This window comes from Mytilus edulis, chromosome 11, assembly GCF_963676685.1.
Source record: "Mytilus edulis chromosome 11, xbMytEdul2.2, whole genome shotgun sequence".
NCBI classification, from domain to species: Eukaryota; Metazoa; Mollusca; class Bivalvia; order Mytilida; family Mytilidae; genus Mytilus; species Mytilus edulis.
Window position 1 is genome coordinate 39,828,991 of NC_092354.1, and position 72,089 is coordinate 39,901,079.

A 72,089-nucleotide genomic window follows, 5' to 3' on the forward strand; every position below is an offset into this window, starting at 1 on the left:
CAACAGCAGTCTACCTGCCAAAATGTAGTTTGTCATAAATGAAGAAAACTAAAATATTTTCTCTGCAAGTAACCAAATGACAAACCTAGATCTGACACTTTTAACAAAATAAACCAAATTATATTAATTGTGATAGGTTTAGAAGTCATCTTTAATGATTAAACATAATTGGAAAAAAATATATATAATGAAAAATTATGCAGCAACCCGTATTCCACCACCGAGTTTGGGACAGTTATTGACAATAATTTAAAACAAACTCTTGTACATGTACAGTATACAATTGATATAAATGATAATGTTATGATAATTGACGTGATATGAGGTGCAAATTATTTACTCAATACCACCTTTAATAAAGTGAACATTGGTAAACTACAAAAATCTTTTGGATATTTTCTAATAGCACGTACATTCAAGACAATTAAAAATGTTAAGTTAAAAATATTAAAGGTTTGTAAGTAATCACGGTTTAAAATGCCTTCATTTTGAAATAATTTCCCATATAGTTAAAAAGAGTTGTACCTTAAATGTAATTGCTCAAACAAAAGTGCGTATGTCCTTTTAAATACTAACGTTTCCCTTTTGTGTTTTACATTCTGATAAAATGTGTTGCAAAGTATTAGATTTTCGTAGGTATACACATAATTTTTTTTGAAACAATTTCTGAGGTGATTATAAATTCGTAAATCCGAACCATAAAAAGACCAGATTTGGTGTTTATGTATTGGTTTTACTCTGCGGTAAGTACACTAGGCCGATATAATATCATAAAAGGTATGCATAAGGTAAGAAAAACCAATGGTTAATCCAGTTCGTAAATATATGCAAATGTCAGCCGACATAGTATTATAAAAGGTTATATTAGGTAGGAAACACCAATGGTTAATCCTGTTCGTAATATATGCAAATGTCAGCCGACATATTATCCTAAAAGGTATGCATAAGATAAGATACACCAATGGTTAATCCAGTTCGTAATATATGCAGATGTCAGCCGACATAATATCATAAAAGTAATGCATAAGGTAAGAAACCCCAATGGTTAATCCAGTTCGTAATATTTGCAAATGTCCGTCGACGTTATATCATAGAAGGTATAATTTAGATAAGAAACACCAATGGTTAATCCAGTTCGTAATATATGCAAATGTCAGCCGACATAATATCACCAAAGTAATGCATAAGGTAAGAAACACCAATGGTTAATCCAGTTCGTAATATACGCAAATGTCCGTCGACGTTATATCATAGAAGGTATAATTCAGATAAGAAAAACCAATGGTTAATCCCTTTCGTTAATATATGCAATGTCATTCGACGTAATATCATACATAAGTTAAGAAAAACCAATGTCTAATCCAGATCAACAGTTTCATTTGAGCTGACACTACTATAAATTTATCGCATTAACCAAGTTATGGTTGCAATGGTGAATTTGAAAGGTAAAAAACGTGGCTAGTCTTTAGTTATCTATATTGTGTTTTGTGTAATGTTTTTTGTCTGTTGGTATTTTCTGTTTTTTAGCCATGGTGTTGTGAGTTTATTTCCAACTTATGAGTCTGAATGTCCCATTCACTGGGGTAAGGCTGATGACCGTAATTCGATTCATGGTCATCCAAAAGAAGGCGGACGCAGAATTAGGTCAGAATCGGTATTTTTTAAAACAATGTTTCTACGATATATTCAATATAAAGCATACATTGGTATAATATAAATGAGTAACAGATTCAGACGGAAAACACAAGTAACTACCGAGAAATGTATATGAAACAGGAAATCGACTTGCAAACATCGCTAAGATGACCGTAATTCACAATCGAGATGACCGTAACAATCCCAGCGATTCAAAACTAGGATGACCGTTATTGGTAAAATATTACCGTAATTTATAAAGGAATTAAAAGAAAACAACTAGTTTAAATTGAAATTGTCCTAAACAAATGTTATAAATATTCAATTATATTATTTAGTTTCATCAGAAATATCAATTATGGATTTTTTTCTATTCAAACGAAACAAAAGAAAACTCATGAATAATGAACCAAAAAATTCATAAAGGTTCCACGGAACCCAGTGTCTCGACTACTTTATGAATCTAATAAATATTTTTTACTGCATACTGTATGTTATGTTAACTAGAAGAAAACAAAGTCCATTTATAAGTACTATATGGAAAACAGGAAGTAGTTTTTTTTACAAAATTTCCTTCTAGATACTACCTTTTGACAGAGACATATATATGTCTCTGCTTTCGATTTTAACAAGCTGCTGTCCAAGTTTGGTAAAAATCCAGGAAAGTTTTAGCAAAATTTGTAAAATTTGTAAAACTTACCATAGTGTGAATATAAAGTAAACTGTCAGAAAAACTAAGTTCCTTTATAAGTAACATTAGGATAAACAGATTTTTTTTTACTATCATTAATTCTGGATACTATCTCATGATAAAAAAACAAGTTTCTCTCCAAGTTTGATATGAATCCAGGCTGGTTTTAGAAAGATATCACAATTTAAAAAACTTTAACCATAGAGTGAATGTAATGATACCTGGCAGAAAAACTGAGTCCATTTATAAGTAAAATACGGATAAACAGGATTTTTTTTACAAAATTTACTTCTGGATACTATCTTATGATAATAGACAAGCTTCTGTCCAAGTCTGTTAAAAATCCAGAATAGTTTTAGAAAGGTATTAAAATTTCAAAACTTTAATCACAGAGTGAATATTTCTGGACGCCGCAGCCGACGACGACGACGACAATGCCGACAAGAGAATGTATGATCAATGTGTCTCGCTTTTGCGACAAAAGGCTCAACAAAAACACATTTTAAGATAGTCAGAGCTTTATCCCTTAGCATGTAGCAAATGTCACATCCTTGGACTACTTAATGTTCATGTCTATATAAAATAAAGATGATTTTAAATTATTGTCTGGCTTAAGGTGGTACCTAACACTACAGGGAGATAACTCTGTAAAGTTAGCTAAACGTTTTAATGACGTTGTGTTGTAATAGAAATATAAAGCTTCTCAATGATCAAAATTGTTGTTTGTCAAACTGCTATATAACCAGTGTAATTTTTCTGACAAAACGATTGGTTCAAAAATTTTGAAATTTTTATAGTTTTGTTAAAGGGTCAAAATAAATACTTTGACAAAATTTAATAAAAATTAAACGATCCAAATTAATTTTAGTGAAAGTGTTGGGTACCACCTTAATAAAAAAGATGTGTTATGTTCTGAGTTGGTGCATGAATTTCCCGAACAATTAAATATTGAAATTTTGCAAACTTTTTCAGGTGAGGAAACGATCATTTGATTCTGAGGATGGATCGGGTATATTTGATCGGATCACAATATTAATTTTAAAAACATTCGGGTAAGAAAACTTACTTCAACCAATTTAGAGCATTTTTTATTTTATTTTTTTTTTTTCTACAAAAATATGCATGGCGATAAGAATAAGTTTTCTAGGACATTAAATGATTAAATAGATTTATTTTCAACTTTATTGAGGTCAGTATTTTTTTATGAAAAACATGCCAGCCTTCATCTGAACCCTTAAGCTCGAGATGGGTTACACATGAACTAGAAGTGTTCAGTTATTGAAAGAAAAAGAATGTCAACATTGAAAGTGAAACAAGGGTAAATCATTTGATTTACTTTTTAGTTCTACTAAAACTCATTCTTCTACCTGATAAGAACGATTATTATCATATTGTTGTAACCTTTCATATGAAATCAAACAGACCTAGAAAAATCCAATTGCACGAGTTTGGTATCTATTTATATCTTTGTTTATCTTTATATATTTACAGACAATTTGGTTTTGTTTTAAACTATGATCAAACTACTAAAAGTGAGATCCGGCTAAATATTACCTTTTAATTTAGTTTACTTAGATAATAGAAATAAAAGTTTTGCCCTTTTGTATGAAGCAGAACCGCTCCATTCTAACAATGTGCGCACGGTCAACTATTTTACAACCCCTATAAAATTACTAAAAAAATCATTCAATTCTTTGAATTACAGTTTTGGCTAGGATCATGAAAACACGTTTTTGTAAAGTATTTTCTTTTATTAGATTAGAGACTTTCCAATTTAAAATTTAACTTGGAGATTTGTTTATTTTGTTATTTTACTTTATACATGATATGGAATCTACAAACATGTCATAACCGTGTAGAAGTTGCTTCAAATAAACTTACTCATATCGAATTTGGCAAAATGCACAAACACATTTTCAGTAAAAGACGGATGAGCCTATTTGACCAAATAATCCAAATGTTTCATCTACAGGAGGCAGTAATCTGACTAGGGTTGCCACTTCCTTTCAATGATAAATAGCTCTCTTAGGGATTTCGGACTTCCTCCACCTATCCAAACTGACCAACACATTATAGAAAATAATACCAAAAGTTATCGCCAAAAAGACAGACGCATATTTTATATACTGGGCTGATGGCGATATCAATTAGGCCCCGAAAATCTTCCATAGCATGATTTGCGGACAAAAGATACATGTGTCCTTAACGTGGACAGATGGTTAAATTTAATTTGTCAAACATTTTGTAATTTAAATCTATTTGCATCCCTAATTCATATCGTTGGTTTTTATGTTTGCATTGTTTTATATTTGGTCATGTCATGGCCTTTCATTGCTTGATATGTGGTTGCGCTCAAAGTTGAAGGTTATTACGGTTACCAATAGTTGCTGACATCCACGTTTCTTAGTCTCTGGTGCATAGTTGTTTCATTTGCAGACACATCTTATATAAACGAAAGACAAAAAATACACGTCCTCAGTATTGTTCATCGTACAACAAAATATCTTGGACTTGCTGAGCTAAATTGAACAGCTAGGTTTTATAAATATTTTTTTCATGTCTTGAAATAAGTTGGCTTGTATATTCGATAACAAAAGGACACTTATGTCACTGTGCTCAATTAAGAAAACAATGTTCATGATAATAAATGTCTTCAATTTTCCCCCGCATTTTGATGGCTATAGTTGTCTTTTAGTTAATTTGTCGTTGGAGGTGTCTTTTTACCATATATACAACACCTTCATGAACATATATATTTTTAAAGCTATATATACCTTTAAACAAAACAGAAATTCAAAAATGTATTTCTTATTTATCATATTTTTAAATGAAAGTATGTGTATGTAGATGGAAAATAACAGACAATATTTTGTATTATACAAACCAATTCTAAGTGGTCCGAAGGTGATAATTTAAATTAAGGTCATCATTACTTTCGTAATTTTCAACACCTTTTTTTTAAACTCAATACAAGTTCTTTTTATTTTTTTAAAACAGACTTTGTTGAATATGAAATCAACATTGCATTACACACATTTAGTTGGAAGTTAGTATCGTTGAATACATGTGCAGAAACTTGTCTTAATATTGCGTGAAGTTTTTAAAACTAGAACTATTGGTCCAAGGACACATTTATCGTCATTTGGTTTTCGTTGTCTACGAATATAGTCCCTAGTGTAAACAGTGTATAACTTGCATGTTTTATTTGATACATTTTCCCAATTTATTTCTTGATGTTAAATGCATGAAATATTAAGTAGGGGGATGTTATTACATGTCAAAAACATTTAGGTGCTGAATCTTTATGTTAAGTAATAAATTGGTCCAGTTCCTAAAGGTCAAATTTTATCACGTCTGAATCTGTCAAACTGAGTTTTACACCCCTTAACACAGAATTGTCAATATTTTGAGTTAGAGCTTGTAGAAATTTCTTTAACTTTTATATTATTTGTCTCACTGGTAGTACACTTAACTGTAAAAATCTTTATGAGAAAGAGCAGGTGTATTTTTTTTAATTTGTATTTAATTAAAGATTAAAATAATTCAAGAAATATTATGTGGAATAAAACTAGCCGCATATGGTAAGGGTTTTGCTCATTCTTGAAGTTTGTCCGGTTACCTTTAGATGCCAATACCAACGTTGTGTATACAGGTGAGTTGTCTCATAAGGACCATTCCGCAACTCCTTAATACTAAATAATTCAAGAAATTGTATGTGGAATCAAATCGGCCGCAGGTAAAAAAACAGTAAACGAGGACTGGCAAGACGATACAAACCGCCGGCATTTTTTAGGAAAATTAGAGTGAACGAGGAGCACGACCCTACACTGACAATGAAAATAAAACAAACGAAGATGTAGCATAGTACATTATTTGAACCATTTAATAATTTTCAAATATTTAAATCTTTTTTGTCAGCTCATCTTATAGGTGTAATACCACCATTGATTTTTCCCTATTAGTCTTTGTTAAATTGGCACTTTAAAAAAAATGTACAGTATAACCTTTATTTCAACCAAAGAAATACTTTGCGTGTATAAAGTTTAATCCTTTACTGTGATACAGTGAAAATTTCACACTACATTTCATTGGATATAAGAAAGTAACCATCACCGGAAGTAAACAACCAAATTTTACACTGTTATTTACTGGTTACCTGCTTTGGTAACTATGTAACCTTAACGTTCCAAAATATTTTATAAGACCATCAAATAAAAAAAGAATGATGCTCTCAGACACCCAACATACATGTTTATGACTCATAAAAATGTTAGTGCATTGAATTGTAGGGTTAATTTTCTATAACTGTCAAATTAAAGGGAATATTTTTTAATAACTCTTACCTGAATGCATTAATAACACAATAACGTAGGCGATACGTTATTGTGTTATTAATGCATTCAGGTAAGAGTTATTACAGGATGCGTCGGCGTTATATATGTTTGAACGCCTTCCGATCACCTGACAGTGATATAATAGTATAACACAGGTACAAATCAAAAATCAAATGAAAAGGTGTTTTTTATCAGAATAATACAAAGCAAAAATGCCTCTAACAAAAGCGCAGCCTGGACCTTACAATGTACTTATCATAAATTATGCATATCCGAAAATATATAAAGATATGAAAGTACTCGTAGTTACTTACAGCTTGTGCATACCAAATAACAAGTAATAAACAAACCATGCATCTAAAGATGAAAAAATCAAGCAGCTGAATGTCTGAACTAATATGAATGATTTTTCTTCATACGAGGACAACATTAGATCGGCCAATGGGTGTGCAAAATTTGCTCCCATTGGAATACTGACTATCTGTTGAAATATCCAGACTCAACAACTATTTAGCGACAAATAAGTCCAGCATTTTGATATTATCTTCAGTAAATTTTGTTATACAATCGGTTCTTCACAAAATAAGAATAACTATAACCAAAAATAAGAAATGTATATCTACAATTCCTAATCGCTGAATCGCTCACCTTGATTTTTGGCACTTATCTTTCGTTTAAGAGTTTAAGTGTCCTATGTCATCGTAGTTTTTTTTCTGGTTATATTCAGCATATCAAAGAACCTTGAAAATTAAATTTTTGATGAAATTAAATAAAGTTTTATTTTAATTTTTGAGATCTTACTTTGCTGAAAATATTTTTTGTTTACAGTTTATCGTTAACATTAATAATATTCAAGATGATAACAAAAAACTGCAAAATTTCTTTAAAATTACCAATTAGGTGGCAGCAACCCAACAATGGGTTATAAGATTCTTCTGAAAATTTCAGGGCTGATAAAACTTTACCTTTTTAACAGTTTACCCCATGGCATATTTGCTCTAACTGCTTTGGTTTTTGAGATATAAGTCAAATACTACATTTTACCCCTATTTTCTACTTTTAGCCATGGCGGCCATGTTTTTTTGACGAAACAGAAAATAAAACACAAACTTTATTCTAGATACCCTAAGGATCATTCAGCTAAAGTTTGTTGGAATTGGTTTAGTAGTTTCAGAGGAGAAGATATTTGAAATAGTTTACACCAGACGGACGACGATGGACGACGACGGACTCCAAGTGATGGCTTAAGCTCACGGTTCCTTCGGAATGGGGAGCTAAAAAGCTCCGTTTATTGAGATGGTGCAGTTAATCTTTTAATTGAGCATGGGGTATAGTAGTGTAAATCGTAAAAAATCCAAAGTTTTAATGTTGCTGCAAAAAAGAACTACAGTACTATACGAAGTTGAAGAGTAATGAGGACCCGATGTTAGAAATTGTTAAACGATTTTACAATTTTACAAACTGTTTTGTGAATCTTCCAGTTCATTCGTCGACATCGTCTTGAACAATAATTTGCAGTTTTGCACCCACTGCAATACTTTAAGTTATCTCGATTACAATTTAAACACTGAAAACAGAAAAATTCGTTTTTTGTTCTTCTTACAAACCACGTGTCATATAAAATCACCAATGCATGTATCTTTGCGGAATTGAATAGGTACTGTTTACGTTGCATTTCTTTTGTAAATATAAAGCAGCCTAAATCCCACGAGTTCATCTGTGTCCATGATTCTTTTAAATAGAAAAGCGCTTTTGGTGTACTAAAATTGGAGTGAAAAATCCAACTTAACACATTATATGCTACATCACGATGTCTGAAATGTTTTTCGAGAATCAAGTTGAGGATGCATTTTACGGCTGCATCAGACTCTCTGAGACTTCCAACTTTCTTTTTTATTAAATATTTCAGCAGAAAATACAAAATGTTATTATCAACAACAGCCCTGTAATGCCATTGGCAAAATTTGTTAGTTCTTTCATTTTCTTTTAAAGAAATACCGACAAATCTAAACATTTCATACATTAATGCTTTAGGGGTAATCGGAAGTTCATTTGGCATATATGAAACACAGGTTGACACTTCCATCAGTGGAGTTTTGGAACCATTGTACAGTATTACTATTGTATCATTTTTAATAAATCTACAAGAACAAGTAGATGGAATATACGCTATATATTCCTCGTTCATATGATCGACCCACCATTCACAATCTTTATAAAACCCAGCAGCGTACAGTACTGATAAGAACTTAAGGCATCCTGATAAGTTATATCTCATAAAATATATATACGATCCGTATAAAAGAAAATCTCGAATCTGTGGATTCGGATTTTTGATCGCCAATGCAGAAATACTACTAGCCAAACACGTGTATATATGTGGTAACAGTAAAGACAGAGCATATTTTGTGTCATGACGTGTGTGTTCAGTTATAGGTCCACTTTTTTCAATTCGTTCTAATGTAGTCCACATTAATGTTATGAAATTAGCACTGTTTTCTAGGTAACAAAATCTTGAAAGAATGGTTCTGTTGAATACAGTTAATGCAGCACGTATATTTGATGTATTTATAATGTATAAAACTTCATTAAAGACTTTTTCACTATGTGCTTGAAGCATTTTAAACCATTCTACAGACCCCCGTGATCTGACATAGTCACACATATTGTTTCCTTTTAAATGAAGGAAAAATTGAAATCCAAGATTTAAAAGTTCCTCCAATATTTTTTCGGATATCAATCGCAAACTATTGTTAAGCCTTCCATCAAATAAGTTCTCCTTTGGAATGAAATAGTTTGGACAAAACCCACCTTTAATCCATTTTAACATTTGAGCGACACACAGTTGTATACAATGAAATAGGTTCTTCTTTTCCCAAACACTCTGCTGGTTTTCTTCTATTACATAGAACAAACACGTTTTCCAATGATAGGACGTTAGGCAGTGTAGCATAATAATATCTCGATTTAACATTTTAAGAATAACGTAACATTTGTGTTGAACATCGGTAAGATTCATAATAAGTTTCCGTTCTTGTAACGAAAGAGATATCCTCCATTCAACATCTCTTTCACGTGAAAAAGGATGACCTTTCCTTACAACAAAGAATCCAAGAGATTTCAGCTCTTCAATCGTATCTTGTTTAGGCCATTCAAAAGGTCTGTGTCTGAAAAGCCATTCCTTGGCCATTTCAGGCCATGCTGTACATCGATAAGAGAAAACAGTATCTGTGTTCATATTATAATAATTTTCAGCTGTTAAAGCAGGTTTATTTTTTTGTCTTTGAAATAGAGGTGTCTTATCTGGTACCAAAAAATCAAATAAAACTAGTCTTCCCGATCTATCAACTTTAAGACAATGATCCATTTCTAAACATATAAGAGGCCAATGAACAACTGTTAAGGGTACACTATTTTTTACAAATTGAAGTTTAATGTATCCAACAGGTGTATCTAATTCATGCACTACCAACAATGACTCCGAATTGCTATGAGCTAATGAAAGATTTTCGATGACAGGTAATAGTTCATCACATTTCAGGAAGTCCAAGTCATTGTGTTCATCTATGAATAAAAGTAAAATACATAAACCTTGTTCAATGTTGTTAAAACGTTTCTTGTTTTTGTTTTTGTAGGAAACAGTTTAGATATTGACAGTTAGCCCTCGGATATCACCATTCAACACGTTTGCATTTACTTTCAAAAACGGTTGTTGTGTCATTAATATTTTAGAAATTATTTTAAATCAAACATGTTGCCCAACTTTTTCTATTAATCTTTGGCCGTTAAAGTAAAAAATCTCTACTTTTTAAAAAAAAAATTTGGATTGTCAAAACGTTTTGCCTCAAGCATCCCTGAATGAACATTTCTTGTCACAATGGGCATATGGGTAGAAAAATTTAAACCATTAATGATAATTCAGCGTTTCGAAATTATCGCAAATACCACAAATTGTTTTTATTCAATCATTAAGGTCTAGAATCACTATTGAGGCCCGTCGGAAAGAACATACAAGAAAGTAGTACATATGTTTAACAAAATACTTCCTACGCATAGCTGTATCCTTGTCAATAGTTGGAACATTTGGGTAGTTTTAGTATCAAATGAAAGATCTGTACTTTGCGTCTTTTGTTGTTTAGATAAACAAGAACTCGGCCACGTTCACTCTGGTTTTTTTTGTATATGTATTTCTATTTGTATCCAGCTGACGGGTTATTCCTTTTTCAACTGATTTTTATAGTTCTTATGTTATACTGTTACAGCACTGTCATAGATTAGCGGAGGGTTGGGACGCCGCTAAGATTTTCAACCCAGCATCATTCTGTATGTATTTGTCTGTCCCAAAAAATCAAATAAAACTAGTCTTCTCGATCTATCAACTTTAAGACAATGATCCATTTCTAAACATATAAGAGGCCAATGAACAACTGTTAAGGGTACACTATTTTTTACAAATTGAAGTTTAATGTATCCAACAGGTGTATCTAATTCATGCACTACCAACAATGACTCCGAATTGCTATGAGCTAATGAAAGATTTTCGAAAACAGGTAATAGTTCATCACATTTCAGGAAGTCCAAGTCATTGTGTTCATCTATGAATAAAAGTAAAATACATAAACCTTGTTCAATGTTGTTATAACGTTTCTTGTTTTTGTTTTTGTAGGAAACAGTTTAGATATTGACAGTTAGCCCTCGGATATCACCATTCAACACGTTTGCATTTACTTTCAAAAACGGTTGTTGTGTCATAAATATTTTAGAAATTATTTTAAATCAAACATGTTGCCCAACTTTTTCTATTAATCTTTGGCCGTTAAAGTAAAAAATCTCTACTTTTAAAAAAAAAATTTGGATTGTCAAAACATTTTGCCTCAAGCATCCCTGAATGAACATTTCTTGTCACAATGGGCATATGGGTAGAAAAATTTAAACCATTAATGATAATTCAGCGTTTCGAAATTATCGCAAATACCACAAATTGTTTTTCAGAAATTCAGAAATTAGGCCTGATTGTTGACTTTTCATTCTGAACTCATCATTCGCTCCAATAATGTCAAGGACGTTAAATAACCAAATGCTGTCATCTGAAACATATGTATAGATTTACAGTGCCTGAAATACTAATCATTTAAACTAATAATAGATATTATTCTTGATTATTTCCTTTTTTAATTCTATAGCGACACCACATATATTTGCACAAACGTCTTATCTGTAAATGTTTATAAAGATGCTATAGATAACTTACAACCTTGACTGAAACATGTAGGGTTCATTGTACGTGAAACTAAAACTGTCTTGCAGTGTGCTCTACAGTTTTATACTGTGGTACTTGCCATTAATACTTAAAATAAAAGCATTGGCATACATAAGTTCTCGATCGACCACCATAAACGGATAGAAGACGGACAAATTATACAGATTTGCACCCATGTTATGCTGTTATCGGTACATGCATGCGTGTACTTACATGAGTAACGTAAAGAAAACACACAATTCTTCAAAAAACGACACAGTTATAATGAAAATTAAACAAACAAAAATATGTCATAGTACATGATTTGAATCTTGTCAGCTCATCTTATAAACGGTCATGAATTACACGCTGCCATTTTGTAATGAGTTCTGATGTTAAATTGAAAACCAATATTAAGTCTGTACCTTCCTGTTTACTTCTTTTGTCATGCTTTTCGTCGTTGATTGACTCTTTCCGTGAAAGTACTGTTGGGAGCAAGCCTCGACGTACTATAGTATTTCTCTTTCCCATTCCTCGCAGAATTTAAATCCTCTATCTTTAGATAGATACATATACTCGGTTTACATATCAGTTCGTAATCTCTAAAGTGGGAGGTGAAACAATCACAGCTAGGTAAAGCAAACCATTGAGTGTATTGATTGTATCTATATTGTGTATTTAAATGACTTTTTTAGGTCACCAACAATCAATTGTTATATCCTTTGTCATGTCTTTATTACAAATAGAGCCTACAATATTGTGTAATAAACGCATTCAGGTAACATTAGTTAACCAATGTTTGAATTTGAATACACATAATAAGAGGACATATGAACTTCGGAAGACGCGAGATCGGTTGCTTCGATACGTGGAATCGTCCATCTATATTGCTGCATCACTCATCACACGATTCAAAAACTCATTTGAAAAAAATCGGGGAACAGGACTTAATCGGATAATTACAGACTATAATAGTTTTGTTACTAATCAAATACATCTTTAGTATTCTATTTTTCCTTATCGCTACTTTATTGCTATTACCTCACATATAGCCATCACCCCACTTTTATCGTTCTCAATGGTGTAATATTAGATTGTTGTACTCGTCATTTTATTAGTTACGCTAATCTGGTAATTTAAAATATCTGTTAATTACAGGAATTAAATAAACAAACTTTGGATCAGTGTTCTAAATATACCGTCAAGATCGAACGTACCTCACAAGATAGACATGCACACTAAACAATAGTTAGTCAGTTATATAAGGTCCCCTAAATGACAAAATAAAGAAAACTAACGAAGCATCCGTACATCAACTCTTAAGGTATGTGAGCTATTGATTGACAAAGACAAAAAGACATCTGTATAAAACATATGAACTACTAAGGTTGGGATCCCACTTACATGTTTAACCCCGCCACATTATTCATGTATGTGCCTGTTCCAAGTCAGGAGCCTGTAATTCAGTGGTTGTCGTTTGTTTATGTGTTACATATTTGTTTTTCGTTAATTTTTTTTACATAAATTAGGCCTTTAGTTTTCTCGCTTGAACTGTTTTACGTTGTCTTGTCGGGGCCTTTTACTGCTGACTATATGTGGTATGGGCTTTGCTCATTGTTGAAGGCCGTACGATGACCTATAATTGTTAATGTTTGTGTCATTTTTGTCTTTTGTGGATAGTTGTCTCATTGGCAATCATACCACATCTTCTTTTTTATATTGATATATTATGAATAACAATATGACATTCTTCAAAAGCTTCTAATCCTCATATGTGGTATAATATGAATATATTGTATGTTAGTTGATCGGTAAAGTCATGATGATTTGTGCTGTACCAATTATGCTTCTACTTCGACTTATTTACGACTAAAATAATCAATGTTAATCGAAGTAAATGCTTCATTGAATGAATAAATAAAGCATTCCACGAGGAAATGCACCAAAGTGAAAGTGTCTTCTGTCAAAAGTAACATTATCGTTTATTTCTTTTGCCAAACCAGTCTGAGTGTGTCATTTTTTTATCGTTTAACTTCTCACTAATTAGGTGTTTCGTCGTTTTTTATGTTAATATTTATAGTGTATTCAACTAAAGCGCATTTATAAAAAAATATATATTTGAATAGAAATAATTTATGGGACTTCAATTTCTATAGATTTTACTATTTTATTTTATTTACTACGGGTTGGCATATTACTTGTTGCATCACATGTTCGTCATGTCCGTAGTAAAATATCTAGAAAACTAGAAAACATCTTGCACAAAGGCCTATTCTTCTGAACACGATGTTTCGTTAATAACTGAATGTACAAGGAAAATGTTGTCCATGCATGTACATTTATTTTATCTTTGCATTCAATTGTGCACATCGAAAATCTTTTTTTGCTACTGCTGAATGACTTTATCAATATTTTAAAGACTTTCCAGATAATCTCCTCACTTCACCACCCCCAGAAAGGCCGAAACATTAAGTGCATTTACTTTAAGTTATATCTAGGTCCAATCGTAACTTAATCATTTAGTGAGTATAAGTTTGTGTGTACCCATATTTGTTTAAAAAGCACAGCTATACCTGTCAAAAGTTCAACAACATTTGCATTAATAATAGTTTTAAATACTTTTAGAAATATTTAAATACAGATGTAATATATCGGTTAATACAATAACCCACAAAAGCAAAACATACGGCAAACTGGTAAGTAAATCATAATTATTTCGAATTTAAGAATACACGTTCTTATTGTTCTATTTACAATGTAGTATGAAATCATTTGCTTCAGCGAGTTTCTTTCAATCAGTATATTTCCTTTAAATGTGTCAAGGTAGACTTCGCCTTTTGAATATCAAATTAACAATCTACAGAGCATGGTACGTGAACCGTACGTTGCAAATGAAAAGAAAAGATCAATTTGACAGAACAAAGATAAAATACATATTTTGTTTATGAATTGTAAAGACGTCAGTAATAACTAACACATTTGTAAAGAGACACCTATTTTCCAAAGGACAAGATAAACACCAATCGTCTATCGAGTACTAAGTTTACGTTAGTAGTACTGTAATTTTATTGACTTAAACTCGATCGTCTTTGTATACACGTAGTTGGCAAACACAAAACAATTTTATTACCGTACCAGGTACCAGGATTATAATTTATAATTATAAGCTATTTAAAAGCTTATATAATTTATAATTATAAGCTATTTAAAAAATCAATGTGGACATGTACAGTGATGTTAGTGCATAGAGACTCCATTGATCAGTATAAGGTTCATTGTAATGGAATGTGTGTCTGAGATAATAAAAGACTTCAAGCATCGAAGCAATCGATTTCTTGTTTTATTCGCACTTGAATATCTTGTAGACGGAATACAAGACCACGTTAAGAGTGAATTTAACACTTTTCATGAAGGACTGAAAAAGCTGCCAAAACAATGTCTGCTTTCTTGCAGCAAGAATGGCTTGTGCGATGTCTGTACTGGACGTAAACACTACATTGAGGCATTCCATAGAGATCCACGCAGCATTAATTGGTCACAAATCGGTTTATCCAAATGGCTTACAGATCCGTTCGAAGTTGAAAAATGTTTTCTTCCCGAATGGTGTTTTAAATCAAATCGTTCGAAATTCTCCGGTGATGAACATGGTGATGTTGCAGTTACAATAGGAAAAATAATGAATTTTAAAACTCTCTACGTTAAATTTAGTACAACAGTCAAGCCAAAGGATATATGGAAAATAAGAAATTAATTGGTAAATGCAACATGGATTTCTTTTGCTCGTAAAGTTGAATTGTGTGCCGCAATAGGGACATTTATTCAAACTTCTCCTATTTACTCGGAAAATACATTAGCGAAAACATCATATAACAAAATTGAAATATTGAAAGAGAAATCGTACGATGATATAATCAGTGGCAAACATATAAGCAAGAAGGAAATTAATACATTGCACAAAAGGGTGAATCCTAAAGTAGGCAGATTTAATATCTATATGTACGTCATTTCAATATTGTTTATATGTATTGGAGTAATTATTAATAAAGCAATACCAAATGAGCTAGATGCCACGACGATAAATAGGATCCGATATTCACTTTCTATTGATAGTAAGTTCTTAAATCATAATTCTAAGTTTAAAATCCCCATTCGGTGGTGGACCTTGTGAAGCGTTAACAATTAGTTACTTCAAGCGATATAAAGGTCACACACTCATTAGTTTGTATATGCGTCTGCTATACTAACTGAAGGTTATTTAAATCCCTATTATATCCGTCGTTAGTACTGTTGTTAAGACACATTAGCCTGCTACGTTCATTACAACCGAATTAATGTTAACCATATATACAGAAAGGTCATACGACACAGTTTACAATGCGTGATCATCCAAAAAAGTACAAACACTTTGAGTGTGATTTAGGACTTTACGTCATCAAATTCTACCCTAATTACTAAGAAACGAAAATAACCTGCTGGTAGCTATCTTACCCGATGTAAACATAAAGAATAAATAGACGGTCGGACATGGCATAATTAGCACATACTTACAACTTGTCGTCCAATCAAATTGCTTGAATTTGCCTTCTAATTTTCATAGTACATACTTTTCCCGTGTACTAAGTAACTACGCATGAATGGCCACAAGGGTAAGATTTCATTGTATTGTAATCAAGATATTTGAACAAAAATTGCCACTGGCTATTTTGAAATAAATTCTGTGTTCCAAATTTAACTAAATAGTTTGTAATTAGTTTTCAAACAGATTTTTAACATCCTACTAATCAATCTTTTGATTTAAATTTTGTTTTGACAATTACAAAAGTTTCTTTCAATAATAAAAAGAGTAATAATTATGGTCCTTTATACCTTAGTTAAAGTACAACTCAATCTAAAATGTGTAATCCTTTATCTTCCATGCAATCACTTTGTACACAAAAAGTGTCAACCATGAATCTTTTGAAGGGAAATTATTGATAAAGCAATTTGATATATCTAGTCATAAATTGGTCGATAATTGGTTGCCGTATGTCCAGTGACAAATATTTCATGCATATAAACTATCCACTAGACTACATATGGGTACACACCAGGGGCAGATCCAGCCATTTTTAAAAGGTATTTCAACCAAAGCTGTGGGAGGGGATCCAACTGTTTGTACTCATTCAAAAGCATTTTCAAGATAGTTTTAGGTTTTATGTGAAATTAAAAAAATGTTTTCAAGAATGTAAAGCTTTCACTGCAATTTAAGAATTATCTGCTCTTGGTGAATTCATTTTGTCATCTTACCATGTAAATAATTACATGTATAGTAAAACAACGCTTTATATCAATAAGCATACTTACACCAGCAGCTACCTTCTTTACATTATAAAGTCAAGAGCCGTTTGAAATCCCATTTGTACAATGATATTATAGTGAGAAGATTTACAAAACTACGTAAATGAGCTACATCCAGTCAGCCAAAACATGTCAATAGACTAATTACAGGATTACTCAAGTTGTAAATATGTGCTAAATTGGATATTGTATAGAAAGGTATAGAAAGGTATAGAAAGGTATATACTATGAAAATAAGAGCTTGGGGCAAAGCCCCGCGCTCTAATTTTCATAGTATATCCCTTTCTATACAATAACCGAGACTTAAGATAGAAATGTAAAACATTGTTTGAACTATGCAATAATTATTCCTTTTTATAAGATATCAAATAAAAGCAACAGTAGTATGTCGTTGTTCAAAAATCATAAATCTATTGAAAACAAATCCTCGTAACAACCTTTAACCGGGGAAACACATCAACTATAAAATATAAAACAAAGGAACAGCAGGAACAGCAAGAATTCTGAAGTAAAACAAATACAAACGCCACCATACACATATTAAGCGAACAACTGCCATATTTCTGACTTGGTACATAACATTTTAAGAAACGCACCAGCCTGAAAATATTAGTACTCATAATTATCAATTAGGATTTCCCCTGCCACATAAGCATTAAAGAAAAAAAGCAGTTAGAAAAAGTACATAACATCAGTAAGAATTATTTATAAAATGTCACATAAGCATAAAAAAATGATTTAAAACTAAGAAATAGAGTCAAAGCAGATTTTAAAATTCTAAAAACAACATAAAATATATAGCAAGATACAAGATATTCTTATTTTTATAGTAAGACGCGTAGCTAGTATGCATGTATCGTATAGGCAGCAAAACAGACATTACAGAAAGCAAAACTGTAATTTGGCCATGGTTCTCCCTATTGTCCCAGTTTTAGATTTCTAGATACTGATTTTGATATTCACTTGAATCAAACCATGTTGTGCCATATTGTTAGATTGACAATTGCAATTAACAGTATGTTTATATGAAACTATATGAGAAGTGATATAATACCTAATGAAGCATGTATCAACAAGACGTGACAGGGAAGTGATGAAACAATTGTCACTAATAAAATGATAAGGGTATCTGACATATGGTAAATATTGAACGTTGACTTCCATCAACCTTAAATTCTTTAGAGTTGAAGACAGTGTTATAATAATGGAAACAACTTATGAATCTGTCAAACAAATATCATCATCACACTCTCTGTAGAAACTACTGCTGGAATATAATGATTGTATATTGTGTTTACAACTTGATTGAGGTCAGGGTTCGTGTTGCTTAGTCTCAAGTTTTCTATGTTGTGTCTTGTGTCCTATTGTTATTTTCTGTTTTCTTTTTTTTAACATTGTAAGGTTTTTTATCTATGAATTGGAATGTGTCCCTGGTATCTTTCGCCCCTCTTTCAAAAGTGACAATTTGAAACGTGTGTGCATTTTTCGGATACGAGTATGTCAATTGCCTTCTTCCTGTCTACTGCAACTTTGAATGTTTCAATATATCTACTGAACTGTTAATGGTTTATGTCACAACTTTTTCTAGTACTGCTGAACAAAATGTTATTTTATTTTGACAGCAGCTTGACTTGATAAATTGCACCATTTGTTAATTTAAAACTGTCAGACACTGATTCAGATTACTAGTATCCGATACTTTGAATTACTTGTGTTGGTTTGCTTCGCATAAGTTGCGTTCTTTCTTTAGGTAGACATTAGTTTTTTAATATAATTTCGAATAACTGCTCATTGGGAAAGCTGTTCGACAAATTATTCAAATTATACATTCTTTTCTTCTTTTTTTCAGGTTGTAATCTTGGATATGGATTGCACTTTGAGTATTATCTTCAACAACAGAGACATTTTGCCGGAAGAAAATGGCTGATTGACGAAACATTTCATCGAATCAATGTCACGCATGCGAAAGGTGTCATGCTGATTGCGGGTCCTAACTATGGAAAATCAGCATTCATAGCCGATATCATTAAAAACAAAGACCATTGTAGACCGAATGGATACACAATTATATACCATATCTGTAAACGCGACGTTAAAATGCTTCAAATGCCGGATAAATTTGTACTAAATTTAATGCAACGAATTAGTTGTTCATATCCAAGATATCAAAAGCTTCTAGGACAGGTAGATACACAGTGGACGGACATTAGAGGAGTATGTATCTATGATCCTTATTATTGTTTAGACAACTTTGTCATTCATCAACTGAATGAACTGAAATCAGTATTAGGTCACAAACTTTTAATAATCGTTGATGGAATTGACAAATGCTATAGCAGCCAAATGGGAGTACAATTAGTTTCATTACTGCAGGCAAGATACACTAAATTTCCAAGTTGGGTTAGGTTTTTGTTCACCACAAGAAACGATTCTTCTATATTGCAACAGTTCCGTGACCTAGACCACTTGCATCTTTTCCCTGGAGAATCTGGAATTAAAGACGTTTAATTATCAGTTCCATCTTACAATATGTCAAACCAATTTTCACATGTGTTGAGAATAAACGTTTAAATATCATGTTACATATTCTTAACAGTTGTGCAGGATATTTTTTGAATAAAACTTCTATCAAAACAGATAGTTTGACAAGTAATCAACGGTGGTGCCAACTTTACTGCACCAAATATTTGTCCAGTCAGTGCTGCTCGTGACCACAATATTTGAAAAACTAAAATATAAACAGACGATCAAAATAAAATAGACCTAAGGTATATCCATATCCACAAGGTCCAAACAAGACACAATCACCTCTAACCAAAATCAAACTTGAACTTCTTTTCAACAGATTTACGATGTACTAGTAGTTATAATCGTTTATCTCTCGTTTGCTATGATTTCGAACCAAAATCTCCAGATCACTTATTGATATTTTCTTTTTCATCTAAAATAAAAATGAATATATATTTTTTTCGCAAATTTTAACTGAAGCATTTCAGTTCAAATACATATCGCATGTATAAAAGAGAGACGAAAGATACCAGAAGGACAGTCAAACACATAAATCGAGAATAAACTGACAACGCCATGGCTAAAAATGAAAAGGACAAACAGACAAACAACAGTACACATGACACAACACAGAAAACTAAAGAACAAACAACACGAACCCCGCCAAAAACTAGGGGTGAACTCAGGTGCATCAAAATGCACTTAAAATGCATATTTAATTTTGCGCTTTTAAATTGATATTCAAAGCGTCACTGAAAAGTCTTTTTTCGATAATTTTGGGGAGTTAACTTGAGCCATTATATATGTGTTATCACTGGGTCGATGCCACTTCTGGCAGTCTATACATCTTGTAATGTTAGCTGTAAATTAGTTCAATTTATTTTGAATTCAGGTTTGTAATCCTCTTCAACTTTGTATTTAAAAAGGAAAAATCACAAAAATATCAAATGATAAAACACATCAACCGAATGGACTACTATCATATTCCTGACTTGGTACTGGCATTTTCAAAAGTAGAAAATGGTGGATTGAACTTGGCTTTATAATGCTAAACCTTGCACTTTAATTTGACCTTTTCAAGACGACAATTATCTGCTTTATTCAACCATAACCCTAGTAGTGTTTTCAGTTTGTTCTACCGTTCATATGTGTAATGAGATAGTTTTCGTTTCGTAAATATATATGCAAATGCCTATAGAGGGGGAACACACCAACTAGTAATTTAAGGTTGCTTTCAAATATTAGTTCAAAGTCCAATACAAACGGACAAAGATGGCCAGAAAGTCAAAGCACGAACAGGCAGATAACAACCGACTAAACTAAACAGGCAATTTAAGATTCATTCATACTATGAACCTAACAAAAACAAGACAATTCATTTTGGACGGTCTTGAAAAGGTTGCATTCGGTGATCTCACAATGGAGAAAATATAATGAAACAATTGCTACAAGTTAACTTGTTAGTGGTTATTTGACAAGGACTTGCCAAGTCATAATGGCATCCATAAGGTTTTAAAAGCATGACATAAACAGTACAATTTGGAACCCTTCGTTCAATACCTTCTTGTAGGAACAACCCTTTAAAGTTGATGAACCAGGGATATGTCAAAGAACGTCTCGTCCGTGTTTCTAAAAAAGTTCATCGGGAGGTACCAAGACCTTGTTGCTAAATATTCCGTATCAACTTCTCAAATGATATACGATGGTCTTGATGTATAGATTATGCGTACTGATGTTGTTTATCATCTTAACAACATATTTTACTGTTCTTTCATTTGCCTTTGTTCTATTATTAATATTACTTTTACAGTTGAATGGTTTTATGTGATATCCGTTTGACGTGGCTCGGTACATCTCGTCATTGTGTGTGTATTGGCTTTCATTTTTTGGTGGTTTGTTTTGCATATGCGACTCTTTGTATTTCTTTTGTTCTTATTACGTGACTCTGTACTTTAAAAGATCCCGTCAGTATTATTTTGGTCTATTATATGTCATAATTATGATATATTTCTATTATGAATTACTACCCAGCAGACATTTGACGTTGTATTAACATCAGTTTGACGTCAGACCCTAACGTCGCGACTACGTTAGATTTTGGTTGTATATGAAATTTTTTAGACGTCGAAACTTGACGTCTACCCAACGTCAAAAACGTACGTCCGTTCAACGTTGGTACAACATCCAACCAACTAACAGGATGAACCTAAATAAAGATGTTCAACGTCTGTACAACGTCTGATCAACGTCATAACAACCACATTAAACCTTGTTGAATATTCTCAGATGTCTGTACAACGTCTAATCAACGTCCTTACAACCACATTCAACCTCTTTAAACATCCCCTAATGCCTGTACAACGTCTAAACAACGTCCTAAGAACCCCCCATTAACCCTCTTCAAAAGTCCTCAGATGTCTTTACAACGTCTAATCAAATTCATAACAACCAACATTAAACCTCTCAAAATATCTGTAGATGTCTTTAGAGCTGATTAAAGACGAAAGTAAATCCTTATTAACGTTCTTAAATTTGACAACTTTAGGTAATGAAACAATAAATAAAAGTAACGTCCTGAATAAGTGCTTCAACACCTTGAAAACATCTTCTTTTGACTTGATGTGCTGAGTCTGAAGTGGAAATACATGTATTTTGTCCAGTAGGAGAACCAAACAAATATCAATGAGCTAGTATCTAAAAAGGAGAACTATGATCTTTGAACACTTGAAATTGTGTTGAAACAAAACAATAAATAATTGAATGAATCTACATATTTTTATTGTGGTATTTTTAAACACATCAATGTCAATTTTCTGCTCCATTTCCGCTTCTAAAATTAAAAAAATATGTAATTTTATATGTGAAAACCAAACAGTTTAGAAACAACGTGTCAAACCCCTGAATACAAAGCCTTAGAAATTGTTCTAGATTTATCTAAAATATTCTTTCTATTTGTTTTTAAAAAAAAAAGCAGGGATCATACATTGAAAATACAGATCAGTGATCGAAAATAAGAAGTTTTTTTATTGAAATTATCTTGAAATATCCCCGAGATCTTGACAGTCATTCACTGAACTAGAGAAATAATAATTAATGCACCACGAGCATCGGGATATTTACAGTCACACATCTTGACGAACCAATAAAGCACTGCACGATCTAGATTTTGACATCCATTCATCTTTAGAAACAATAATGCCCCCTCCCCCAAAACAAAATCATCGATATCTTACAAGTCACTCATCTTGGGAAACAATAATGCATCAGAAGCACCGAGATCTTGGAAGTCACTCATCTTGGGGAACTTAATGCACCACAAGCACCGAGATCTTGACAGTCACTCAACCTGAGATACAATAACGAACCACAAGCTTCGAGATCTTCACAGTCACTCATCCTGAGAAACAATTATGATCCACAAGCACCGATATCTTTGCATTCACTCATCTTTGGAAACAATAATGTATGCACTGCAATTACCAAGCTCTTTACAGGCACTATACAATGCACCACCAGCACCGACATCTTGACAAACACTCATTTTTCAAAATAAAACAGCCTTAAACAAAAATATGTCCATAGTACATGGATGTCCCAAATCCCACTATCATTTGGTTTGTTCGGACCGTGCAATTGGGTTCAAAACATTTTTTGACATTGAATTTAGAAAGATCACATCATACGGAACATGTGTACTAAGTTTCAAGTTGATAGAACTTCAACTTCATCAACAACTAACCTGACCAAACATTTTAACCCAAAGCGGGAAAGATAGACGAACGAACGGACGGACACACAGCCAGAAAACATATTGCCGTTAAATGGGGAATAAAAATGTATCCTTCATTGCCAGATAGACCCCTATAATTTTGCTATAATTCATAGTACTAGTAAATAGTATTCATGTATAATTGATTTTATTGATATATTTTACCATATTTAAATTCTTCATCAAAAGATCATTTTTGCATGTTTGCTATAAGCAAGAAGTAGATACAATGACACTTTGTTTACATTTTTCTTCGAACTGTAATAAATCCCCGTCTTTTGTGATACTTGTTTTGTATATGTTTAGATATCAAAACTATAGGAACATATATTTCCCTTGAGTTTTAAGTGCTATAATAATTAAGTGTGGTCAATAGATAAAGCATCCGTATCAAATACATCATTTATTAATTTGCTATGGTCACACGTGTTCCTTATCTGCACATTACTTCACCGAAAACATGTTGGAATACATGCTGTGAGCGACAGCTAGTGTAGAAAAGAATTTGTTTGTTCTAAGTGTATTTCAAGCTCAGGAATTTCAGGCGTTGTAAATCTTTTGACTTTTAATTACATCAAAATGTAAGAACAAATTTGTATCGTCCGATATTATATAGGTGAACGTTAGTAAGGTGTTATAAATAATTACTTACCAGACAAGTACATTTTTCTATTTCATCCCGATCCGATGTTCCGTGATAATTTATGAATCCATCCTCCCTGTATCTGCAATGATGGAATTTTTTAGAAGGCGTAACAATTTAGTTGTTAAACTTTTGTCTAATTCATTTTGAAATTTTGATTTTTTTTAAATGTTTTTACTAATGATAGAATTATATACAATTGGCAAACGCATATGTAATCAATTATTATCTAATCAATGTTCATATTTTTTAATAAGTTAATTAGCTCTTTTACCTATTACATGTATTTCATTTATAAGTAAAATATATCTTAAGGTCAACATAGTACTCCCATGGACCAACCTTTCTTCATGAATATGGCAGCTAGACTACGTGCATAAACCATATTTGATCCGAGATATTATCTACACAAATGCACACAAATCACTAAACTCAAACTTGCGGGGACAGTGAATAATTATAACTTCAATACTGTATAAACTAAATTAATATAGTATTGAAGCAAACATAAATGAAAATTGCACTTACTTTGGACGTTTTATAGCTATGTACATCAAACGTCGTGGAGGTTGTTTTTGTAATCAAATTGGCGCACAAAAATTCAAAATGTCGAACTCGTACGCATGCTCAAATTGTAATCAAATCTGTATGTGTAATTGAAATATTTTACTATTAAAAAATGTTTATTCATTTAAATCGTGTCAACTTGGTCAATGAGAAGATTTATTTATAAAAGTTATTATTGAGTTATTTATAAAAAAAAATCAGTAAATCAATATAAATAAAAGTTGTGTGCTTGCAGATAATGTGTGTCCGTGTACGTGTGATTTCAATACTTTACATTTATTAACACGTTTAACCGACATTTGGCATCCGACGTTGTGTTGACGTTGTATAAGGTCGCGACCAAAAACCAAGGTTATATAGACGTCATTCTATAACATCCGACAGACGTTTGATAGTTGACGTTGGGCCGACGTTGAATTTTGGTCGCCGACGTTGCGACCTATTTTCAACCAAATATCGACGTCTGTACAACATCGGGTGCCTGCTGGGTATATACGTTGAACCACAAACGTCAAAATCATTCAATCGCGTAGTGGAATGATCTATTTTTGGATTCTCATAAATTTTGGACTAGTTTAAATCTCGGTCTATTTCTGTTATTTGTTCTTACATACTTTTGATTTTTTAACTCTGTATGCTTACATTAACTATGTAAATTTTAAAACTGTTTGTATGCACATTGAACGACAAATTTATGTGACGTATACAAATTTTATGACGTCAGACACTCAAGTCAATCCATGTGTTCGTAGATAGATGTTTTTTGTGTTTTATTAAATTGTCCCTTTAAAAATTGTTATGCAATGATGACTTATGTACCCATATTTTATTGATTGTGACTGTTTATTTAAAGCATCATGTAAATATAACGGAATTTGATGAGACTGTTATTAAAGAGAGAGGGTTAGCGCTATAGAACCAGGTTTAATCCACCATTTTCTACATTTGAAAATGCCTGTACCAAGTCAGGAATATGACAGTTCTTGACTATTCGTTTTTGATGCGTTTTGTTATTTGATTTTGCCATGTGATTATGGACTTTCCGTATTGATTTTCCTCTGAGTTCAGTATTTTTGTGATTTTACTTTTTTTTATAACGAACTAAAAATTATGTAAAATTTGATTATTTTACAGAGTTTTCCTTCGATTTTAGTTTTAAGCATGTCGATGCACAACAAAAGTAAAAGAAGCACATTTTGTTGTCAAATTTCAATTCATAGCACTTGAATTTGAGAGAATATTCATTTGTCATAGAAAAGGGGGATACAATACTCAGAAATGATAGAAACATCAGAAGTTAAAACTAGAGGTTCTTATGAGCCTGTGTCGCTCACCTTGGTCTAAGTGCATATCAAACAAAGGAAACAGATGGATTCATGACAAAATTGTGTTTTGGTGATGGTGATGTGTTTGTAGATCATACTTTACTGATCATTCTTGCTACTTACAATTTTCTCTATCTGTAATGAACTTGGCCATTTAGTTACAGAAGAAAACATTCTGTAAAAACTTAACCAACATTCACCAAATTAATGAAAATTGTTAAAAAATTACTATAAAGAGCAATTACTCCTTAAGGGGTCAACTGACCATTTTGATCATGTTGACTTACTTGTAGATCTTAATTTTCTGAACATTATTGCTGTTTACAGTTTTCTCTATCTATAATAGTATTCAAGATAATAACCAAAAATTTCTTTAAAAGTTACCAGTTTGGGGGCAGCAGCCCAACAACCAGGTGTCCAATTCATCTGAAAATTTCAGAGCAGGTAGATATTTACTAGATAAACAAGTTAACCCTTTGTAAGATTTGCTTTAAATGCTTTGATTTCAGAGTTTAAGCCAAAATCTACATTTTACCCCTATGTTCTATTTTAAGCCATGGCGGCCATCTTGGTTAGTTTGGTTGGTCACCGGACACAAATTTTAACTAGATACCCCAATGATGATTGGGGCCATGTTTGGTTTAATTTAGCCCAGTAGTTTCAGAGGAGAAGATTTTTGTAAAAGTTAACAATGACGGATGACAACAGAAGATGATGGAAGACAACGGACGCCAAGTGATGAGAAAAGCTCACTTGGCCCTTTGGGCCAGATGAGCTAAAAAATTAAATCAATCCGGAATTCTACACTTTGTTAGACAACTGATTAGTAATTGCTATGAATAATGTATTTTTTTTTTAATATTTCATAATTTAAAGTGGACAACCATAGTAATAGTGCACTTCACCTGCAATCCTTTTTTACAAAATGGATGTCAATCTCATAAAGTCCAGACGTTTAAAATTTGACATGAACATCAATTTGATTTAATTTTCATATTGCCGCATTCCATTTGACACATACTGCAATGGCATGAAGATCATTATTACTAGTACTACTAATGAACTTTCAATTCCATATGTAAAAAGACCAAATAATTGATGAACAATAGTGCAATATGGGCCCTTTATAGCTTGTTGTTCGGTGTGAGCCAAGGCTCTGTGTTGAAGGCCGTACTTTAACCTATAATGGTTTACTTTTATAAATTGTTATTTGGATTGAGAGCTGTCTCATTGGCACACACACCACATCTTCCTATATCTATTGAATGGTTTCACACTAGTCATTCTTTGGGCTCTTTATAAATTGTGACTTGGATGGATAGTTGCCTCATTGGCACTCATACCACATCTTCTTATATCTAATAAGTCAAAACATATTTTACACATAAATTTATCATATTCTAAATATAGAAAATATCACAGATATGTTTAATAAGGAAAGTTATAATCCTTGTATGAGACAAAAGTATACTGTGGATTTATTTATTTGTTATCAATTTTTTCATGGATTAAGGATAACTTGTGTTTTGGTAAATATTTGATTTCCTGGTTTGGCTAATAACTTTCTACAAAATCTTTAGAATTTTTTTTATTCTTGGAACATAAGGATTTGTGGTTGATCTGTAACCACGAAACCCTCAAAAATTGGTATCCAATAAATATTTAGATATCCACAGTAAATGATAAATATCTTGCCAGCTGAATCAATTTAAACAGAAATAAGTTTACTACATGTTTTTTATAGAATTTCCACACTGAGCAATGAAACTGCAGGAAAATTTAATAATGTCAGAGAAACATGTAAAATAGTTATCAAAGGTACCAGGATTATAATTTAATATGCCAGATGCGCTTTTCATCTACATAAGACTCATCAGTGACTCTTAGATAAATAGTAATAAAGCCAAACCAGTACAAAGTTGAAGAACATTGTGGTTCACATTTACACATTGTGACTTGAATGGAGAGTTGCCCTATTGGCACTCATACCACATCCAATAAGTCAAGGCATATCTAATACATAAATTTATTATATTCTAAATATAGAATTCTAAATATAGAAAATATCACAGACATGTTAAATAAGGAATGTTTCAATCCTTGTATGAGACAAAAGTTAAATAACAAATATCCTGCCAACTAAAGCTATTTCAATAGGAATATGTGTTGACAGTTTTACTGCTTGTATTTATAGAATATCAACACTGATCAATGAAACTGCCAGAGAATTTACTAATTTCTGTTAGACATGTACAACAGTACTCTTGACAGTGGACAATGATTGATAACTCAATATCGTTAATGGTTCAAACTTTTCTGCATCAGTTGCAGATTTCAATAATAATGTCTATTCAATGATGATTGAGGCTAAAATATTTAAAAATTTAAAGCTAATCAAAAAGATGAAAAGGTAAAATCCAAAAAGGTACAAAAAGTATAGCCATAGACATGCAAGGAATCAAAGCCTTGAAGGAGGGAGATCAAATTCCTTAATCCAAAATAATTTCTAACATTTTGTAACAGCAAAATTTACAAAAAATTCTTGTACAAGGTATCGGAAAAATTGACATACACATACAAACTTAATGTTGATCAATTAACCATGAAATGTATACAAAGAGTTTCTACGACAAATGACAATTTAGAGTGAAATAAAAATGCATCTTTAGCTGCTTGATAACAAACATTTTATATTTTTACACTTTTTCAATATTTTTCATTAATTGTATTTCTAGAGGTTTCATACACCTTAATATCTGACACCATAATTAATGGAAAAGTGATGTCAATAGTGCAACCTGCTAAGATTATCAGGTAAACCGGCGCAGATTACTAAATAGCAATAAGGTGTATTTTCTGGACATGTAGATACAGCAAAACAACATTTGTTTACTTTTCATCCATTACACAAAGTCTTTTTTAGCCAATTTTAGATTCATTAAGAAAATGAGTCCATCTAGAATTTTCTACTTTGATATTTGAAATAATCCTATAAATCTAAAATGCTGAGGATTTAAATCCCCCTAATGATTGTTTTGTCGTCACCATTGTGTTGAACTTTGGTCTTTTCTTGAGTTCATCCTCTTTACTCAGTACAAATTTATTTGATAAACCAGGACTCCTGCAAAACAGAAACAAAAATGTTAAGGTGGTACATACACTACAGGGAGATAACTCTGTAAAATCAGCATGAATGTTTTAATAACATTCTTTTGTTAAGGCAATATTAAGCTTCGTATTGATCAAAATTAGTGTTTGTCAAACTGCTATATGTCCAATGAAATTTTTCCGATAAGGTCTGTGGTTATTTCTATATTTTTGTTAAAAGTTCAAAGTAAATATATTGCCCAAATTTTATGAAAATTAAAAGAGCCAAATCAATGTCCTTCCATGTGTTTGAGAAAGAATTTAACTTATTTGTGTCATATGTAAATCAATCAACCATGACTTTGAAAGTAAATTTAAAATCCATTTTAGGTCACTGTAGATTCAGAAGTTTTTCAAGCATCTGTTATTGTGATTATTGAATAATGGACATTGATGCAACATTAATAAATCAAATTCCACCAATTTTATCAATGTAAGATACAAAAAAGTAACTTATTTGACCATAAACCAGTGCATGTCTGTGTGACATCAAAATGAATATCCATTTATTATATTTAATTTACTTACGCCATTAATATGTCAATGGTTCTTTCCGTATCTTTTGTTTTTCTGTGATTTTTACCAAGGACTATCTGTTCTATGTTTAAACACTGAAAACAGAAGCAAAATAAATGGCAATTTATTTAAAATAACTTGAGAAAAACATCAACTTACAAGAAGAATATCACTAAAGGTTCTATAGAGCTTGTGTGGCTCAACCTTGGTCTATATGCATATTTTACACAGGTTACTCTCCAACATTGTAGACCAGAATAAATTTAATGACAAAAATCTGTTTTGTTGATCTTATATCACTGATCAGTTAGCCTGTTCATCGCACAAATTAACTGAAAATAACAAGATGTGGTATAACTGCCAATGAGACAAATTTCCACCAAAGGCTGTTGGTTTTCTTGTTCGAACTATTTAAAATTGAGGGCCCATTTAGTTGCTTACATCCACCTCAAATGCACTCTGATGCAAATGTTGTCTTGATAGCAATCATACAACAATATAAAAAAAGAAGATGTGGTATGATTGCCAATGAGACAACTATCCACAAAAGACCAAAATGACACAGACATTAACAACTATAGGTCAACCTACAACAAGTCCATTTTTCATATAAAACATAAAATTATAGTATAAAAGGATGGAAGCAATACCTTTTTATAACCTCTAAGTGATTTCTCCAGATTTCCCTGAGATAGATGGACTGAAGCTGTAAGTTTGTGTGTATCTGAGACCTGCTCTGAGTAGTCACCGTAAATCTCACATTTATCTGGTAAAGTGGATTTTAATATGTCTAAACCATCCTGTAAAATAAAGAACAGATGAATTATATCATAAATATACAATATTGCTTGAAAATATTGTTGAAACAAAAATGTGCAAGGCAACCTAAAAAGATATGGCAAACACAATAAGCAAATAGAAAACAACTGTCATATTCCTGACATGGTACAGAAAACTTCCTTGTGTTGAAAATGGTGGATTAAACCTGGCTATAAAGCTAGCTAAACCTTTCAACAATTTTGTACCAATTTTATAGCTTTTAATTATGAAGTCAATAAAGAATACAGTTTCAAGGAATATATCTATGCTGTCTGTTTCAAATTTTTTTATATCGTTTTTACCCAAATAATACTCTTTTTTTCGCTAAATCATGGTTGTGGTTTGTTGATGTTATTGATAAAGGTTTCTCATTTCTGGCTTTTTGTATAGACTTGACTATTGTTATTTTTGAATGGTTTTATATTTCCTCTATAATGGTTAACTTGTAACAAATTGTGACTTGGATGGAGAGTTTTATCATTGGCACTCATACTACATCTCTTATATCTTTTAAAAGTAAAAATGTAAGGACAATTCCATAAAAATGTATGTGGGAGACCCAGGGAGGGTAGAAAATGACTTTTTTTTAGATAATTTGCATAATGGTAATTCAATTATTTTTCAATAATTAAACTTCTCTTCCTACCCTTCCGCATACATTTTAATGGAATAGCCCTAGCAAGACACTTACCTCTTGTCTATCTGTTCGTATAAGTAACCTAGCCAGTTCATCCTGTACTTCTATTGTCTTTTTATGTTGTGGACCGTACCCTGTCTGACATGTTACTAGACATTCATTCAGGTACTTCTCAGCTAGGTCTTCAGCTTCCTCCTTCCCAGTACTGATGTATGCCTGGGCTAGCGCTAATCCTGTGTCGACCATCTTAGTACTACCTTCACGATAACTAAAATATTGAGATATATAATCAATGGATGAGAGAACAAAAGTTTATTTTGTCTTTATATTTATAATCTTTATTTTATCTGTCAACTTCCTTTTTACTTAGAAACCTTAAATACTTTCTTAATGTAATGTGTTTTCCTCAATTTTTGCTATTCTATTTTTGTCAGCATTCTTTTTCTTAGAACATAAAAAAGTTTACAATATTATAAGTTGTCCTTTATATATACAATACATGTAATATTAAGACTTTTTTGCATAGACTAACTTTTCCGATTTCAAATGTCAAACAGATTAGTAAGGTTTTATTTTTGTATTGTTCCTGTCCTAAATGAATAACAACTTGACTATGCAGTATGGGCTTGCTCATTGTTGAAGGCCATACAGTCACCTATAGTTGTTAATTTCTTATGGAGAGTTGTCTCATTGACAATTATACCATATCTTCTTTTTAATATTGAACACAGAAAATGTTTATCAATTTAGATTAAATTAAGCAAAAATTTCACTTTATAATATAAGAAACGATCCATGATCAAAGCTGCTGTCAGTTATCCCACTAAACAGCCCTCTATAGTTGTATTTTTCAAAATAACAATCATTTCAATAAGTGTTGTGAGAATGAATTGCTAAATGTACTTTTTGTTTATGAATAATAAAAAAACCTGTATTTATATTAACCTGAAATAGGAATACATTGTGGTACTCAATTTTGTCAATTTTACTAGAATTTTGTTACCTCATCCTAAACAGTCATGAGCAAGGTTAAACTGTAAACTTACTTAGCACCAGCTATAGTATGAGACTGTAGGTACAGGTCTGTGGCTTTGTCATAATTGGCATATTTTCCTTTGCTCAATTCTACTTATACTTGTTAAGGAAAGTTAGCAGTAACAGTATATAACCTTTTCTGGTGTAATTAATTCATTTCCTGTACTATGTATGCACATCTTTTTTCTCCAGTTTTTTTTTTTTTATCAATATCTCAAATTTCAATAGAGTTCATTTGGTTATGTTACACAAATTAATCACAGTTTTCTTATAATACTAAAATGGCTAACAAATAATAGTTTCAAGAGTCATTTGGAGCATTTTACACATATAAGAGATAATCAAGAACAAACACACCACATTTTATATAGCTGACTACGCAGTTTGGGCTTTGCTCATTGTTGAAGGCGGTACAGTGACTTATAGTTGTTAATTTCTGTGTCATTTGGTGTGTTGTGGATACTTGTTTCATTGGCAATCATACCAGATGTTGATATCTTCTTTTTTTTAGACACCTCAATCTAGTTTTTATATATGAATAGGCTCATGCATTTTGTATTTCTCTATTATACTTGATCTTTCCTTCTTTTTTTTATTTTGACTTTTGTTTTTGTTTTGGTTAATTCCTTTGTTCCTCAACTTTAATAGTTTATCTATGTATTAAACCATTTAAAAAAGGGGACTTTTCATAACATAAATAAAAGGATATTTTGCCATATTCCTGATAAATAGGAACAAGGTCCATAGAATCAGGTCCATACTGTCTCTTCATTAAGTCTAATAGTTTATCAAACTGGGCGGCTGATCTGGCATGCTTCTTCTGTTTCCAGTATAATCTGTAGAATACATTACATTATGTAAACAATTACTGTGGATTCATTATTATACTTTGAATACCATTTTATTTGTTTTTGTGTGTATAGGTAAACCGCAAAATTAAATTTTAAATCAATGACAAATTTTCTGTATAAGCTTGTTTGCAAACTTTTGTAAAAATAACACCAAATTAAATATCCATGAAAATGTAAACATTCCTTATTAGGGAATAAATATGAAGATAAATCAAACCACAGTTCTGCAAATTCAGAAATTATTTTGAGGCTTTTAATAATGCAAATAATATGGCTGGGTGACCATTGCAATAATATGAACTCTTAGTGAACATTTCATGAACTCACAATAATTAATCTCCACTCCATTCTTCAAAAATCGAAATGATGAATGCACAATAATTTCTGAATCTACAGTACTACATGCAATGTATATATGTTAGTACATGTACATAATTGAATATAAAAAGTTACAGATAAAAACTTAATGTCATATGAACTTCAAAATTGAAAAAAAGACAGTCAAATATGTTTTATATACAGAACCGGTACTTGAATAGTAAGTTTTAATGAAAAGCAAATTGTGCATGTGAACTTTCTTGTAAAGAAAATCAAGAACATTATCAAAATCTTCATAAATGAACTGCTATTGAAATATTGTCTTCCGCTGCTCTAATTAGTCAATGTTTTAGAGTATGCAGGAATCTTAACTATAAGACCTGTCGTTTGAACTGTCGCCATCACACAGTGCAAGTGTGATGGGAAAACTGTCATTAATTAAAGAATTTAAAGAAACATGCACTGGGAGGTAAATGGTAAGAACTGATTCTTAAAGAAGCAGAAATATTTGCAGTTAAAGTAAGTGTACAGACAGATACTATGGCTGCTAACAGCCAAGAATAAAAAAAAACTCTAGACATTTCTCCTATTTAAATGCAAATTACAAACCTAGCGGTAGCATGACAGTATTTAATCTCCATCTCGTCACATTCATCATCACTGACACACGTCAACCGACTGAAATCATGACAGGTCCTATCTGCCTTCGACAGAGCCTTCTCTGCGTCAGAGTACTGTTTCATTTCTGTGAGTGCTCTCCCTTGAGTATGATGAATCTTAAACAAAATGAAGATGACGTCTGCTTTTTCTTGTTCCGTTGTGTAGGTAGCAACTGTGTTTAACATGATGGTTTTGGCTGATTCTGAGTGGTAGTCTGCTTGTGGTGCTAATCCTAAAATGGAAGAAACATGAAATTGAAATTTATTTCAAGATATGTATAAAAAATCCAAAATTTAAATTTAGTGTTCTTTTATATGCTTTATATTTGGAAATAATTGTGACTTCAAAATTATCGTTTTTTTTTAACTTTTTATAACAAATTCCCGAAAAGCACTGAATCTTTATTATTCCTGTCCAAAAATAAACCATTTAATATTTTTCTATTATTGACATTTCTGGTCTTCCAAGTTATAACTAAGAATCCTGATTTAATTCAATTTCTGAGCTAATATCACAAAACCAGGGGGAAGAATTCACAACAGACACATACATTAAAAAAACAATTGCAATCCCAAAACAGAGGTTGGGTTGTACTACAATCATCATTTAATGTCCTACTGTCAACTCTTTTACACCCCAATAAAATTACAAACAGAAGCATTCATTTCTTAAAAGCATAAAACCTTAAACCTGCAGAATAATCACACCTTTAAGATCTAGATACGCTTCGGCCAGATCAGCATGGCTTTCTGCTAACTTCCAGTGATTAGCACCATAAACAATCCTGGTAAGTGCTATGCATCGCACCAGTTCTCTGATAGCTTCATCATGCTAAAATTGTAAGAATAAAATTATCATTTATTAAAGTCTGTGAGCCCCTATGTTGCCCTTAAATTTAGATGAAAATCATTACTAATTAATCTAAGCATGTGAAAGTTTTGAGTTTCATGATAAGTAAGCTTGCAAAACATAAATTTTAACTTATTGTTATAAATCAGACCAAACTTTTCTTCCAATTTTTTTTCATACTTGAATGCTGGAATATCCATTTAACATGTTCAATATTAATCATGTCAAATATCTCAATAAAAACAAGCTAATTTTGCTAAAGAGATGATATTCTGTAAATTCAAATTTTATTGCTATGATTTTATAAATACTTATAATGGGACAGGGTGAGTTTTGCATTTACAAAATTAAAACTTGCATTCTGAAATTTTTATATGTATCAAAAGGATTTTTCTGAATATCGCAAAATTTAAAATCTTAGTCTAAAATGATAAAATCGCCATAATAAATGCACACAATACATTCTGAATATACAGTAGATATTAATGAAGCATTTTTTTGGCAGAAATTTAATCAAAATAATTAATACTTTTTCATTTTCTCTGAATTTTCCAATCCTTTTAACTGCCTGTTTGAGAAGTTTGTCAGGTGGTGTCATATCTATCCCATGACGACCATTCTTCCCAGGCTTTTTCTTTCTACTTGTTGTCCTCCCTGATCTAGCTGTGGTCATATCATCCTCATAGTCATCTTCATATCTGGAGAATAATTTGTAAAAATTAATCAAAGTGCTTGGTGGCACTGACTGGAAAAGATTGTTTCAATTTATCATATGCTGATGATATGGAAGTACAATTAATTATTGTATTGGTTGTAGTTGATTTAATAGCAATTCTAGACAAAGGAAGATAACTCCAATTCTTAAAAGATGACTTTAACAAATTCAATGACATCATTTATATTTTTAGAACAGATGTTAGATTTCTGCACCTTACAAAAGTTATGTAATTTTCTTGACAATTGAAACATCATCTTGGATATTAAGCATATATATTACATCGATATATTTTTGTAATAGCTAAAGCATGCATCAGGGTGCAGGATACTCTAGCTGCAGTGAAGACCCCTTTGTTGCCTTCGGCTGTTATCTGCTCTTTGGTCGGGTTGTTGTCTCTTTGGCACATTCCCCATTTCCATTCCAAATCTTATTAAATTCATGAATTCTGTAGTGCTGCACATTTTTATCTAAATTACTAATTTTAGATACATGCACTCACCTGTTCTCTTCATCTGAATCTGAATCTCTGTGAAGTGACCTTTGTGAATGTTGCCGTGGTGTTCTACTATGACCTTTGACCTCCACCATCATGGGAGCTCCTACATTCATATCGTCATCAGAATCTTCTGAATGCATGTTGCTAATTAACTTTCTAAAATTTCCAAATTAATATTTAGTTAGAAATTAAAAGGAGAAGGAAGGGTTTGAAATAAGCAGGAACCCTTTAGCCAATATTCCCTAAAAAATGGTGTGGGCTACTAAAATCTGTGCTTTTTTGTAGGAACAAACGGTCAATTTCGGCAAATAGTTACAAAATTTAATGTGATTCATCAGATTATCCTTTTTTAGTATTGAGATATATATTGTCAGAGTTCTCACATAATGAACATTGTCTTAAAAAGAAAGTGTACATTTTATTGTCATGCAACAAAAATTATTATTATACATGTACCTCGATCATTGTCGATCAGTATGTTTATATAAAAAAGAATGAAAAAGATGTGTTATTTCATTCCATAGACTATTTGCTAGTCAATGGTTTCAAAAACTATTACCCTGGTTAATAGTTTTATAATTATATTTCCCTTACTTATTTTTCATTGGACAATAATGATGTCATAAACTATTCTGCATGGGTTTGTACGCTTGGCAATGTCAAACTCTAATATATCGTAAATGGTATAATCTGTTCAGTCAGGGGTACTGACTGCTGCTTGTGTCTGTCGTAATTTCAAATTAACATATTCATGATATTACTAACCAGAAGCAAATTTAAAAGAGAAAGAAAATCTTCGGGACACATTTTTAAAAGATCTAAAATATAATAAATGTATATGGGTTTGTCGACGTCTTTATAAACTGTTGTGTTTGATGTACTTTAGCCTTATTTAGCTACAATTTATGAGCTGCACAGAAATCTTAACTCAAGTATTCCTAGTCTTGATTGTAGTAAATGAAATATTTACAAATGCAACACAGACTTTAAAAATAAATTATAGTTAATTTTGGGCATGTTTATTTGACATTTTAGTTTTCTTTTAGATTATGAACGTTGAATTTTAGAAAGTTTATTTATTTTGTATAATAAAACACCTAAAGACTGGTAATAATAGCAAGTTGGTTGTCCCTTCAATAGCTGATACCAACTATTAGTATTATAAAAATTTTAAACCATCATTTGTCATGAAGGTCATTACGACCCTCATAGTGGAATATAAACCGAAGTGTAATCCAAGATTACTCTGATGTCCAAATGCTATATTTGGCCAGACAAGCTGGGCTTGGGGACGTCAGAACTCGTCCCATATTAAAAAGTGGATATTTGCCCGTCCAAAGTAGAGGCGCTGCTTCATCACTTTTGGTGCCGACTAACCAACTTGGAATTATATAAATCAGGTATCAATTTGTTCCTTCTTCATTTATGAATATTTCTTCTACCTGCCACCCTTTATTTTCTCATACGTGTATTTAGACAGTTTTTACAGTGACCCATCGATTCAGGCATTTTAACTTTCATTTTGAAAGATTGTCATGTGATTAAAGAGAAAAAGTAAGGAACAATGGGTTATGGGAGCTGATTTATGCAATTGACCCTAGGTTGATATGAATACATGTACATAATCTGACACCTCGTTCATTTACAATGCAAGTAAGGTAAATGTCCGAGTTCTTCCAATTGTTATCAATGTTGGCTACTATAAGTGTTTAATACCGATCTCCTATAAAGGGGGTGAAGAAATATACAGAATACCAAAATTAGCATAAATATTTGCATACTTCAGTCTTGAGACAGTGAAGTCTCTCATCACTTGACATCCATTTGAAAATAAAAGTAAAAATGTCTGAATCGATGGGTTGCTGTGAGAACTGTCTAAATATGAGAAAATAAAGGTTGGTAGGAAGATGAAACTTACATAAACGAAGAGATAACTGAAGAATGAACAAATTGATACTTGATTTATAATAATATAATTCCAAGTCCTTTAGCCGGGACCAGAAGCGATGAAGCAGCACATCTATGTTGGATGTGCGAATATCCACTTTTTGATAAAATATGGGACAGGCCCGACTTCCAAGGCCCATCTTGTCTGTTGGACTTCAGAGTAATCTCGGACTAACAGAAGTGTTATGCGGTGCCGATTTGTCTTGATACCAAATTGTCTTTCTCTGGTATTTAGCCCATGAGGTCTTTTGCTGATGCTGAATTGCCTGGCACCCATTTTATTGGTGCCAAGGTATCTTGATTAATTGTACGGGACTCAGGACGACAGGAGTCTGAGCAGATCCCGTATTCATAACAGAGCCGAACTAGAACGTGCTGCGTGTATTTCTAGTGTAGAAGGGGTTAAATAGTAAAATACACAAAGCTAGCTATAGTCAAATCGGACCCTGGTTAAATCGACATCTGGTCAAAGGAAACTATTAATGATAATTGTTCCTGAATAAAGTGCTACTTGTGTATGAATACTAATGATTGTAAACGATAACGTACAATATAATGTATTGGACAGAAAAAAAAGGTTTATGTCTATAGTTTTGTTGATTTGTTTACATCTACGGTCGCCATTTGTAAACAGTCTTGAAACCAAATTAAAAAATTTATAAATATTTTATAGATGTATATATTTTTAAAGAGAAATATATCATATTTTATTTAATAATAATTTTATAGTAATAACTGTTATATAAATGTAATTTAACAGATCAAATCAAGAATTTAACAAAACAATATTTTGTTAGAGACTATAAATTTTTATCTTAGACAGGTGCGCGTTTAATCTAACAGTAAAACCGAATGGGAAACAAAACATTCTATTGACTACACAGCCACCGGCAACGGGATGGCGAATCAGTTGGTAAGGAAAAGAAATTGCTTTTATATTATAGACAATTAAAGATCATTCGTATATTGCTTTTAACTACACACCGGATGAATCAGTTAAGTGACTGTTACTCAGATCCTTACTGTTGACATAGTGTCATTACTCTTTTTCTCTCCTCCAGGCTCCACATCATCCACAGTGTCAGTGGCTTCTTCTTCTTTAGGTTTTCAGTAGTCCTTCAATGATCTGAAGATTATTTACTGTTTGCGCGCGCAGCGTGGCCTATATATATATTTACAAAGACAAAGACAAAAATATATGGAAATAAATTTGAGGTGCGTAATTTAACTTTTTTAAAAAGGTGATTAAAACTATGTACATAGGCTAATAATGAGTTAGATGAATTTGTGGAGAACAGCTGGTGTGGCTGTTAATAAACACGATAAAAAAAGAACAAAGTAATTGATAAATCAGAAAATCACTCTAGAATAATATCATGCTTAAACCCCAATGAGACCCACATACAGGTCATTTCTGGAATCATGTCTTCCACCGGAAAAGATCGTCAATTTTGCATGCCTTTATGACGTCATTTACCAGATACAGACTACACGAAATACGTTGGACCGTCGGACAAATCCGGTAAATAATGGATCGGTCTGGTAAAATTTTGTTGAATTCCGGTCCGAATGTCCGGTGTTTTTTTTTCATGGAACATTCTAGCAAAATTGCCAAACAATCTCAAATTCATTTTCATCTTTATTATTCATCACAGCGATGTTTATTTTGTTCAACCGCTAGCTTTATGCCGAACATCGACAACCAGTAATGTGTAAATCCGGGTAAAAACATATCTGACTGTCAAAAACAACAATGGATGCCATCATTGGCACAACCGGAAATGCAAATAAAACCGGATCAGATTCTGGGAACGGATAAGGATAATTCCGGGTTTGCCGATTTAAATACAATAAATGAATAAAAATCCAAGCAGATCACAAAATTTAGCTATGAAATATAACCACAAGAATTGAAAACCAAAAGATATATGAAAAAGAAAGAAGAAACAAAAAATAATATTTTATACAGAAACTCTAAATTATGTTTAGTTCACAAACATTGTCAAAATCCAATAAAATGGGACATTACTCTTCACTGAAATGCATTCAAGCAATTGTGCACAACTTTCATAACAATATCCCCTCTTGTTACATCATTTTGTTTTAATTTGTGCATTTTGGTGAGGAGTAGGCCGGCACAACAAAGTCATATGTTTGTTGTTTTTTGTCGGATAATATACAATTAGATGTAAAAAAAAATTGGTCTGGTAAAATTTCATTCGGTCTGGTAAAGCTAGGATGCTTACCAGACCGAATGTCCTGTAAAAATAAAATTCATTCGCGTAGTCTGCAGATAGAAGGCGCGCCTGCATCCCTGTCTATAAAAAGTTTCCAGCACTTTCATAATCGTCATTCTGTAGGGTAGTATAGAAATAATTAATGTTCTGTAAGTACATATAAATCGTGATTGCCATAGGATTGAGTGAGGGTGACCATCCTTTTAGATTTTAATTTCCCAAATATTTTGTGCAATATAAAATAAGACTTTTTCACCCGTTTGCTCAACATGTGCTGGAAATTTCTATGCATACATTTTTGTCAGGTGGTGATGAAAGTCACATGACAGATTCGTCTGAAAACTGTATCCCGGGAACTGGCCTATTAAAGTTTTTTTTTTAAAAGCGTTTTCAGCACATTGACAATGTCATTGTGTACATGAGTTCCACAAGTTTTAATACCCTAGTTTACTAGTCCAAATAATTATGACGTCTTGTAATAAAGACTATTTTAATATTTGCTTTGACGCCTACCTGCAAAGTCATAAAGCCAAACTCTTTTTTTTTCATTTGGTCTTTGAACATGTTGAAAGAGATTTTTTTATTTTATTAAACATGTTAAAATGTTTAGATGATTTTTCCCGATATTTATAAAGTGAGAAATGGAATCAAAACAAAATATACCGAAATGCAATGAAATATAACAAAGCAAAGCAGATGGAATAGCATATATTTGTAGCCCGTTAGCATGTTAGAATCAGAAATCATGGTTCGGATTACTTGAAAAAAGTCCACATTTTTGTAATGATAAAAAATAAGAAGGTGTGGTTAGAGTGCCAATGTATTTTAAATTAAAAATTACAGGTCAAACTACTACCTTGAAGTTTGAACATGTTGAACAAAACACTTATGCTCACATATCATGCATATATATATACAATAAACAGAAAGCTATAAAGGTCACCAAAATGACCACTGTCGTTGACTGTAAAACAATGTCAACACAAAACCAGCTGTCTTATCTATATACAGAACAAGGAAAGCAAAACACCTATGAACCACACCAACAAAAGACTTAAGTATTATAAAATATACAGCAGGTTTAATAGGCTCAAGATTAATAACATTACCTTGAATGAATTAGATAAATTTGTGTTGATTTATATTTTACCATGTTTACTGTAACAATTTAAAACGTAGCTCTCTGGTTTTTCACTGGCATTCACACCAACCATCAAAAGTTGGATATTTAAACAAAATTGAGCACATGACATTTGACCTAAAAACATGATAAAATAATATTTCCTGTTAACCTAATTATTTTTAATCTTTGTAGTATTCCCTGATATTCAAACAGGAACAAGGTGAGTTTAATCATTGTTAATTCACAAATCAGATATAACTTTCTATCACTAATGAATTTCATTAAGTACAATGTTTCAAAAGACTTCTATAAAATCTGAGTACATATATATTTATAAACATGATAAAAGAGCGTCGAAAGATACCAAAGAGACAGTCAAACTCATAAATCAAAAATAAACTGACAACGCCATGGCTAATAAAGAAAAAAGGCAAACAGATAAGTAGTTAGTACACACTACACAAGACACAAAATAGAAAACTGAAGATTAAGCAACACAAATATATAAATCAGAACTAAAAAACAGAAAAAAATTAAGGTCTGTATGCATATTTTTAAGATATACATGTAAGCCATGAAAAGTTGGTGGAAAATGATTATCTCTAGTATTATCATTCATTTAATTTTAAAACACCTTTTCTCTTTCAAAAAACTGTATGAAAAGAACACAAGGATTTTATAAGATTTTAAACTAAGTATATACGTCGTGATATATGCTATAAAGTAAAGAAACGAGAAGTAGGTTTTAGCAGACAAAGTTTGTAATGGAACAAAATGGATAAAACCAAAGGATTCCAATTATCTGACAAAAATCATGGTAAATGTTAACAATTGAATTTAAGATGGTACCTAACACTACAGGGAGATAACTCAGTAAAAATGAGTTCAACATTTTATTGTTAACCTGGTTAAGGAAATATTAAGCTTCTCAGTGATGAAAAATAGTGTTTGTCAAACTGCTACATAAACTGATTTTTTTCTGATAAAGTGGTTAGTTCAAATTTTTTAAAATTTTTATATTTTTGTCAAGGGGTCAAAGTTAACATTTTGTCAACACTTTATGAAAATTAAATGAACCAAATTAATAACAGTCAAAGTGTTGGGTACCACCGTAACCACCTTCAATGATGCTTATAATAATTTTGTTATTTTATAGCACATGAAGACAGTATTTGGAGTTGTGCTTGGAAGAAAAATGAAACAGATGGATCTGAGAACATTATAACAGGGGGAATAGATGATCTCGTCAAAATATGGAGATGGTAAAATTATTATTTAAGATTAACTTTATCTGTAATATCATATTTTTATTTACACTTTTATATATATTTTTAATTGTAAAAAAAATAATACAAGGAATTTGAAACTTATATATTTGAAAATATGTATATTCTAAAATAATATTGAGGAATGTGTCTGCGAGACAACAACCCGACAAAGGAACAAAAAATAGCCTATGGCCACTAATCTGTCTTCAATACAGTGAGAAAATTCCATACATGGAGGTGGGCCTTAGGTGGCCCCTAAACATGCTTAACACAAATTTTCAGTGAAAAGTTCAAGTCACACTAAACTCATAAACATATTAAAGAACTAAAATTAAAGTTGGATCAATTGGTTATTTAAGATTCAGGTGTTGTACAATATGCATTTAAATGATCAGTGAAATGTTTGCAGATGACATACTTCTAGAAAATGTGGCCACTGATATATTGAGTTGCACATGAGATTTCTTAAGGTTGTTGGTTACTTTGTTTCAAAATAAAAAGCTTGTAATTAATTGTTAGTTTTGAAATAAAGGAACCTAAAAAGCAGGAACAAATAAAGGTTCAGTTTGGTTGTTTTCTGAGTATAAGCTTTTGAAAATTTGGTGGGAAGTGATTCTCTCTAGATTTTTCATACACTTAACATTGGCGTCTTTTTCTTTGAAAAATGATGAAAAAATGGTAAGGATTTTATAAGATTTTCAAAAAAGACATTTTAAAATGTAATCAAATTACGAAAAGAAAAGTAGGGGATAGTGGGTAAATCATTTTGATAGTACTAAATGGATAAAACCAGAGGGTTCTGAAAATCTGACAACAATTAAAAAACAAGAGAAGCGAACACCCTTAATATATATATGTTACAATTTACATATTTAATTTTTTTTAACCTTTTGGATGATAATTTCATTTTCTCTTATTTTACAGGACAGACGGAAGATTAGATCTACGACATGCCTTAGAAGGACATCAGCTTGGTGTTGTTTCTGTAGACATTAACAAAAACGGAACATGTATCCTTTTTAAAAATAAATAAGAAAATAAAAAAGGGGTATGAAATAAATAAGGAACCAATCAAAAAGTAAAATAAAATAGACAACAGTACAACATTAACAAATTTAAAATAAAAAAAGACAAAGAATGTCAGCTTGGTGTTTTTCCTGTAGACATTAACAAAAACATCCAAACTCATAAGTGGAACTTAATTTACAATGCCATGACTGAAAAAGAAAAAGATCAACAGACAAACAATAGTACACAAAACACAACATAGAAAACTAAACACTGAGTAATACAAACCCCACCAATAACATGAGGTGATTTAGTGCTCCTTAAGGGTAAGTAGATCCTGCTATGTAAGTGATTGACATTCTGAAATGTCAACAAGCAAGTTACTACAAGATCATTTACCGTGTTTGGCTGTGTATAGTACACAGTTATGTATAGTATGCACCCCCCTTTTAGTAGTTCAAGTTCAAAAGAAAACTATTCCTTAACCCATTGATAGTGGCTGCTTCCAGTAGTTTAGACAGCCATGTAAGAGTATGGGATATCATCACAGGCAAATGTATTAAAAGTATTGATGCAGGTCCAGGTAAGGTTTTATATGTGTTTTTTTTTTTTGAGTAACACAAAAATTCTACCTGGAGATAACAAAAAAATGAAATGGAAAGAACAATGCCTTTATTACTGTTCTCCAACTATAGATCAGTCACTGTTAGCTTGGAGCATAACTATCACTGCACTTTTAGTTTCAGACGACCTTTGCACCTTTTCTTAAAGATTACTACTGAGAATGTTTTTTGACAGAATCATTTTGTGTACTGTAACTGCACATGTGTAAAAAATACAAATCTACCAATAAAAGAAATTACCTTATAAAATGTCAAAGAAATAATTAAAAGCAGTGATAATATTCTGTACCAAAAAAAGTCTAGAATGCAAGAAATATAACTCCTGATCAAATGAAAATGTATCTTTAAAGAAAATAACACTTTAAGTCCAATACAAGGGTAAATGTTTTTAATGCAACCTTTGACCTTCTCTGGCAGTGGATGCCTGAATAACACTTTAAGTCAGATACAAGGGTAAATGTTTTTAATGCAAACTTTTAACCTTTGAACTTTTTTTTGCAGTGGATGCCTGGACGCTAGCATTTTCACCAGACTCCAAATTTTTAGCGACAGGTAGTCACAGTGGTAAAATTAACATATTTGGTGTGGATTCAGGGAGAAAAGAAATGACCATGGACACCAGAGGGAAATTTACACTAAGTATTGCTTATGTAGGTTTACACATGTACAGGGGAGATAATTCACTCTTTAATGTAAATGTTAAAATGATCTTATGTATGGTTTCTGTTGTATTTTGATAATAACCTGAAATTGAATTATTTTCAAGTAATTTTACCAAGGATTGTGTATGCTATCAGAGAAATTGTTACTGTGGATTCTTTATTAATCTTTGGATTCCAATATTGTGGGTAATGGTAAACCATGAAATAAAATGTTCAAAGAATTACAAGGTTTGAATGCAGACTTAGATTGCTAATCCACTAATTTCAATATCCACGAACATGTAACTTTTCCTCAATCCATGAAAATTGATACCCACTAAAATAAATGAATCCACAGTATGTAAACTTGTGTCTTAAAAGGATAGTGGAAAAAATTGAAAAACAAACTAACAATGCCATGACCAAAAAAAATGACCAAAAGTCGAACAACAGAACACTCAAAACAACAAAGAAAACTAAAGCCAAAGCAAAACAAACCTAATCAAAAAGCAGGAGTTATCTCCAGGTCAGTGGATCCTGCTCCAAATGTTACACCACTTTACCTGAATAGATGTTTTTCCACATGTGACTCCCCCTTTTTGTGTAGCTCTTATTTATACAGATGCTAAAGTCAAACAGTAAAAAGTAATTGAAAACTAAACAAGTTACAATGTATATTAAATGAAATACCTTGAACTTTTGTTTTTCAGAGTCCCAATGGCCAGTATATAGCATGTGGTTCTATAGACGGGATTGTTAACGTCTTTGATGTAAATAAAGGTGTACCTATCAACACATTGGAAGGTAAGGTTTGCTGGTTTATACCATACATTTTACCATCATCAAACATGCAGAAACTTATATTTATTCTAGTTTAAACCAGATGAGGATAGCTCAGAAAAGGTTTGACTCATATAAAATCATGTGCAATAAATAAAAGAAATATTATAAAAATTTAAAGTCTACTATAGAAGAATGTACAATCAAGTCTGCATCAATTCAGTATCATACATGTATTTGACTAACTTGTACCAGACATCACTAAAATCATCAAAGGACTATTGGACATTTGGTCAGACAATCTGTAGTGATTCATCTAAAATAGACCAAATCAGTTTGATTACAAGTTCAAGAACCGCATATGTTATAGGTAGATTAAAATTTTGTTTGACTGTTTTGTCCTGAATAGGTAAATAAACTCATCATAGATACCAGGACTAAATTTAGTATATATGCCAGACGTATTTAACTGATTTGATTTTGATAGTAGCACAATAATATTTGTTAAAACATAATTATTGTTTACATTTTCAATGATTTATAAACAAATATTTTTCTATCCTCCAGAATATTATCTTGATTTATCCAACTACTGTGGATTCATAATTATTTGTTGGAAACCAATTTTCGTGCATTTCATGTGTACAAGTGAACCACAAAATTCAATGTTCAAGGAATGACAAATTTTCTATAGTCTTGAATGCAGATTTTGGCAAAACCACAAAATTAGATATCCACGAACAGTCAAGTTTTTCCTAATCCACAAAAATTGGTATCCACGAAAATAAATGAATTCACAGTATTCAACAGTATTTTGAGTTGTGCTTAATCTTTTTAGGACAAACTATGATCCATTTGATTTGGTTGATCCAAATATTTTATTATGAGCTACACTAAAAGTTTTACCTAAATATACCAAAATGAAGGTTAATCCCAAAATATGAATTGAAAAGTGCACTAAAACTAATATTATTAATTATTCTGTTTCATATTTTTGAAAACAAACATACATTTAATCTATTGAAGGTTAATCAGAGAAGAGAAAAAGAAAAGAGGTGCAGTGACACTTGTATAAGTTTTGTATTTGTCACAAGCTTATAGTTCAAAGTTTACATTTGAAATTGAATACAATAATCCTGTTTTTATGTTATTGAAATATATTCAGTTACTCTTTTCATTTTCAGGTCATGCTAAACCAATCAGATCTCTGTGTTTTTCACCCGACTCACAGTTACTTCTGACAGGGTCAGATGACAATACTATTAAAGTCTATGAAATGTAAGTGTACCAGGTTTGTTCTAAAGAATGTACTTAGTTGATTAAAAATAATGTAGAATTTAAAATAGATTCTTTTAGTCAGAAGAGAGTGAGTTAAGAAACAAAAGAAGCTTAAAATATTGATAGGTTATGGAGCACTTTTTCTAATATTATTTTTTTCTATATGGCATAAAAAGGCTGACTCAAAATTTTACCTTTTTATTCGCAATGGTAATACTTGGGTCTCAAATTGAAAGAGAAGAGATCTAGAATTTGCTAAAATTTTGTTTAATGACTAATGAAGTCTTATATGAACAGAAAAATTGGTGTGATAGGGCAAAATATTTTACCCTGTATCGTAGGAAAAGAACATTTTATTAAATTCTTAACCAGACCTAGTTACATCTTTAATTTAATGTAATCATTATTTAAGTGTTAATTGATATCCTTCATTCATCATGTTTTATCTTCAAGGATAAATTTTTTGAGACTCCCAGTTTTTGCATTCTAAAGTATTAAAATTTATCATTTTGCATTGATTTCAACAAACTATTTTAAAGTTTAGAATAATGTGGCACTGATGGAGGACAATTTGAAAAGTCTTCCATAAGTATTTACAATTCAAAAGAAAACAAATGAAAATATTGGAAGTAGTATAAGAGAGATGAACAAAACTTAAAGGATTTTCAAACGCTTAAGTTTGTGACAAACATGGCTAAAAATGGAAAACAAACAAAAGACAAACAGTATTAAAAAAACACATAGAGAACTAAAATCTGAGCATGAGAGTAAAATCATAAAAATACTCAACTCCAAGGAAAATTCAAGACGGAAAGTCCCTAACCAAATGGCACAATCAAAAGCTCTAACACATCAAACCAACCAATGGATAACAACTGTCATATTCCTGAATGGTGGGTTGAACCTGGTTTTATAGCTAGCTAAACTACTTACTTGTATGACAGTCACATCAAATTCCATTATATTGACAATATTACATTTTAGACAACATGCTATCATGGCTGGTGCTCTGTCAGGACATGGTTCATGGGTACTCAGTGTAGACTTCTGTAAAGATGACACACATTTTGTTTCAAGGTAAAATATATTTAATCAAATAAGTTTATTATGTAATTTCCTCATTTTCTTTCATTTCATTTGAATTACATTTGAATTAATACATTATTAGTATTAAATATGTAGTGTTTGTTATTTTTTCTAATTTCCACCAAATTTTCAGTAAATATGAATTCTGACACAAACTGATTTATTTCTGTCTCCGACACATCCAGAACACGTTCTCATCTAAAATTAGAAATTCTCATATGCCACTTAACTTATTTTTGTGTGAAAAGGCTACAAAATTTGGAATTATTGATATATTTCGCGTAAAAAACTCACTGTATAGCATTAACAATATTTGTTTGTCATCTTTTGGCAAGATTTGTGATGATCTGTGATCTTTCTTTGTAAATGCGAACCAAAATTTCATTATTTTATCATAAACCTTTTTTATAGGATGCTAGAATGAACTATTTTAACACCAAGGAAATAGTTCAAGTAAATAAACATTAAAAAGATACTCATTCTGCATTTTTGTTATACTTTTATGTCAGTTTTGAAATATATACATAACATACCATTTACTCATCTTTATTTCAGATGTTTCAATGAAAAGAATGCTAAATTAAGTCTTTTTTCTCTTACTTGTATTTGTCAGGTCTGTATGCCTGCATACCACCCTGGTGTATGCTAAAACCTCACTGTATGTGTATACTAGAATTTGTCAGGTCTGTATGCCAGCATACCGACCTGGTTAATGCTAAACTCTCACTCTATGCATATATACTTATATTTCAGGTCTGTATGCTAGCATACCGACCTGGTTAATGCTAAACTCTCACTCTATGCATATATACTTATATTTCAGGTCTGTATGCTAGCATACCGACCTGGTTAATGCTAAATTCTCACTCTATACATATACTAGCATTTTTCAGGTCTGTATGCTAGATACCGACCTGGTGTATGTTAAACTCTCACTCTATGCATATATACTAGTATTTGTCAGGTCTGTATGCTAGCATACCGACCTGGTGTATGTTAAACTCTCACTATATGCATATACTAGTATTTGTCAGGTCTGTATGCTAGCATACCGACCTGGTGTATGTTAAACTCTCACTTTCTGCGTATATAACTAGTAAGTATTTGTCAGGTCTGTATTCCTGCATTCAAATCTGGTGTATTTAGAACCTTAATATATTTATTTTGGCATAGTTAAGGTCTGTATGCCTGTATACGAACCTGGGATATGTAAACCGATTTTTTAAATTTATTTATGGGTTTTTTTTCTGCTAGGTACTTGTATGCCTGCATGGATTCTAAAATTTTATTCTGGATTCATGTTTGTAATGGCAAGTCTGTATACCTGAATGCTAAGTATTTACTGAGTTGTAACATTTCTTATTTAATTATGTTTGCATACCTACCTTAGAAAATAAGGAGATGTGTAATCTTTCAGTCAGTTTAATTGAAGTCTGGAGCTGGCATGTCAGTTAACTGCTAGTAGTCTGTTGTTATTTATGTATTATTGTCATTTTGTTTATTTTCTTTGGTTACATCTTCTGACATCAGAATCGGACTTCTCTTGAACTGAATTTTAATGTGCGTATTGTTATGCGTTTACTTTTCTACATTGGTTAGAGGTATAGGGGGAGGGTTGAGATCTCATAAACATGTTTAACCCCACCGCATTTTTGCGCCTGTCCCAAGTCGGGAGCCTCTGGCCTTTGTTAGTCTTGTATTATTTTGATTTTAGTTTCTTGTGTACAATTTGAAAATTAGTATGGCGTTCATTATCACTGAACTAGTATATATTTGTTTAGGGGCCGGCTGAAGGAATTTCTCGCTACATTGAAGACCTGTAGGTGACCTTCTGCTGGTTTTTTTTTATTTGGTCGGGTTGTTGTCTCTTTGACACATTCCCCATTTCCATTCTCAATTTTATTTTTATGATTGTGAAATGAAAAGGTCGAAGTACATGGATGTAAGGAATTACTTATGTATAGCCTTCAACTTCATTTGAATTTGAATGAAAGCTCTTTTTAAAACTCTTAACTGCAACACTCAGGGGGGTTTCCTCGTATACCAACCCGCTTTTCAATAAACCCTTGTTGATTATCGGCATACCAACATATAATCCTATACCCATTGGAACATAAAAGTTTGCATATTTGTTTGCCATTTTCAGTTCACGGTATTCTTGCATACAGGTGAAAACTTATTTTTCTTGCATGGATACATACAAGCTTTAATTGCTTGTATACCAATCTATGTTTTATTGAATTGTAGTTTTACATACATTCTAGTATTGTCAAACCAAACTGGTGTTCAGTAAGTGTATGGTTTGCCCCCAGTCTTAAATGTCTGCATATACAAATTAAAGTACACAAGAAACAGCATAGAAAACAAACAAAGTCTGAGCAACACGAATCCTAACCAAAAACTGAGGATGATCTCAGGTGCTCAAGAAGGGTAAGCAGATACTGCTCCACATGTCCAACAGTGGCATCGTCGGGTTGCTCATGTTTTTACCAACCCGATAACTAGCTTTATACAGTAAGCCAAATCCATGAAAAGGGAAGGGGATTGTAGTTATGTCGTGAGAAACATATCAGCAATCATCTGTGAAACGGTTATTCCATAACGGTCAACCAAGTTGAACTATATACTATGGTAACAATTGTGTATACACTGGAGTTGTAAAAACAAATCCTTCAACCAGGAAAGCCAAAGAACTGATGCCTTTTCTAGTGAAGCCATGCATACATTATTAGCAGGAACAGCAAAAAGTCTGGTGTTGTTCATTGGTGTCATAGTTTTCTAGGAAGGCATTGGTTTAACCTATCCAGTCACTAAGAAGTGTTACAATTAAATTCATAAGCAACACATAAATAGTTACATGAAAGGTATAGCCAATGTTTGAAAAATGCTGAAACGAGAAATGGAAACTACATATTATATACATATATATATGCGAGTAAATATTTTACACTTCAAAAATTCAACATTGATGTGGCGTGGTCAACTACATCAAAGATTTGATGGTCACTTATACTTAATTTGTTGAATGATCTTTATCATGATTATTAAATATGACAGTTTGTACGGTACATGAGTTGCACAGTAGAATTGTAATAACATTTGGACGTTTATCAAAGCAAGGTTTAATCTAATTTAAGGACAGCGGTTCATAGCACGATTTTGTAAGACACTTTTTGCATTGATCACGTATATTGGTGTAGTAGCTTGAAGTAACAATTAAGTTGCGATATGGATTATAATGAAGTAACATGTTGTTTTATAGAGTTGGAACTAAGTAACGTTTTGTATTGGAATTTATAACTGTGAACCTGAGCTGTGAACCTTTTAAATTTATCATATATAATACATGTACTTTAATATGATTAAACATGTGAACATTAAACAGACTTCGTTACTAGTATATAGACGGTAGTGAGCCTATATATATACGGTGTATATCCTTATGTAAACGGGCAAGAAGGATTAGATCCCAGATATATCCAAAATAATGACTGTCCAAAATACACAGAACAAAGACCCATTAAGGGTTACATTTAAATCACAATTACAGATTAAAAAGTTTATTTGAACTAAAGTGTCTTTATAGTGGTTGAATTGAACTCGTTCCCTTGAAAAACAAATTGTCGCCATGCATGTGATTGATTGAAGATATGTCATTTCCTTAGTAACAATCATTTTTCCAATTTGAACACTCTTGAAATGTGCTGTTCATACATACGTTTTTTGATTGAGTTAAGTCTGCCAATTGATATTTTATGGTATGTTTTTCTATGTTGTGATGTTATGCTATTGTTTCAGAAAAAGGGAGAAGGTTTGGATCCATTAAAACGTTTAATCCCGCTGCAAATGTTTGCACCTGTTCTAAGTCAGGAATCTGATGTACAGTAGTTGTCGTTTGTTTATGTAATATATACGTGTTTCTCGTTTCTCGTTTTGTTTATATAGATAAGACCGTTGGTTTTCCCGTTTAAATGGTTTTACACTAGGAATTTTTGGGGCCCTTTATAGCTTGTTGTTCGGTGTGAGCCAAGGCTCCATGTTGAAGGCCGTACTTTAACCTATAATGGTTTACTTTTTTAATTGTTATTTGGATGGAGAGTTGTCTCATTGGCACTCACACCACATCTTCCTATATCTATGTTCTAATCCTTTATGCATAATTTGTTTGAATTACTTCTTTTAAAAAAAAACCTAAAAAGCTAAACAAAAAACAGTCGAAGTCGAAGCTACGTTTTCATTTTCACTGTATACATGTATTAAAATTGTAACTAAGGGAGCTACCATTTTATTTTTAGGGGGTGGGGGGCTAGGATGAAATTTGAAAAAAATAGGCAGGACAGGAGTTTTGAGTGAAAAAAAGGCAGGGTGAGACACTTGCAAAAAAAAAGTCAGGACAATAAAGGTAAAAAAAAGTCAGGATAAACTTTAAAAAAAAAAAAGGCAGGACAGAGATTACAGCTTAAAAAAAAATGCAGGACAAAATTGTTCATCCAAGCACCCCCCCCCCCCCCCCCCCCCCCCATAAAAATCAAATGGTAGCTCCCCAACACGTAATAATAGGTAGATTTATAAAAAGTTTGCTAATGAAATCTCCTTGTTTTATTGGTCATTAACAATACAGGGATGAACCTTAGTGCTATTGTTGTAACATTAAGGGGCTTTACCACAACTATTAGTGAAATAAAGTATCTGAAGTATCTTAAAAAAAGATCTTCATAAATTACCTTGTTACAGTATTGATTTAAACAGTCTAGTGGCGGATTAGATATTTTCATAAAGGGGGAGGGGGTTCCTATATAATCAACCAAATGTTTCCCATAAAAGGGGGACAGGTACCTTTTGTATCCGCCTATGGGACCCAACATCATGAAAAATAAGAAATAATAATGTATAGCAAAACAATTTACGAAAAAGAAAAACCGGAAAAATATGAACCAATGACAACTTCAACAGTCAGGACCCTGACTTGGGACAGGCATATAAAAACTATATATTGTTGCCGGTTTTAACATGTAAGTGCTCAGCTTCCCCCCCCCCCCCCCCCCCCCCCCCTTTTTTTTACCTGGGACAGTTGTTTCCCTAAAAGTTGTAAGAATAAGACATGAATATCCAGAAGTTTCATAAGGGGGATGAGATAGGGAGGGCACTGCATGACTTCTTTAGAGATGGACGCTTCAGTACTGTTTCCCTCAAAAAATCAACTAACGTTTTCCCACAAAGCACTGGCATAGCACCCCCTTTGATTCTACCTGTTGCTACATGTGTACATGTTCAAGCCGACCACCAAAAAAGAGGGTGTTAAATGAAATCGTGAAAAAAAGTACAAAAATGTACAAAAACAGCTGGGTTTACTTACCATAAATATATCTGACATTCTGTTTTGCTTCTGGTTTATTCAAATCAAGATAATAGAGCGTATTCTTCTCCGTGAGGGGAACTCCTTCATTGATCATTCAAATTGTTTACACTTATAAATGACGTCATCTAGAAGGAGTGCGTGACTCCGCAGATAAATAGTCCTTTTTTCTTTGACTTTTTAATAATTACCAATACCAAGTATAATAAACAAAACAGTTTGTTTTGTAATCAATTGCTATTATTCTAATTAAGTGTACTGGTAAAGTAACTTGTGAAAGTCAAGGCTATCCGTCTATATCCTTCCGCTTTACGTCAGAAGGTCCCTGACGTCATATAAATTTTTGTCAACAACTTCGAACTTGGAACTTTTACACAAATTGTGATCGCCTCATTTTTTCCGTAATTTTAATTTGCAAACAAAACAGATACCTGTTAGGTCAATAAAGCGATCATAGTCATGGAACTTGAGAATAGGTTTTCATTTATAGATTTACAACAGTGAACGCTTCACCGGTTTGCCTTGCAAATTAACGCTTTTCTGTTTACCAACGGGAGAAAATAAAGAGGTCAGTGGTAGGCTTTTAGTTTAAAAAAAACTCGAAATCGGCAATAAAGTAAAACCACAACTATACTGACGTAAAGGATTTTTTTAAACACCCAGGTTCGTATGCTATCATACAGACCTCGTGAAATACAACATCTGATTCAATATTTGCTGTTCTGCATACACCAGGTGCGTATGCTAGCATACATACCTGAGAAATACAATGTATTAATTAAATGTAGACATTAGCATACACCAGGTACGTATGCTAGCATACAGGCCTGAGAAATGCAAGTTAATTTATTACAATTCAGTTCAGCATACACCAGGTGTTAAAATGCTAGATTCACGATTTCCAAGTGCTTGATAAAATAAAAATGTGTTTTTTCTTTATATTTCTCTTTTTTGCATAAGTTTGTCTTATGAGCAATAATTCGACCTATTTGATTACGAATTATGACAAATTACCGTTAATGAGAATTTCTAATTTTAAATGAGAACGTGTTCCAGTAGGAGCTATTGCCTTGTGTTGGGTTCTGTTGTTTAACTTTTCCTGTTGTATGTTTACTATGTGATTTTTAACAAAAAAGTGTGTGGTAGTTCTCTTACTGTAAATTCAGAAATTATTGCATTCATTTATTATTGCGATTTTTTTCATTTTAGACTAGAACACAATTTAAAATTTTGCAATATTATGAAAAATCCTGTTTAATTCATATAAATATTTTTTGAATGGGAGTTTAAATTATTGCAATTGTTATACAGTCGCAATTCTTGCATTAACAAACAAAAACATCGCAATAATTTCTGAATTTACAGTATTAAAAATATGGGGACTTGAAGTAGTGTTTCTTTCATTATGATTAATCAAATTTACCACATAAATGAACATTGGCTCTACTGAAAATTATAGTTTCATAGATACAATAAAACCTGTATACATGTATAAAGCATTGTAAATGTGGCCAACAGAACCAGACAAAATTAATCTGATGAGAAGTGACTTAAATTGAGATTTCAAAATCCATAGATGATACTACAACTAAGAGATAAGAGGTTGACCTGATGAAAGAGATTTTGGTGTAAAAGAGATATAGCTTTTTTATGATCTATTGCAGAATAGAAAATGTATGTAGAAGGGTAGGACGGGAAGTTTGATTATTGAATGCAGGTCATGGGTCTTTTGCAGTATGGGTCTATTACCATTATGAAAAATTATCTAAAAAGAATGGTTTCTGGTTGTAGGGATATTTTGAAAGTCCATTCCTCCTCTCCCACATACATTTTAAAGGAATAGCACTAATGAACTCTTTCATTTTTATTAAATTGAAAGTAAGTTAAAAAAATTTGCAGCACAGAACTTTTTTATATAATCAAATAATATGTTTGCTTGCAGTTCATCAGACAAAACCGTAAAGATCTGGGATGCTGGATCAAGACAGTGTGTACATACATTTTATGACCATGCAGATCAGGTAGGTTAATAGTTGATCAGGTTCAACCCACCATTTGTTCTTAAAATGTCCTGTACCAAGTCAGGAAACTGGCCATTGTTATATTATAGTTCGTTTATGTGTGTGTTACATTTCAATGTTGTGTTTTTGTTTTGTCGTAGTTCTCCTCTAAGACTTATATTTGATGCGTTTCCCTCAGTTTTAGTTTGAAACCTGGATTTGGTTTTTTTCTCAATCGATTTATGAATTTCGAACAGCGGTATACTTCTGTTGCCTTTATTTATATTACAATATCTGCTGTTATAGGAAACAGATTTTAACGTTACACTATAATAAAAAGGGGCCCTCACTGTATTTGTTTTTGTTTTGTTTGAGTCACTGATCACTGTAAATCAGAAATAGATGCCTGCATCATTTATTGGGAAGCCCTGACTTCTGGCAAAAATTTGAAAAAGTCCATGACTACAGCTGGCAAACATCACTTGTGAAATTATCAATGCAAATTTGTATTCTTAGGAATCTGATTCTGTCACATTTTCTGCATGTATATACATATAAACTTTAGGGTTCTCACTAAGGAATTTTGAAGGCAAGTTTTTTTTTGCCATGGTGAGTCCAAGAGTAAGAAGAAAATATTATTTGGCAATATGATTTATTATTTCAGTCTCCATGACCTAATTTAGCAATGCAATTACATTGAATTAAGAATACTTTTAAAATATTCCTATAAAATGATGATTTGTGTGTTCAGTTTATACAAAATATTTCAATCTTGATGCATCATTGGACCCAGTTTTGATCATGTTCTTTGCATCCATGGCAAATCAAATTTGTTTAATAATTTGTGAATAGTTTTACTTGTGTGAGTCCAATTAAATGAGATAATAAAAATATCATGTCCACTAAATTTTGGGCAAACAATCATATATACCATGCTACCAGTAAGTGTTATTTGTTTTTCACACGTAACTCAGTATGTTTTTCTTATTTTCTACCTTGTTTTATAGGTATGGTCAGCTAAATACAGTGACGATGGATCTAAGATTGTGTCAGTGTCAGACGATAAGTCAATACAGGTCTATGAAGGGCCACCTGTGTAATGTGGACACTTTTATCATTCATTATATCATGCAACTTACATTCAAGTTTGGTTGGGAACGATTATAGAAAATGGGTCACAGTTTTTCTTGTACCTTCATCTGCTTCCTTTTTAATATTAAGGGATCTATAGAACAGAGGATATGTTTCCATAAATTTGATTTTGAATGGAATTTATTCCTGATAATTATTTTTGTTCTTAATATTAGAGGGAAACTGCTGTTTATGGTATGTGTACTCATAAATGAATAAAATGAGTTTCTTCAAGCAGAAAACTTCAGCTGCCAGTTCAAACTAAATTGAGAGGAGCAAACAGTGCTGTTAAAATCATTGTAAATAAAAATCATATTTTAAAAAAAAGTGTTTGAAAATTGTTTTTTTTATTTATTGCAACATGATTACCTATCATGTGGGCTTCTTCATGGCCTGGTTGTACATGGTTTACCTTTAACCACGGCTGTTGATCTCTTAGTGCTGGTAGAAGGTTATACCCATTATATTAGTCCTACTTTTATTTGGTTTTATTTATCACTCATAAAAATTAACCTTGAAAAATTTACATTCATTTAATGTAAAAGACTTATATTTCAACAAAAAGAAATCTCTGTTTCACTGAAAAATTACTTAAGGGTTTTCTATATCAAACTAGTCAAAACATTTACCAAATTTACTAGGACATCATTTGTTAATATAAATCAACATGCAGTCATCTTACATATTTAGGTATTTCACAGCAAATCTTTTATGGTAATGTTCTATACAAAACACAAAAATGTTGTCATTCACTTCAAAAGCTTACCAAACCTTTTAAACAGACTTATTCAGAAGGGATATAGATATATACTATTTTCAGGTCTTTAAAGAAGGTATATATTGGAATTTATATAGGGTCATCGCATCAAAATAACACGATTATTCTAAAAGCAGTTGTTGGCACTATACAGGTTATGTTCTTATGAAAATTTAACATTCAGTATTGACATGATTGAAAATAATATACATAAGACTTTATGTCAATACTGAATGTTAAAGTTTCTTCAACAGCTGTTGAAAGTCCATGTGAGAGAGTACATGCAATTAATGATTATATTCAACATTGCCATAAAAGTGGGAGGTTTGACATGCCACAAAAAAAGGTTCAACCCACCATCTTTTTCTTAAAAGGTCCTATACCAATTCAGGAAAATGGCCATTGTTATATTATAGTTCGTTTCTGTGTGTGTTACATTTTAATGTTGTGTTTCTGTTGTGTCGTAGTTCTTCTCTTTCCCTCAGTTTTAGTTTGTAACCCGGATTTGTTTTTTTCTGAATCAATTTATGAATTTCGAACAGTGGTATACTACTGTTGCCTTTATTTATGAAAATGCTTATGAAGCTAGAAGTTAGATGATGGGTAAACGATCAGAGCTTACTTTGTTTAGCAAATATGGCAAGAAATGTTTTACAGATGTGGTATGGATTCAGTAGTCGTCAACTTGTTTTTGGACTAATCTTCTAAATATTTGTATGCTTAAAAGTTGATTAACATTTCATTTTTATCTTATACCTATAACCTACTTTAAGATTTTCTTTAGTGTACATCATGCACATAAGTCATACACATTACAAATGGATAACATGTGGACAGTTTCATTCTGTATAAGTTATCCCATGAAAGTATGTCAGTGTAAATTAACAATGAGTTTGTATCCAGTCGTCCTGGTGTAGGGGTTTGAGTAGTTGCTTCATATGCTCATAGTCTTGAGTTCAATTCCCCACACAGGCTGGAAATTTAAGGAATTTTTCAACATACATTTTGAAAATTAGACTGTTCCGCATGCATATTTCTCAGTTTTATTGCATGTTCGACATTCCTACAAAAATGTTACAGAACAAAAACATGCGGAGCAAAGAAATTTCAGGTAGGATGATCTGACTCAGATCACCCCTATTACTACAAAGGAGTATTTGTTCAATAATCTTCAATCAACTAATTAGCAGTTAACAATCCTCAACAGAGGTGATAAAACTTCCAAAGGCAAGGTATTTAACTTCATGCCATTGTCTATTATTTATAGTGTTCCACAAGTAGCAAATTTGACGGAAAAGCAGATAGGCATATTAATTATTTAAAAAGGCAGCGGGTGCAATTATTTTTTAGCTCACATGTCCGCATGGGCAAAATGACCTTTTTTCATCACTTGTCTTCCGTCGTCTGTTAACTTTTACAAAAATCTTCTCCTCTGAAATGACTGGGCTAAATTTAACAAAAGTGGACCACAATCATCATTAGGGTATCAATTTTTAGAATGTGTCTGATAACCCGCCTGCCAACCAACATGGCTGACATGGCTAAAAAATATGAACTGTAAACAGCAATAATGTTCAGCTAAGTAAGATCTACAAATAATCAGATTGAGGAGAAATCAGAGTGGACTGTATTTTAAATCTTCACATATAAATAGGAAAAAAAAAACGTAAGTGAATTAAATTAAAATACAGTGAAAAAGTGAGCTGCCCGTGGATAAGTTAAAATCTGGTGATAATTGTCAAATTGGTGATATTATAAACTCTAAACAGGAGGTAAAGGATGTGGCTGCGACAAGATTCATAATTTTATCCGTGATAATATATAATATGGCAGATAAGGCCAGTCCCATGTGAGAAGTTAACCAGTGCTTGTCGTTTGTTTATGTTTATTATATTCGTATTTCGTTTCTCATTTTGTAAATCCGGCCATTATTTTATCTTTTATTGTTTTATTGGGATACGATTGCTTTCAAGCAATCTGTAGACTTATACCGGTGGCTCAGAGCATTGCCCTCATGTCAATCGTTTTATTCTAAACATTAAGGAACATCTCAGATTCTTATGATTGTCTTGCTTTAAAAGGTAAAAACAAACAAAGGGATTGAACTTAACAACTTTCCTATAATGTTCTTTTCATAATCTTCATGTTTGATAATTCCCTTGACTTATATGCGTGTTTTAAACAACACGGAAAATCAGAATTAAGCAGTATTTATATTTAGTATTTTTATAAATTTAGAAACACGTCAGAGGGAATTCCCAGTTTTGATAAAATGCGAGAGTTCTCTGAATTCCGATAAATCTATTTCTGTCATTTAAGAACTGAAGTGGAGTTTTTCTTATATGTCACCGTTATGAAACTGATATTTGAGATTGTACTTCCATAAAGAAATAGAGAACCATCTAGGTCGTTTAATAAACATTTAATATACGTTCTTGCTCCAGGGTTTGGTTTGGAAATTATGCGCATGCGTATAGACTTCAAGGGGTTTTAGATTGAATGGTTGCTCTGGATTCTCCACTCAATTAATTAATTTATAACTCATGGGATCTTTTCTATGTATGTCTGCTATTGAATGTTATTGTTGTTGCATAATTTTAAATCATATGCATCATTTAAATTAAAATAAATGTAATCCTCATCGTAGAACACCCCTTCAGGCGAAATGGAGTCTTCCATATTATCGTTTCGAGTTGTCTCCCTTCCGGAAGTAACTTCCGTGAATTCTGAATCAAAACAACATGTCGAGTATTAGCTTATTCTGTCAATAAACGTCGAATTATATTAAAAACGATCGCATTTTAAACCGATAAATGTGTCACATTTATCGGTTTAAAATGCGATCGTTTTGAATAATTGTGTACGGAAAGGAGTCATGATCACTGAACCAAAGGAAATTAAATATTTAAAGAGTTAGGAATGGGGTTCCTCCTAGAATTAACGTAGGAAAATAGGTGATAAGATACGAAGTGAAATACCTTCTCTCAGTCTGAGTCTCAGTGACTGCTGTGGAAAGTAAACTTGGAATTGATAGTACAAAAATAAAACATAGGCCTGATTACATTGTTCATACGCTTTTATCCGTGATTGGTTATTTTGTAACTATCTTAAATGTGCAGTTGAATTAGTTTTGAAAATAATATTATCCAGCTACATATATACATGTGTCAATGAAACAACGGCAATCGTATCCCTCAGAGCAATCTGCTCTTTGATTTGCATTCTGTGTTTGGTCTCTAGTGAAGAGTTTTCTGCTAGGCAATCATACCACGTCTTCTGTTTTTGTATATAAATACAGTTTCTGAGAATTGATTACCTTAAAGAAGAACAATTTATTTTGAAACTAAATCATACCCATAAGCTACTCTTGGATAAATTGCTTGATTAATGTTCTTAAACTGAATGTGTAGTGTGCTGTCTAAGGTGAGATTCAATTTAATAAGATGGTTAGTAGGAACACTAGGTTTTCCTTTTCTGTATTTCGGATTTTAAAGAATATTTTTCTTTTTTTATGCGAATCCCGGAACAATGATTCTCTCTAACGAATCTGTTTAATTTGTTCACAGAATAGACAAGCATGCCGAAGTTTCACGAGTTGTTAAACTTTAAAGAATAGATTGAAATCCTTGAAGGAAGGTGTATGGACAAACTTATAAGCGAATAGTTAAGAAGGTATTTCAATCTTTATTCAAGTTTATTCTCTGCTTATACCCTTTCATGATTAAAACACGGAAACTGTTTGGAAACTTGCAATATATCTGGCATTTTAATAATTCTAATGAAATCAAATTAAGGATTTTATATTCAAAATAATCATAATTATTGTTCCTTTTAGAAAAGTAGATTATAAATACCATATTGATTAAAAAAGATAACTTAGTTCACGATAAAAGGTGAAATTACTTGACAGAAAGAAGACACTGTTTAATATGTGTATATATTTGTGTTATTTATGATTCCGTCGTATCATCAAAATGCTCTTTGTTATGTCTCCTCTCCAGCTACCCCAGTACATTCTACCATTGTTACCATTATACGCCGCATTAAAATCTGATGCATAACAATGGTTAAACCACCAGGCGCTTTTCCGTTCCACAGCACAGTTGCGGTCTGAACTGTCATTATCTCTATCTTTGGTCGTGAATGGTTGTCCGTCCGCCTTTAGTGTACTACCACTATTACCTATGCTGTCACCTTTGATGATAAGATAGTACAAATTAATTCATGTCCCCTTCATTTAACACAGACAAAAATAAACACACACATTCACACATATTCATATCGTAAATGAATTAAGAATTAAAGAATAATGCATATCAGTAAAAAAAGAGAAGGTTTATCTTAGCAAATTCTGCCCTTAATAAATTGTATACTGCCGTTCATTGTACATACAGCCATTAAATTATTATTTAATGATTAAAATGAGCATCTAAAGCTTTACTTTTCTTTTTATTCCAACATTGTTACAACATGGGCCCACGGTTGGGGGTCCACTTACATACATCTTGCTGTTAGTTTTCTCGTTTGTATTGTTTAATGCTTTGTATATGTTGTTTTTGGTATGGGAATTTTTCATTGTAGAAACAGTATTTTGATGTACAGTTGCTATAACTTATACGTCATTTTGTATCATGTGGAGAGATGTCTAATGGATATTTAAACCAAATCTTCTTATTCTTATATTTTATCATTTAACCACAACCATCATATTTAATGAAAATTTTAACGATGTTTTCTTCGATTGTAAATTGTAACGAAACTTTAACAAACTTTTCCGTTAGAAACAAATATAATATATAAAAAATCACTATTTATTAATACCCATTTAACTGGTAACTATATCAATGTATCATTTGGATATTTTATTTATTTGGACACTTGAGTAGATTCTGGTTTCACGACATGATAACAAAACCGGGACACAGAAAATCCTTTATTAAACTGTTATTCTCTTGAAACGACGCAAGTTGATTGAAACTTAATGAATATAATCTCTATAAATTTCTGACTGAGAATACCTTTAAATCAACTAAACTAGATTATGGGATTTTGGCTAAATATGAATACGAACATAATCATCCTCACCTCCTGCATCTCCGCTATATCCTTGTGCTGTCAGTTTGTAATTTGAACCTTCATTGTCGATGAAAAAAGTTGAGTAATTTGCAGTTCGATGATTACCTCCATATTCCATGTAAATACTTAATTCGTAATGTCCCTTTGTCGAAATTAGATTGATATTATCATTACCTAAACAGGAAAATGAAAAGATTTGATTAATTAAACATCCACGAGATCAACAACGTATGAAGTTAACAGTGGCATATATGAAATATTAAAAAAATCATTAATGTTCATATACGTAAAAATCAACATTGAAACATGATGTGTTAATGTGTGTGTTTATGAACTTTATGTCGAAAACACGAGACATTCGAGCCTTGATTTGTCAACTTTTTGGGTCAATCTGTGGTAAAACATTTTTAAACATCAATAACTTTGTTAAACCTGTATAAAGCTTTATCAGATTCAGATTTGGACAGGTTGTATTACTATCAAAACACTATACCCATAATATTTATTTGTAAATTTTTCGTATTTAACTGATAAAGGTTTACATTTATAAATAAATTTGTCAAATGCCGAAAGGCCAAGAGAAATGAAATGAAAATCTTTTTGTTATTTTTCAATTTCTGTATTTTACTGGTAAAGGACTCAATGCTTTCAGATTTAACAAATACATTCAAACTTTTGACATAATTAAATTGAGAATGAAAATGGGGAGTTATTAATATCAATTCTCTGTAATTATCAAACAATGTCAATACTGGCTGGCTACACTACCTTTTCAAATTTCCTTAAACTTATTGTGTGTAGTCACACTACATTACCATGAATGTTTTCAATAAAAAAAATAACCAAAATAATGGGTTGCTATGGAAACGGTGTTACCTATTTTTCATACAATGGCCTCCTGAGAAAGAACACACAAATTGCAATTCTAAGCAATTTAATTGACATAATATAGTATAATATTTACAATAAAGTGAGATATGCTGGTATCCATCGTAAACAACTGTATTTTGTGTTTCATATCATAAAAAACCATTCATAATAATAATTTTGCATAATTAAAAACGACACTTTATTTATCCAAATTTGGCATTTTACCAAATCAAGAAAATTCCCCTTGGGAGCCTTTTTTTGAATAGAATTATTTTACTTTTGCACACTGATTTGAAATTAAACTAACGGTAATATATGTAGAAGATATATAGTTGGATTAAACCCCACAAAATAAATTGTGGGATATTCCAAGACCTTTATATACTTAAATCCAAAAAAAAAGACAAAAAATTGCAGAATATGCATATTTCCATGGAAATGGTAATTCATTTCAAAATGCTTGACATTGTCTCTTGGCAAAATATTTTACTAAACAAACCACAAAAATAATGGTACCCGCCACAATATGTAAAGGTAAATTAAATTTCCAGTTTTCATCTAGAAACCGTTAAAAAAGGGGGGTGCAAAAACTTGAAATAAGCATAATACATAAAAAATGTGTTGGATTTAGATGACAATTGAACTAGACCTTTGTTTTGTAGTACTGAAGCACTGTGTAAAGTTTTAAATAAAAAGTTTATCTGTTTTCCAGTTGTTATCTGGAAACTGTCAAAAAAGGGGGGATCAGATGGCAAACACTTGAAAATAGCATAACTCATAAACCTTTCGTTGAATTTAGCTGAACATTGAACTTGACCTGTGGTTTATAGGATTAAACACTGTGTAAAGTGTGTAAAACATTTGTTGATTGGTTCTCAATTTAACATCTGGAATCATCAGACAAGCCAGACGGACGGACACACACATTTGGAGAGTATCCCTTAATACCTCGACAATACGTGTGGCGGGGTATTAAAATAGGAGAGTTGGGTGCATTCAGAATTTTATCAGAAACAAATGTATATTCTCTAACAATTTTTTCAGAATCATATTGCCATCCCCTTACCTGAAACGTCATATAAAATGCTATGTATGGAAATGTGCCAAAAATTTTGGTTTACTTTTTTTGGGGAAATTATATAAGAAAGGGTATAAATTTTAGAAAAAGTTTTGCAAACAATAATGATATATAAAATTAGGTCTTGAGTTTTGCAATTTCAAGTAATTATAGATATATTTATGTAAAATTAACCTGAATTAAAGTTTGTCCTTGTCTAAAAACATCATTCTCCCCCGTTCTGCAAACTAGTCTCTGCAGACAAAATAGCTATGCTGATGCCATGGGTGATAACAAATTCCCGATAGAATGCACAACTTCATATGATGTCTTTGCTACATACCAAGCTTCCTCAACTTCGGTTCAGTAGTTAAAGAGGAGTTGCGCTGACGAACTAATTAATGATGATTTTGGGCAAATTTTTAACTCCAACAGAAATTAGCGGATCAAAATTCCCCGTAGTATGCACAACTACATACAAAATCTCCTATTCAGTTCAGTAGTTTAAGAGGAGTTGCGCTGACAAACTAGTTGATGACTATTTTTGGGCAAATTTCTAAGTTCAGAGGGGCATAACTTCCACAAAAATTAGCGGATCGAAATTTTTACTTAACATGCAAAACTACATATGTGTCCTTGCTACATAACAATAACAAGTTTCATCCTAAAATTCGGTTAAGTAGTTTAAGAGAAGTTGCGGTGAGAAACGTTGTGACGGACAGACGAATAAGCCAAAACAATATGACTCCCCACCAAAGTGGTGGTGGTAGGGGGTTGGGGGGATAATAAATAAATTTCGAGATTTTTTTTTTTTTTTTATCTTTCAGTGCCACTTCCCTGCCCAAAAAAACAAAGTAGTTAGCCAACTAGCGGTATATCATGATCAAGGTTGTGTATTTGATGCATAGGTGTTATAACAGATATATATGATTATTTGAATGTTTTTATTAATGCAAAAAATCTGAAAAATGTCAGAATCGGGTTTGCAATAACCTAAATTCGCATTCACATTTCAGTGCCGATTTTTCTTCACAAAGAAATTTTAATCACTGGTCAGGGATTTGCCATTATAAATACACTCTGATTCATTACTTTCTGAATTTATAGTTAATAGAAATATTAAAAAAAATATATATTAAGTATTTCAAAAATAATTATAAAACACAGAAATTTCATTATGAACTTGTTCATCTTATTCTAAATTTTAAAGAACATTCTTTCAAAACGTTCCTTTTCAAATCAAAACATTTACTGCCTGCAGTTGCAGCTATTAAATCTGTTTCATCTATCTCCATATTGGCCGATTAAATCTTTTGAAAAAATTAAAATAAGCTTGAAGAAAATTTTTCATGACATTCAGCAGTCTACAAACAAAAAATTAACAAGATTTTAATAACCTTCATTTTTATCAGAAAAGTCATGTTTCCATGGCAACAATAGGATGACACATTATGATTATGGAATGACAAATAATTTATTTTGAAAATTGAGACATAAAGTGTATTAAGGTCAAATTTGGTGAAATTCTGTATCATATGATGGCCAGCTCATTTTTATATTTACAGAGAATTGATATTAAGCTTCTGACGCAAACGTTTGAAGAAATTTAAACTTCTGAAAGATGGACTTAAATGTTGCAGTTATTGTGTACAGACAGTCTGATATTTTGTTTTTGTTTTGACATGATTAATGTGTACACATTCGCAGATTTTCATGAAACTTGGACAAGAATTCATCTTCAAGATAAAAAAGGTATATAACACGTGTAAAGAAAAAGTTTTGTTTTTAACAAATTCTGTATTTTATGGATTATAAAGATTATACATAAAGGTTGACTGCAGCAATTGCAGGCTAGGCCAGGAACTCACTACAAGTTATGTTTACCCTTTCTTGTGTATCAATAAGTGTTTCTGCTTTTGATAGAATTTAAATATATCAAACTCAATACCTAGCCAATATTCCCCATATGCAGAACCAAATCCCGCTTTGTATTCCAGCCATGTTCTGTAGAAATCAACAGAACCATTAACTCGTCTCTGTATTACCTGAAATAGGATTACCAGGCTCTTATTAAATAATAAGAAACTCCTTGATGCGGAATATTTAAAAATCAGTGAGTAGCATGTTGTTTTTACATTTTATTTTCTGAAAGTCTTCACTACTCTGCCGAAGCTCCTATGGATATATCTGTGTACCCCGGCGTCCTTCCCCAATAAAAAAAATGATACCCATTACATGACCCAAAAAGTGGCATAAAACACCAGCAATCAATTACTCAACTACATGAATGATTTTTTTGGTTTTTAGATTGTGCTTAATTTTTCATTGGTACTATATAACCATTTCAAAGCATGCAGTGTATTTTTAAGTTTTCATATGTATCAGTTTACTTGTTCGAGCAGACATTCTTTTGAATGACGAAGAAAATCTGTATTAAAAACACATGTCATTGGTACTGACATCTGTTTTATATAAAAAAAAATGTTTGACAAAACTTTACCGTCCACTTCTTTGATTGACGCATTATGCAATAAACATCCACCGCCGTGTCTCTTCCACCTGGATAAATAGTGTACACGCCATCCTTGGTGTCTTCTATATCCTCACATTCTAATTTCTCTGTAAACCAAAATGGTTAGTACAAGTAAAAAAACATGGAAATACAGAACACTGCATCTGATTAAAAAATATCAGGAACTAACATATTTTGCGTACCTATGTTGTGCATGTTGTAGGTAAGAGAAATTCACCAAATATATCAGGTCACCAAATATATATCGGGTTTATAATTTCGTAAGTCAGAGGCGCGTTTTGTCTACAAAACTCATTAATGACGCTCGATTAAAAAAAAATGCAAAACACAGTACAATACAATACTTTATTTTCAAATACTCAGACATATAATAAAGTACGAAGTTGAAGAATATTCTTGTTTAAAAAACGGAAGGATTTGCAAAATACAAATAAGGCTGTATATTCCTAGGGTGGAATATCATTATCTAAATATATTATAGGGCTATTTGTATTACTTTTTGTAGTATTTAGACTTTTGAAGAAGGAAAGAAAAGATAGCTCACTTTATAATGTCCGTAAACAAACATTATAAATTAATTTATAGGTGTTTTACTTTACTTTACAGTCTGGACGCCTGCATTATTCTGTTATACTTTTTTTTTTAATAAAATTGTTTAAATTTAAAAATCTGGACGCTTAGTTTGTTCGTAGTGGAATACCATTTAAAAAGTTGAAACCGAATATTTGATAGGCAATGTTGTACAAAGCAGTTCAAGAGTTATATCACAAAAAAAGATCTTAAAATGTATAGCCAAATTCATCTAAGGTCAACATAGGCTAAGGTATTTTAAAACCCAGGTTTTAGTTATAGTTTCATGACAGTTTCTAAAGTCATAAACATATTTTTTTATAGAGGGAAATCATGTCAGTATCAATGTACGGAATGCTGAGACTCATTCGTATCATCAGCAACAGGTAAAATTTTGAAATTGCATATTGAATAATTTGGTGTCTTAAACATTTTGATCGGTTCAAATCTATAACAAACGAGACGATATTAATTTTGAAATTATCAACTTTCCCTACCTTAGTAGCAATATGCCAACTTCACCTGCATATGGAATATACATTTCCCAACTTATTCGATATTAAAGACTCGTACTCAGACTTTGATAAACGTCAGCACTGTCTGAGCAGAAAGTTGATAAATCAGGGGTATGTCAAAGAACGTCTCGTCCTTTGTCTAAAAAAATTCATCGGAAGGTACCAACATTTTGTTGATAAATATTCCGTATCAACTTCACAGATTATACACGATGGTCTTGATGTATAGATTCTACGTACTGACGTTGTTTGTCATCTTAACAACGTGTTAAATTGTTCTTTCATTTGTCTTTGTTCTATTATTAATATTAGTTTTACTGTTTGGTCTGTTTTCTGCAGCTGTGATATCCATTTGATGTGGCTCGGTACCTAGATATCCCGTCAATGTGTTTGTATTATCTTTCATTTTTGCTCGTGTGTTTTGTATGTACGACTTTTTGTGTTTCTTTGGTTCATATGACGTGACTCTGTATTTTTAAAGATCCCGCCAATGTGTTATTGTTCTATTATATGTCATTAATATATGTTCATGAATAAATGTTCTATCAGTATTATATATATATTCTTTCATCAAAAGTATGTCGCTACTTAACATATATTTCCTTGATTACAATAAAATGCAATGATCTCTCGTGACATATAACAACACATTACTTGTTAGACATTGCAATCCATCCCAATACTCGGATGATAAACATTTACATATTTTGTGTAGACATTGGACGGTGGCCTGACATTCCTTGCTATTTTCACATGATTCGTTATGGCTTTTTCCTAAAATAAAAAGTCAGCTATCATGTTGTTTTAGATGTAACTTATTCAGTACATGCTTAATGAAAACATTGTATCGGTACTTAGTTTTAAACAAAGATCCAGATAAATACATCGTTTTGAAATAAAGCGAGACTTTCTTCTAAAAAATTTATACTATATAGCAACAATTAAAAGATCATGATTTTAAGTAAGTTAACAAAAGATTCCTTACACATTATACAGTTATTTCCTTTGTGTATCATTATGTGAAAAAACAGTATATGTTGTCATACAAGAGTTTAACATAGAATAAGATTTATATTATACTTAGTGAAATCAAACATTCTACATTAAGTTTTATATTCAGTTATACAGCCTTAGAGAAAATAACACAGAAATGAATAACACATTCTGAATACTCAGTGCTATGAACCAGTCTATGGAAGAAGCGAATCGATAAAACGTTTCTTATATCAAATAGCTATATTGTCTTATATCAACGAGTTGCATTGTTGGGAATTTCAGACGAGTGTTAACATGTGTATTAAGAAAGGAAGATTTATCGGTATAAAGTAATGACTATTTTAAAATAAAACAGGGTGACATTCATCAAGGCAAACATTAATTGTGTATATGATAACAAGCAGGTGGCAACAATACGAGTAAATTAAATTTTTAATTAAATGAAACATAAATGGACGATTTATCACTTGTAGATGTACACATACAATAAACAAGATAAATATCATGTAGAAAAGTTAGTGGAATACAATTTCGATGAATTCATTTGTTTTTTAAGCCAAAATCACCTATAAAATCAATTATACTGCTATAATTTATTATATCAATGAGATATTTTTCTAATATAATAGCGATGTGATTTTAATATAAAAAAAAATTATAAATGCGATACTTTTCTAATAGAACTACGATAGTTTTCTCATATAAAATGAATACGATTGATTAATAACTTGACTGAGAATTGATAGTTAAAGCAAATACACTTTATTTTTATAGTAATGAATTTTCATGATACTAAATGTATGTTCTTTTTGAAATTAATAGAAAACAAAAAAATTGGAAATTTTGGAAAAAAAGAAGAAGGAAAAAAAACCAATTGTCCTGTCCCCAATTACCTATGACTTTTGATAACTTTCCTGAAACTCTCCAGCTATTAAATCTTTTACAAAAGTTCTTCCAACAAACACTTTAAAATACTTTAAACCACGCTCTGAATGTCCGCGATTTCGCCGGTGTTCTAGTTTGTTTTAAATAAAGTATCTAGAAATAACTATAAATACATATTTAAATAAATAATTTTCACATTCAATGACAAAATCAGACTTTATAGCTTTTCTCTATTCCACAACCCTTTTTTTACCCGTTACTTTTCAAATCAATTTACGAGAATGGTCTGTATCATATAACCTCCTTGTTCATATTTATAAAATCAACAGATAATTTATTATTGATATCTGCTTCGGAAATTTCTTCTAAAATCAAGGATCATTAACCTTTACTTCATTGACCTAGAGTTTTTAAGCTCATTTGTAAACGAATTAGAATTTTTTATAAGCCTTTTCCCCTTTCTTATTATTGGTATGTCCAGAGTCATACATATGTTTCTCTGGTATGTCCATCGTAAAGGTCTGGCAAAACCTTTCTTTATTTTATTAATTCTTTTCTGTCGGCAGTATCTCACCATTCATATGTTAATAGTCTAAGTGGGGTGTGGGGGTTCTTTCTAAAATCCATTGCGTCTGGAATCATCGTATAACTGCTAATATCATTAATTACGCGATATGCCTAACGGCAAAGCGACATCTATTGGTGGGTGTTCGATTAGGGGAGTTTTCGTTTCTTTTCTTCTGGTCACCAGACGATGAGAACAAGATGGGAACCATAATAGAAAATTCACACCAGTTATCTCGCCTTGAAATGTCCGTAATTCTTGTACATGAAATCCTACAACACATTGTAGACCTAATAATTGACGATCATGTGTGTGCTTTCAACATGTCAGATATTTTGTTGGATAAGTGTACCACATATATCCAACGTTTAATATATACAAAATTTGGTCTTGGATATTTTTTCATGAATACAACGTTTTATTGCAAACTAGTATAATTATTCTTACTTGTTAGACACTGTGTTCCATCCGAGTATTCTTTCTGCAGACAAGAGCATTCGTAGTTGATACATCTAAAGGTTGTTTGACATTCTTGAATGTTTGCACATGATTCATTAAACGTTTTCCCTAAAAAAAGGAGTTTGTCATGATAGTTTAAAAAGGCGCATTAGCATTGTCGGAAGACTTTCAACCAAGTTTATTCAAGAAGACCCTCAATAGCAAACTCAATAAATATATGACATTTCAGCAAGAAACAAAAAGTTGTCGTAATAAATAATGTACAAATGTTGTTTTCCGAAAATTGTTAGCAGCCATCAATTTTTTTGTTATACTGATGATAATGTGTAGGTTCTGTTTGAAATGAAACATTTCAGTCTAAAGAGTTCAATACAAATAAAAAGAAAAAAAGGAACAACAGATCTTATATAAACTGTAAACACAAAAAATAATGTCTGACGAAAATCAGTGTGTTTAATAAACACATACAGTCATCTTCTGTTTAAATTTTGGTCATCATTTCATTTCATTTCATTTTTGTTTAATAATTATGATAAATCATATATATTTACTTGTTTGACATTTTGATCCCTGCAAATATTCCGAGGATAAACAGCTGCATTTGTTGTTGATACACCGAAAGATTCCTTGACATTTTACACTATTACTACATGATTCGTTATAGACTTTCCCTGAAACATCGAGCTGTTTTATTGAGTTTGAATATAACAGTAAGGATGATATTTAAAATCTTAATATGTATGGTTTGTTTAAAAATCTGGTTATAAAGCCTTAAATCATCATACAGAAAGTATTTGGTTTAGAAAACAAATAGGGACAAATGTTTACTGAACTGATAATAATCTGCAACTTATTACAAGGAACAAAAAATTGAGCAAACGAATGGTATTGGGTAAGCACTATATTTGTGAAACATGATACGACTGAAAGGGTTTTCATAAAGATAACTCTCATTCATAATCAAACATTGGTCGATTCCTCTTCTATTTTTCTTCCCTATTTATGTAGCATGCACATCGGAGGTTGATCTTTCTGGAAGTATGCCAATAATAATTGATTGATGTATAAAGTTCCTGAAAATAATACCAGAAGTAGCAACAGATCATGGATTTAGAAGCAAGTACTACACCCATTTGCATCTTTAAGAACAGTTGTAATATATTTGACCCAGCTGCGTTAAAGTGTAAAATAAAAAAACAATGTGAATCTAAAAAATATCTGAACATTTATTTGC

General features: G+C 31.7%; 3 protein-coding genes and 1 long non-coding RNA gene across 4 annotated transcripts; 2 read left to right on the top strand and 2 right to left on the bottom strand.

The window, feature by feature from the left end:
- The first annotated feature begins 15,056 nt into the window (after nt 1-15,056).
- On the top strand, nt 15,057-19,872 carry LOC139495553 (uncharacterized). Its single transcript, XR_011657394.1, has 2 exons — nt 15,057-16,008; nt 19,086-19,872. It is a non-coding gene; the product is annotated as an uncharacterized lncRNA (long non-coding RNA).
- An 8,826-nt stretch (nt 19,873-28,698) lies between these two features.
- LOC139495554 (tetratricopeptide repeat protein 23-like) lies at nt 28,699-38,335 on the bottom strand. Its single transcript, XM_071283821.1, has 11 exons — nt 38,218-38,335; nt 36,098-36,250; nt 35,410-35,578; nt 34,739-34,862; nt 33,981-34,263; nt 32,896-33,038; nt 32,214-32,295; nt 31,222-31,435; nt 30,362-30,511; nt 29,724-29,806; nt 28,699-29,169 (listed from the first exon to the last, which is right to left on the bottom strand). The coding sequence occupies exons 1-11, from the start codon at nt 38,316-38,318 to the stop codon at nt 29,046-29,048; spliced, it is 1,626 nt and encodes a 541-aa protein (XP_071139922.1). The 5' UTR covers nt 38,319-38,335; the 3' UTR covers nt 28,699-29,045.
- Nucleotides 38,336-38,839: 504 nt separating this feature from the next.
- LOC139495555 (superkiller complex protein 8-like) lies at nt 38,840-56,899 on the top strand. The gene is made up of 11 exons (XM_071283822.1): nt 38,840-38,954; nt 41,594-41,621; nt 42,558-42,663; nt 43,594-43,679; nt 44,174-44,260; nt 44,802-44,950; nt 45,652-45,745; nt 46,906-46,999; nt 47,984-48,076; nt 55,384-55,462; nt 56,449-56,899. The coding sequence occupies exons 1-11, from the start codon at nt 38,940-38,942 to the stop codon at nt 56,539-56,541; spliced, it is 924 nt and encodes a 307-aa protein (XP_071139923.1). The 5' UTR covers nt 38,840-38,939; the 3' UTR covers nt 56,542-56,899.
- Nucleotides 56,900-61,196: 4,297 nt separating this feature from the next.
- LOC139494839 (ficolin-2-like) lies at nt 61,197-70,953 on the bottom strand. Its single transcript, XM_071283004.1, has 6 exons — nt 70,844-70,953; nt 68,605-68,724; nt 66,833-66,951; nt 66,281-66,377; nt 62,415-62,579; nt 61,197-61,523 (listed from the first exon to the last, which is right to left on the bottom strand). The coding sequence occupies exons 3-6, from the start codon at nt 66,854-66,856 to the stop codon at nt 61,276-61,278; spliced, it is 534 nt and encodes a 177-aa protein (XP_071139105.1). The 5' UTR covers nt 66,857-66,951; nt 68,605-68,724; nt 70,844-70,953; the 3' UTR covers nt 61,197-61,275.
- Between the last annotated feature and the right edge of the window lie 1,136 nt (nt 70,954-72,089).

What these genes read in the sequence shown, in the direction of transcription:
- LOC139495554 (XM_071283821.1), bottom strand. Translation starts at nt 38,318, where the DNA reads ATGGGTGCCAGGCAATTCAGCATCAGCAAAAGACCTCATGGGCTAAAT. An exon ending in CGGCACCGCATAACACTTCT is followed by an intron (nt 36,251 to 38,217) that starts GTTAGTCCGAGA and finishes TGGAAATTTTAG; the next exon opens with AAAGTTAATTAGCAACATGC. An exon ending in CACTTAGAGGTTATAAAAAG is followed by an intron (nt 29,807 to 30,361) that starts GTATTGCTTCCA and finishes TTCTGTTTTCAG; the next exon opens with TGTTTAAACATAGAACAGAT.
- LOC139495555 (XM_071283822.1), top strand. An exon ending in AAGTATTGATGCAGGTCCAG is followed by an intron (nt 44,261 to 44,801) that starts GTAAGGTTTTAT and finishes TTTTTTTTGCAG; the next exon opens with TGGATGCCTGGACGCTAGCA. An exon ending in TTTATGACCATGCAGATCAG is followed by an intron (nt 55,463 to 56,448) that starts GTAGGTTAATAG and finishes CTTGTTTTATAG; the next exon opens with GTATGGTCAGCTAAATACAG.
- LOC139494839 (XM_071283004.1), bottom strand. Translation starts at nt 66,856, where the DNA reads ATGCGTCAATCAAAGAAGTGGACG. An exon ending in GTCAATCAAAGAAGTGGACG is followed by an intron (nt 66,378 to 66,832) that starts GTAAAGTTTTGT and finishes ATCCTATTTCAG; the next exon opens with GTAATACAGAGACGAGTTAA. An exon ending in ATATAGCGGAGATGCAGGAG is followed by an intron (nt 61,524 to 62,414) that starts GTGAGGATGATT and finishes TTATCATCAAAG; the next exon opens with GTGACAGCATAGGTAATAGT.